This window comes from Mauremys reevesii, linkage group 22, assembly GCF_016161935.1.
Source record: "Mauremys reevesii isolate NIE-2019 linkage group 22, ASM1616193v1, whole genome shotgun sequence".
Taxonomy (NCBI): Eukaryota; Metazoa; Chordata; order Testudines; family Geoemydidae; genus Mauremys; species Mauremys reevesii.
In genome coordinates this window covers 20,516,345-20,585,624 of record NC_052644.1, presented here as the reverse complement: position 1 = coordinate 20,585,624, position 69,280 = coordinate 20,516,345, and the positions used below count along the sequence as shown (strand labels likewise).

Sequence of the window (69,280 nt, the reverse complement as noted above, 5' to 3'; positions counted from 1 at the left end):
CTGCAGCCCCATCTCATCAAGCTGCTGTCCCCCTGCCCTGCCCAGACCCACATATGGGGGGAGGGGGGACTCAGCACTGGGAGGGGGAGGGGACACATTAAGGCAGCTTTGATGTTATTTTGCATCCTGTTAACTTCCAGATTTGTAATAAACACAGAACCACAAACCAGCCCCCAACCCCCCTGTCCTGGCGCCAGGAGAGTGTGTGTCACACCTGGGGGAGATGGGATTGCTCTGGGGAGGGGCAGGGTGCATAGGCGCTGTCAGGGTTCTCTCCCCACTCTGAACTCTGGGGTGCAGATGTGGGGACCCACATGAAAGATCCCCTAAACTTATATTCCACCAGCTTAGGTTAAAAACTTTCCCAAGGCACAAATTCTTTTCTAGCCTTAGTATCGCTGCCACCACCAAGTGATTTAAACAAACATTCAGGGAGGGGCCACTTGGAGCCCTATTCCCCCCAAAATATCCCCCCAAGCTCCTTCACCCCCTTTCTTGGGGGGAGGCTTGAGAATAATATACCAACCAACAGGTTAACAAAGTGAGCACAGACCAGAAAAACCAATCCGCTTCTTACAAGAACTTTATTATAAAGAAAAATAAAATAAAAAGGAAAAGAAGCACCTCTGTGAAATCAGGATGGAAGGTAATTTTACAGGGTAATAAAAAGATTTAAAACACAGAGGATTCCCCTCTAGGCTCAACTTCGAAGTTACAAAACAGGAATAAACCTCCCTCTGGGCACAGGGAAAATTTCACAAGCTAAAACAAAAGAGAATCTAACACATTTCCTTGCTGTTACTTACAACGTCTGTAATTGTAGATGTATCATTTCAGTAGGAGCTGGGTTACCTGCTTGGTCCCGCTCTTCGTCTCAAGAGCGAACACACATGAGAACAAACAAAGCCTCCCCACCCCCATTTGAAGGTATCTTCCTTCTCTATTGGTCCTTCTGGTCAGGTGCCAGCTGGATTAATTGACCTGATTAACCCCTTACAGGGAAGTGATTCTGTACCTCTGGCCAAGAGGGATTTTATAGTCCTGCGTGCGTAAAGGCTGTTCCCCTTTCCTTTATATTTATGACAGGTGCCGACTCCGTGGGTGCTCCGGCCCCGGAGCACCCATGGGGAAAAATTAGTGGGGGCTCTGCACCCACCGGCAACCAAGCTCCCCTCCCTGCCCCACCACCTCACCTTCCCTCCGCCTCCTCCCCTGAGCGCGCCGCGTCTCAGCTCCTCCACCTACCCCCCAGCGCTCACCGCCACCAAACAGCTGTAGCAAGCTCCGGGAGGGAGGCAGGAGGAGCGGGAACGTGATGTGCTCAGGGGAGGAGGCAGGGAAGAGGCGGGGCTGGGGCAGGGATTTGGGGAAGGAGTCAGAATAGGGGCAGAGAGGGGACGGAGTTGGTGCAGGGACTTTGGGGAAGGGATTGGAAAGGGGGCGGGAGGGGGCGGGGTCAGGGCAGGGCTGGGGGGCAGGCGGGGGTCAAGCACCCACCTGCACCTATGAAGTCAGCACCTATGGTGGTGGGGGGGGGCGGGCTCCTGCTCTAACCACTAGACACCACTTCCGTCCCAAAACCAGGGTCTATTACATGGTCGCTGCTGTGGAGTCAGGTTTACGCAGTGTTTCCCAGGCAGTCGCAGAATCAACAAGTGAGAACCGGCTTTGGTCATCATAGAATCACAGAATCTCAGGGTTGGAAGGGACCTCAGGAGGTATCTAGTCCAACCCCCTGCTCAAAGCAGGACCAAACCCAACTAAATCATCCCAGCCAGGGCTTTGTCAAGCCTGACCTTAAAAACCTCTAAGGAAGGAGATTCCACCACCTCCCTAGGTAACCCATTCCAGTGCTTCACCACCCTACTAGTGAAAAAGTTTTTCCTAATGTCCAACCTAAACCTCCCCCTCTGCAACTTGAGACCATTGCTCCTTGTTCTGTCATCTTCTACCACTGAGAACAGTCTAGATCCATCCTCTTTGGAACCCCCTTTCAGGTAGTTGAAAGCAGCTATCAAATCCCCCCTCATTCTTCTCTTCTGCAGGCTAAACAATCCCAGCTCCCTCAGCCTCTCCTCAGAAGTCATGTGCTCCAGCCCCCTAATCATTTTTGTTGCCCTCCGCTGGACTCTCTCCAATTTATCCACATCCTTCTTGTAGTGTGGGGCCCAAAACTGGACACAGTATCCAGATGAGGCCTCACCAGTGCTGAATAGAGGGGAATGATCACATCCCTCGATCTGCTGGAAATGCCCCTATTTATACAACCCAAAATAACATTAGCCTTCTTGGCAAAAAGGCCACACCGTCGACTCATATCCAGCTTCTCATCCACTGTAACCCCTAGGTCCTTTTTCTGGTCACACTTCCCCTTTTCATGCATTTTTTGGCTGCTGCTTTAGCAACTTAGGATCTAAATTTATCCCTCTCGTGTCCCATTATGGGGGCCAGAAACCACAACCCCCCCCCCACCCCTCTGTCCCGTCTCTGTCTCACACTACTTGGCTACGAACAGCATCTGCAGCGACACTACCTGAGAAGGAGGTTGGCCAGGTCCCTCCACCCTCATGCTCCAGGGCGGGTGCTGGGCCCTGCCGGGTCAGGAAGGAATCTCTGCCCTGCTCCATGGGAGAGGGTCTCTCCGTGGGGGGCACTGTGTGTGTGTGTTGGGGGGGAGCCCTCCTGTGCTCTGAGCTGCGGCTCCAGGGAGGCTAGACGGGCCTGTTGGAAAAGGTCAGGGCAGCCGGGGCACCTCTTGACACCTTCTGAGATTCCCCCTTTTGCGGCCGGTCCCAGACTGGGCAGCTCCCATGTGGGGCTGGGAGGTGATGGGAGTGGGGCTGAGCAGCTGCAGGAGGGGATGTGGTTTGCTGGCCATGGGAGGGAGCTGGCTTTGCTCTGACCACGGTAGATTTGGCTCGAGATTGCAAGGACAGGAAGAAAGGGGCCGAGCGCGTCATGGGCTTCCTGTGGCTGCAGCCCCCGGCGCAGTTCCTCATTCCGCTCGCACTCGGGCCTCAGGCTGGGTGGAGCTCAACACCGGGGTGTTTTACCTCTGGGGGGCTGTGACAAAGTGCTGGATTTTCTTGGTTTTTCCAATGGTTTGCATGCTGACGGGGTGGGACTCAGTTTCCCTGGGTGTTACTGGTTTAACGAGGTGGTTAGGATTGGTCAGTCACATTTCAGTAAAATGATTGGTTAAGGTATAGCTGAGAATATCCCTATATAAACTGGGGTCAAACGGGAAGTAGGAAGCGAAACTGGACTCACGTTTGCTAATGGGAAAGGGGGCAGAACGGGAACAGAATATAGGGAACGGGGAACGGACACAGGCAACGTTCTGTGGCCTCAGAGCCGGGAAGGGGGACGTGGGGTAAACGCTCTGCGGCATCGGAGCCGGGAAGGGGACACTGGGGGACAGACAGTATCGGCGTATGGAGATCAGCCCGACTGGTGTGAAGGGCTTTGGAATCTGCTTGCTTGGAAACTAACCCCACGTAAACATCACATTGTCTGCGCTTCGGACGTCTGGTCTTTTGCTGCTCTGTCTGCATGACAAGAACCAGGGAAGTGGGAGGGCTGAGGGAAAGCCTCTAACAGACACCCCAGTGACTGGTGACCAGAGCATGGGTGGCAGGTTTGTCGAAATTTTGGTGGTGCCCAGAACCTGCCCCCACAACTCCATCCCCCCAACCTCTGCCCCCCACCTGCCTAAGGCTCTGGGAAGGGGGTTGGGTGAGGGCAGGAGGTCTGGGGTGCAGGTCCTGGGCTGGGGATTAGGGTGCAGGAGGGGTACAGGGTGCAAGCTCTGGCATGGAGTTTGGGTGCTGGGTGCAGGCTCCGGGCTGGGGCAGGGGGTGGGTGTGCAGGACGGACTGAGGGGTGAAGCCTCTGGGATAGAGTTTGGGGGTGAGAGGGGGTGCAAAGGGAGGGGTGCAGGCTCTGGGAGGGAGTTTGAGGGCAGGAGGGTGTGTGGGAAGGGGAGGGGTGAATGCTCTGGGAGGAAGTTTGGGGATAGGAGGGGTGCAGGGGTGAGGGCTGTGGGGCTGGGGATGAGGGGTTTGGGTGTGGGGTCAGGGCTGGGGCAGAGGATTAGGGTGCAGGGGATGAGGGCTGGGGCTGAGGGGTTCATGATGCAGGAGGGAGCTCAGGGCTGGGGCAGAGGATTAGGGTGCAGGGGGATGAGGGCTGGGGATGAGGGGTTTGGGGCATTAGAGAGGCTCAGGGCTAGGGCGGAAGGGCAGCCTGCCCTGCCATTAGCACATGGGGGCGCTAGGACCCTGGGGCAGCAGACAGCAGTTGCTGCCTGGAGAGGGGCTCCGCATAGGAATGTGCTACTCTGGCAGCACAAACAGGGAACGGAGAGGCACAAGCCACTTTCTTCCAGGCAGGGATGCGGCAGGGCAGGGGAGAGACCCGCAGGGGCCGGGGCCGCTCTAGGCAGGGCCGGTGGAGAGAGCCAGCTCCAAATATTGGTGGAGCAGAGCCCCTAGCCCTGAATATTCCTGGAGCCCGGGCACCACAAAAGTATATAACCTGCCGCCTATGGACCAGAGGACCCAGCTCAAGAGTCACAGCCGGTTCTGGCCAGTGGGAGGACAATGGGCTGCGGGGACAGGACCCCGGTGACCTGACCAGCTGGTTCCAGCCAGAGGACAGAAGAGAGGAGAGGAGGCCCAGGCGACCGATTTACCTGGGACAGAAGACAAAGGACAGGGGAGAAGCTGTTGGGGCCGGTGATATCAGATGCCCAGCTGGGAGGAGGGGTTCAGCTGGCAGGGGAGAGTAGGCAGAGCCCACCTGGATACAGGGGAGATTTAGATGTACTGTGCTGAGGGTGAACTGAAGGCTCAGAGCGGTGCGGTTCCAGGCGGCGGTGGGTAAAACACTGGAGCGACAGATGGGCAGAGGATTGAATCGGATGGAGTAGGGAGGGAAATAGACTTCTAGGATGGAGGTTGTCACAACTGATGAATAGAGCTTTAAACTAGGAATTGTGGGGAGATGGTTGGGAGATGTCCAGGTAATCTCCACACCAGAATTTAACATTGAGAGGGAAGAAAACAAAGTAAGAGAGGATACAGCCGTGGGCAGGAGAATGGACATAAGGAGGATGGGTAGTGTAGATACCAGTCTAATGGGTGATACTGGTGGTAGAATGTCTGGGCTTAACCGGATAATGTCAGTGAAGCCAAACAGCAAGAATTAAGATGTTTGTTCACCAATGTGAAGAGCCTAGGTAACAAAATGGAGGAACTAGAGCTACTGGTGCAGGAAGTGAACCCGGATATTATAGCGATAACAGAAACATGGTGGAGCAGTAGTCATGACTGGAGTACAGGTATTGAAGGGTCTGTGCTGTTTAGGAAAGACAGAAATAAAGGCAAAGGTGGTGGAGTAGCGTTGTGTATCAATGATGAGGTTAACTGTAAAGAAATAAGAAGTGATGGAATGGATAAGACAGAGTCTGTCTGGGCAAAAATCACACTGGGAAAGAAAGCTACTAGAGCCTCCCCTGAGATAGTGCTTGGGGTGTGCTACAGACCGCCGGGATCCAATTTGGATATGGATAGAGACCTCTTTAATGTTTTTAATGAAGTAAACACTAATGGGAACTGTGTGACCAGGGGAGACTTTAACTTCCCAGATATAGACTGGAGACAAGTGCTAGTAATAATAATAATAGGGCTCAGATTTTCCTGAATGCGATAGCTGATGGATTCCTTCACCAAGTAGTTGAAGAACCAACAAGAGGGGATGCCATTTTAGATTTGGTTTTGGTGAGTAGTGAGGACCTCATAGAAGAAATGGTTGTAGGGGACAACCTTGGTTCGAGTGATCATGAGCTAATTCAGTTGAAACTAGATGGAAGGATAAACAAAAATAGATCTGGGACTAGGGTTTTTTATTTCAAAAGGGCTAACTTTAAAGAATTAAGGAAATTAGTTAGGGAAGTGGATTGGACTGAAGAACTTGTGGATCTAAAGGCGGGGGAGGCCTCGGATTACTTCAAGTCAAAGTTGCAGAAACTATCAGAAGCCTGCATCCCAAGAAAGGGGAAAAAATCATAGGCAGGAGTTGTAGACCAAGCTGGATAGCAAGCATCTCAGAGAGGTGATTAAGAAAAAGCAGAAAGCCTACAAGGAGTGGAAGATGGGAGGGATTAGCAAGGAAAGCTACCTTATTGAGGTCAGAACATGTCGGGATAAAGTGAGAAAGGTGAAAAGCCATGTAGAGATGGACCTTGCAAAGGGAATTAAAAGCAATAGTAAAAGGTTCTATAGCCAGATAAATAAGAAGAAAACAAAGAAAAAAGAAGTGGGACCGCTAAACACTGAGGATGGAGTGGAGGTTAAAGATAATCTAGGTATGGCCCAATATCTAAATAAATACTTTGCCTCGGTCTTTAATGAGGCTAATGAGGAGCTTAGGGATAATGGCAGGATGACAAATCGGAATGAGGATATGGAGGTAGATATTGGAGGCAGTTGGAGGCAGGTTTGAAAGCTCGAAGCCTCTGGTAATTGGCTGAGCCTTAATCAGTGGGCGGGGCATTCACTCAGGCCAGGCCAGGGCTTTATAAAGCCGCGCACAAGCGACCAGGGAGCTTTGCGAACAGGGGCTGCTAACAGGGAGTTTCGCAAGGGAGTTCTCCAGGTGAAGGAGGAGCTAATACAGCATCTGTGGGGTAAGTGACTGTCTGTAGTGTGTGTTTGTTTGTGTTTGGGGGTTACTTGCTGTGTGCTGAGCTTGTGTTTGTCAGTCTGTTTGTTTGTTTGGTTGTTTGAGGGACCGTGTGCTCTGGCTGGCAGTTGGAGGCAGGTTTGAAAGCTCGAAGCCTCTGGTAATTGGCTGAGCCTTAATCAGTGGGCGGGGCATTCACTCAGGCCAGGCCAGGGCTTTATAAAGCCGCGCACAAGCGACCAGGGAGCTTTGCGAACAGGGGCTGCTAACAGGGAGTTTCGCAAGGGAGTTTGGAAGGGGAGTGGGAAGGGAGTGGGAACCCCTCGCAGGCCATAACCCCTTCCGTGTAGCCCCCCCTAAAATCCTTAAACCTATAAACCAAACTACATTCCAAAACTACTTTCTGTAAACCAGCCTTTCACTAACTAGGAGACAATGCAGGCAGAAGCCCAGCAGCAGGGTGGGGGCTATCCAGTTTATTGCACTGAGTGTAGCATGTATGATTACCTGCCCTGTGGGCGGGTTGCGTATGTGTGCAGTCGGTGCAAGGAGCTCCTGGCCCTCAGAGACCATGTACGGTTTTTGGAGGCCAGGGTGGCGGAACTGGAGGAGCTGAGAGAGGCAGAGAGGTATGTTGATGAGGCTTTCCGGGACACTGTAGAAATGTCCCACCTCCGCTTAGACAGCACCTGTGCTGTTGAGGAGGAAGAAGGGCCCAGGGAAGTAGAGCAGTCAATGGGAGCAGAGGGAAACTTTCCCGTAGTTGGGACCCTCCTTCCAGATGGTGCTGGGGTTGCCTCTCGCACTGAGGTTGCCTCTCCGGGGGAGGGAACTCCAGTTTCTAGGAAAAGGCAGGTGTTAGTAATGGGAGATTCGATTATTAGAAATGTAGATAGCTGGGTCTGTGATGACCGGGAGAACCGTATGGTGACTTGCCTGCCTGGTGCGAAGGTTGCGGATCTCTCGAGGCATCTAGATAGACTTATGTGTAGTGCTGGGGAGGAGCCGGTGGTCGTGGTACATGTAGGTACCAATGACATAGGGAAGGGTAGGAGAGATGTCCTGGAAGCCAAATTTAGGCTGCTAGGAAGAGACTGAAATCCAGGACCTCTATGGTGGCATTTTCAGAAATGCTCCCAGTTCCACGCGCAGGGCCAGGTAGGCAGGCAGAGCTTCAGAGTCTCAATGCGTGGATGAGACGATGGTGTAGAGAGGAGGGGTTCACGTTCATTAGGAACGGGGAAACTTCTGGGATGGGAGGAGCCTATACAGGAGAGATGGGCTCCACCTAAACCAAAGTGGAACCAGACTGCTGGCGCTAAACATTAAAAAGGTTGTAGAGCAGTTTTTAAACTAGGTGATGGGGGAAAGCCGACTGCTGCAGAGAAGCGTGTGGATCGGACACAGACTTCTCTTAGGGAGAGTCTGATGATAGAGAATCTCAGGTTATAGTCAGGAGCAGAGGAATGAGAAATATAATGTAAGGGCCGGATCAGATGATGAACAGTCACATAAAAAGAATCTGGCACATCAGAAAAGGCAGGCTAATAAACAGGGACAAGTTTTTAAAGTGCTTGTACACAAATGCCAGAAGTCTAAATAATAAGATGGGTGAACTAGAGTGCCTTGTGATAAAGGAGGATATTGATATAATAGGCATCACAGAAACCTGGTGGACTGAGAGCAATCAATGGGACACAATCATTCCGGGGTACAAAATATATCGGAAGGACAGAACAGGCCGTGCAGGGGGAGGAGTGGCACTATATGTTAAAGAAAGTGTAGATTCAAATGAAGTAAAAATCTTAAGCGAATCCACAGGTTCCATAGAGTCTCTATGGATAGAAATTTCATGCTCTAGTAAAAATATAACATTAGGGATCTATTATCGACCACCTGACCAGGACAGTAATAGTGATGATGAAATGCTAAGGGAAATTAGAGAGGCTATCAAAATTAAGAACCCAATAATAGTGGGGGATTTCAATTATCCCCATATTGACTGGGAACACTTCACTTCAGGACGAAATGCAGAGATAAAATTTCTCGATACTTTAAATGACTGCTTCATGGAGCAGCTGGTACGGAAACCCACAAGGGCGAGGCGACTCTAGATTTAATCCTGAGTGGAGCGGAGGAGCTGGTCCAAGAGGTAACTATAGCAGGACCGCTTGGAAATAGTGACCATAATACAATAGCATTCAAAATCCCTGTGGTGGGAAGAACATCCCAACTGCCCACCACTGTGGCCTTTAATTTCAAAGGGGAACTATACAAAAATGAGGGGTTAGTTAGACAAAAGTTAAAAGGTACATTGACTAAAGTGAAATCCCTGCAAGTTGCGTGGGCCCTTTTTAAAGACACCATAATAGAGGCCCAACTTCAATGTATACCCCAAATTAAGAAAAACTGTAAAAGAACTAAAAAAGAGCCACCGTGGCTTAACCACCATGTAAAAGAAGCAGTGAAAGATAAAAGACTTCCTTTAAAAGTGGAAGTCAAATCCTAGTGAGGCAAATAGAAAGGAGCACAAACGCTGCCAACTTAAGTGCAAGAGTGTAATAAGAAAAGCCAAAGAGGAGTTTGAAGAACGGCTAGCCAAAAACTCCAAAGGTAATAACAAAATGTTTTTTAAGTACATCAGAAGCAGGAAGCCTGCTAAACAACCAGTGGGGCCCCTTGACGATGAAAATACAAAAGGAGCACTTAAAGATGATAAAGTCATTGCGGAGAAACTAAATAGATTCTTTGCCTCAGTCTTCACGGCTGAGGATGTTAGGGAGATTCCCAAACCTGAGCTGGCTTTTGTAGGTGACAAATCTGAGGAACTGTCACAGATAGAAGTATCAGTAGAGGAGGTTTTGGAATTAATTGATAAACTCAACATTAACAAGTCACGGGACCAGATGGCATTCACCCAAGAGTTCTGAAAGAACTCAAATGTGAAGTTATGGAACTATTAACTAAGGTTTGTAACCTGTCCTTTAAATTGGCTTCGTACCCAATGACTGGAAGTTAGCTAATGTAACGCCAATATTTAAAAAGGGCTCTAGGGGTGATCCGGCAATTACAGACCGGTAAGTCTAACGTCGGTACCGGGCAAATTAGTTGAAACAATAGTAAAGAATAAAATTGTCAGACACATAGAAAAACATAAACTCTTGAGCAATAGTCAACATGGTTTCTGTAAAGGAAATCGTGTCTTACTAATCTATTAGAGTTCTTTGAAGGGGTCAACAAACATGTGGACAAGGGGGATCCGTGGACATAGTGTACTTAGATTTCAGAAAGCCTTTGACAAGGTCCTCACCAAAGGCTCTTACGTAAATTAAGCTGTCATGGGATAAAAGGAAAGGTCCTTTCATGGATTGAGAACTGGTTAAAGGACAGGGAACAAAGGGTAGGAATTAATGGTAAATTTTCAGAATGGAGAGGGGTAACTAGTGGTGTTCCCCAAGGGTCAGTCCTAGGACCAATCCTATTCAATTTATTCATAAATGATCTGGAGAAAGGGGTAAACAGTGAGGTGGCAAAGTTTGCAGATGATACTAAACTACTCAAGATAGTTAAGACTAAAGCAGATTGTGAAGAACTTCAAAAAGATCTCACAAAACTAAGTGATTGGGCAACAAAATGGCAAATGAAATTTAATGTGGATAAATGTAAAGTAATGCACATTGGAAAAAATAACCCCAACTATACATACAACATGATGGGGGCTAATTTAGCTACAACGAGTCAGGAAAAAGATCTTGGAGTTATCGTGGATAGTTCTCTGAAGATGTCACGCAGTGTGCAGAGGCGGTCAAAAAGCAAACAGGATGTTAGGAATCATTAAAAAGGGGATAGAGAATAAGACTGAGAATATATTATTGCCCTTATATAAATCCATGGTACGCCCACATCTCGAATACTGTGTACAGATGTGGTCTCCTCACCTCAAAAAAGATATTTTAGCACTAGAAAAGGTTCAGAAAAGAGCAACTAAAATGATTAGGGGTTTAGAGAAGGTCCCATATGAGGAAAGATTAAAGAGGCTAGGACTCTTCAGTTTGGAAAAGAGAAGACTAAGGGGGGACATGATAGAGGTATATAAAATCATGAGTGATGTTGAGAAAGTGGATAAGGAAAAGTTATTTACTTATTCACATAATACAAGAACTAGGGGTCACCAAATGAAATTAATAGGCAGCAGGTTTAAAACAAATAAAAGGAAGTTCTTCTTCACGCAGCGCACAGTCAACTTGTGGAACTCCTTACCTGAGGAGGTTGTGAAGGCTAGGACTATAACAATGTTTAAAAGGGGACTGGATAAATTCATGGTGGCTAAGTCCATAAATGGCTATTAGCCAGGATGGGTAAGAATGGTGTCCCTAGCCTCTGTTCGTCAGAGGATGGAGATGGATGGCAGGAGAGAGATCATTTGATCATTGCCTGTTAGGTTCACTCCCTCAGGGGCACCTGGCATTGGCCACTGTCGGTAGACAGATACTGGGCTAGATGGACCTTTGGTCTGACCCGGTACGGCCTTTCTTATGTTCTTATGTTCTTATGTTATATTACCACATGTGAGGTAGAAACCAAACTCGAACAGCTTGATGGGACTAAATCGTGGGGCCCAGATAATCTTCATCCAAGAATATTAAAGGAACTGGCACATGAAATTGCAAGCCCATTAGCAAGAATTCGTAACGAATCAGTAAACTGAGGGATTGTACTGTACGACTGGAGAATTGCTAACATAGTTCCTATTTTTAAGAAAGGGAAAAAACGTGATCTGGGCAACTACAGGCCTGTTAGTTTGACATCTGTAGTATGCAAGGTCTTGGAAAAAAAATTTGAAGTGAAAGTAGTTAAGGACATTGAGGTCAATGGTAACTGGGACAAATTACAACATGGTTTTACAAAAGGTAGATCGTGCCAAATCAACCTGATCTCCTTCTTTGAGAAGGTAACAGACTTTTTAGACAAAGGAAACACAGTGGATCTAATTAACCTCGATTTCAGGAAGGCATTTGATACGGTTCCACATGGGGAATTATTAGCTAAATTGGAAAAGATGGGGATCAATATGAAAATTGAAAGGTGGATAAGGAACTGGTTAAAGGGGAGACTACAATGGGTCATACTGAAAGGTGAACTGTCAGGCTGGAGGGAGGTTACTAGTGGAGTTCCGCAGGGATCAGTTTTGGGACCAATCTTATTTAATCTTTTTATTACTGACCTTGGCACAAAAAGTGGGCATGTGCTAATAAAGTTTGCGGATGACACAAAGCTGGGAGGTGTTGCCAACACAGAGAAGGACCGGGATATCCTACAGGAAGATCTGGATGACCTTGTAAACTGGAGTAATAGTAATAGGATGAAATGCAATAGTGAAAAGTGCAAGGTCGTGCATTTAGGGATTAATAACAAGAACTATTGTTATAAGCTGGGGACGCATCAGTTGAAAGTAACCGAGGAGGAGAAGGACCTCGGAGCATTGGTTGATCACAGGATAACTATGAGCCGCCAATGTGATATGGCCGTGAAAAAAGCTAATGCGGTCTTGGGATGCATCAGGCGAGGTATTTCCAGTAGAGATAAGGAGGTGTTAGTACCATTGAACAAGGCACGGGTGAGACCTCATCTGGAATACTGTGTGCAGTTCTGGTGTCCCATGTTTAAGAAGGATGAATTCAAACTGGAACAGATACAGAGAAGGGCTACTAGGATGATCCGAGAAATGGAAAACCTGTCCTATGAAAGGAGACTCAAAGTGCTTCGCTTGTTTAGCCTAACCAAAAGAAGGTTGAGGGGGGATATGATTGCTCTCTACAAATATATCAGAGGAATAAATACCAGGGAGCGAGAGGAATTATTTAAGCTCAGTACCAGTGTGGACACAAGAACAAATGGATATAAACTGGCCATCAGGAAGTTTAGACTTGAAATTAGACAAAGGTTTCTAACCATCAGAGGAGTGAAGTTCTGGAACAGCCTTCCAAGGGGAGCAGTGGGGGCAACAGACATATCTGGCTTCAAGACTAAGCTTGATAAATTTATGGAGGGGATGGTATGATGGGATTGGTCTTTGACTATTAGCAGTGCCCAATGGCCTGTGATGGGATGTTAGATCGGGCGGGATCTGAGTTACTACAGAGAATTCTTTCTGGGGTGTCTGGCTGGTGAGTCTTGCCCACATGCTCAGGGTTTAGCTGATCGCCATATTTGGGGTCGGGAAGGAATTTTTCTCCAGGGCAGATTGGCAGAGGCCCTGGGGGTGTTTCGCCTTCCTCTGCAGCGTGGGGCACAGGTCACTTGCTGGAAGATTCTCTGCAGCTTGAAGTCTTTAAACCACGATTTGAGGGCTTCAATGGCTCAGACACAGGTTTGTGACAGGAGTGGGTGGGTGAGATTCTGTGGCCTGCGTTGTGCAGGAGGTCAGACTAGATGATCATAATGGTCCCTTCTGATCTTAAAGTCTATGAGTCTAACTCCGAGGAGCCTGTTGCTACTGAGAGTGGTGCAGGGCCACAGCAGACAGGGAGCCTGCCTGAGCCCCACTGCGACGACGACCAGGAGCCACCTGAAGTAAGCACCACTCAGCCAGAGTCAGCACTCCTCACTCCCTCCTGCCCCCCGACCCCCTGCCCCAGCACTGCATCCCCTCCTGCACCCAACCTCCTTCCCAGAGCCCACCCCCTCACTCCCTGCCCCCCAATCCCCTGCCCCATTCCCGCACTCCTGCACCCCAACCCCGCCCCAGCCCTGCATCCCCTCCTGCACCCAACCTCCTTCCCAGAGCCCACCCCCTCACTCCCTGCCCCCCAATCCCCTGCCCCAACCCCCTCATCCCCTGCACCCAACCCCACTGCCCCAACCCAGAACCCCCTCCCACACCAAAACTCCCTCCCAGAGCCCTCACCCCGGCACCCCAATCCCCTGACCCAGTTCAGAGCCCCCTCCTAGAGCCAGCACCATGCACCCCATCATGCACCCCCAGCCCCTGCCCAATCCTCAGCCCAGGGCCCCCTCCCACACTCCAAATCCCTCTGCCCAGCCCAGAACCCACCCCCCCCCACCCCCCCCCACCCCCAGCCCCCGGCCCGGGAAAGTGAGTGAGGGGGGGGGGAGCAAGCGATGGAGGGAGGGGGGATGGAGTGAGCAGGGCAGGGCCTCAGATAAGGGGAGGCATCGGGGAAGAGGGGGGCAAGGGTGTTTGGGTGTGCGTGATTAGACAGGTGGCAACTCTATCTGGGGGCAGCTGGGCCCATCAGTGGCCATGGGGCGGGGGGGCGCCCTGCAGCCCCCATCGCGCCCGTGGGGATAGCTGATTAGCAGCGCCGCGAAGGCCCTGGAGATCCTTCTCCCTTCCCTGGTTGGGTTATTTTCTGCCCTGCTGTGTCGTTCCTCCTCTCCTAGCTCACGCTCCTGGCTTCCCATCGGGTGCTGCAGTCGGGTGTGTGGCACCCACCCCACCTGCCCGGCCTAAGGAGAACGGATCCAACACGGGGCCGGCCCTGCCCGGATTGTAACCACCCAGGGGCCGAGCAGCAGGGGTCGGGGTCGCCTTGCAGCCAATGCACCCACTTGTCACTAACCCGCGTCCAGAGTCGTCACCATCCCCAGAAGCCGCATTTCACCCCCGTCTCCATCCTGCCTCTGCCCCACCTCCTGTCTGCTAATGTGAGGGGAGTGTTTGCCCCGCACTGACACTTAGCAGAGTTTTTGGTTGGCCAGCTCCCAGTGCCAAAGAGAGGTACTGAGCTGAGATTTCCCAGCACTTCAACCAAACACACTGTTTAGGTCAAATATAAAACAGATTTATTAACTCCAGAAGGAGATATTTTAAATGGTTATAAGGAGCAGGCGCCGAGATCAGAGTTGGCTACTTAAGAAATAAAAATAAATTCACAGTCTAAGTTCTACAAACAAAACAGGATTTGAATCAGGCAGCGTCTCCCCCTGACAGATGGGACAAGCAGGTTACAGATCCTCAATACACAGACTGGACTCCATCCCAGCCTGGGACCACCCTTCCCCAGTGCAAAGTTTTTATACTCCAGATGTTACTCCAGATGTTGAGTTGTGGGGAAGAGAAGCCCAGGGATTATGTCCCTTCCCCAGTTTTATATTTTCTTCCAGTTTGCTGGAAAGATCTTTGCTGTGACCCGGGGACCAGGCAGTCCCCATTGGTCCAGCAGTCTCCATTGTGCACAGTCTCTGGGATAGTGAATTCTTTCCTTGATGGGTGTTGATGAGCCATTAACAGTGTCTGGCTGGTCCTTTGTTGCAGCTGAAAGGTTGGCTGTGGGCTTCTCCCAACCTCACAACACATTTCAGTAGCACACCCAGCAACGCTTCATAACGTCCCACACAAGTTTAGCACACACAGAGCAACAGGACATGAATGTTCAGCAGATCAAGACTTTTAAAATGATGCCTCACAAGGCAACTTTGTACCCAACCCATCATAATTCTATCGTAGTGGTGAATACGGGGGCTCCACGCTGCTACTTAGATGTTGTGGCAACAGGGTTAAAGGATTTAAATGTAGGCCTCTCAGTTGTAAGAAACAGAGCAACCGTCGTGCTAAGTCTTAGCCTAATATCGCGGGCCCTGTAGAAGCAGGACTCACATCAGAAGCGGGTGGGAAGACGGCAGAGTGGAGTCCGTGTGACCCAGGCTTGAGATAGCGATGTTTTGAGAACAGAAGTGAGAAAATACAGGACTGGGCAGGACATAACCCACAAATTGCAGATGTTGGTAATTAATGCAGGCCACTAAAATGTAGAAATGCTTGTGTGACATCGTTTGCACTTTGGAGAAACTGAGGCAGAGATGCTCTCTGTCAGCTGTGTTCTTCTCTTGCAATTGCATGTCCTGAATAAAGCTCTCTCTGGTTTTGTTGCTTCCAACCTGAGAGTGGAGGTAGTTTCTTCCACGATGTACAGATTGTCACTCTGTGGTATCACGCTGGCGTGACCAGGGCCTGGGAAAGAGACCTGAGACGGGTGAGGAACAGACTGTGAACTTTCCCATGCAGAGGTGGCTGTGTGTGGTGTCCCTGTGCCCACAGGGCAGGGTGACTTGTTTCCTTTAAACTTCCCCATTTTTATTTATTTTTTATGAGTTGCTGTTTAATAAATTGTATGTGCTCTGAACTCTATTTACTGATCAGTGGGTCAGGGAAGCAGCCAGTGCAAAGAGAGAGCCCCAGAATGGGGACACCCTCACCCCTGTCCTAAGTGACCATGACAAGACTGGGGGTCAAGCCCCCAGCGATCCAGGGCCCAGCCTTGCCGGGGTTACAAGGACTCTCCGCACAGGAGGGAGGAAGAGGAGCCCTCGGGGCTTTGTGGTTCCACGACTGCTTCGGGAAAGAAGAAGAAACACTCACTCCACTGACATTGCCAAAGTCCAGGAATTCCTGACTAAAAGGGACATTGAGAACTGACCCTGGTGAAGAAGCAAATAATTACACACTGGCAGGAAGAAATTTGTGGGACCCATGCTTGGGAATGTGGTATTAATTGGATTTTGGGGGTTATTCTACAGGCTGCGCCCTGTGTTTTGGATAAATCCTTCAGTATGTATTGCCCTCCCTAATTGGATTTTAAATGACATTGCCCTTATCCAGTTTTCTACATACCCAGATTGCTCACAAGGGGCTACCATTAGATTAGCACAACGGAGAACCTGGAATAAGAGAACATTGGGCAGATCCCTGTGGGCTGGGGCTAATAGTGTTGTAGCCATTTGGACTATTTTTAAAGGCCATGAACATGATAAGAAATTGGGCCAACTAGAAAAGGCCACTAGCCTTATTTTTGAAGCTCAGCTATCTTAAGTACAGGCTGGAGTTGGTGAGTTACATGTCATTTCCACCCTTAGTTCTATGACCCAGAAGTTACTGACAGAGATGGTATTGAATATCACTGAGGCTGGGAAGGCATTGCAGTGGGATCTAGACCAGACTTGGCCCACTGCCCTTACGGACACATCAGGAGTACCATCTGATCTGTGGTCATGAAGACATACTTGGACACTTTCTGGATGGAAGTGTGGACATTCACAGTGCTCCTTCCAAGCATATGGACCGGTTAGGGTGGGTGTGGGCTCCCATCGATTTTTAGTTAGTGCTCCTGGGATTACAGCTGATATTTGGATGGGGTTAGGGAATCTTTGGACATTTTGGCCATTAGAACCACCACAGCTTCAGTGTGTACAGAAACTGAAGCCAGGGGAAGTTGTCACTGTTTATGCCAATATTTGCTGGGAGGGTAGAGGTCAAGGAACTACCCTGACAGGACACCCACTTTTTCAAGCTAATGATAGCTATGTGTACGTTGATGCCACCACTTTACAAAATATACATATTAATCTTACCACTGCTGCAGGCAATCATATCATTTACTGGCCTGCAGATAGAATGTTGCACGTAGCTTTTGGATTTCTGGTATATTTTAATTGGATTAGACTAGTGCCTGATCGGTTTCAAAATTTGCTTTCATTGTTACCAGAGGTTTGAAGAATCTCTGAATTGCAAGGGCAAATTCATATGCTTCGGAATATATATATCGTGCTGAACAGAATGCCTTTCATACAGCTTATAGAGTGTCTACTTTATGTACTACGTATGATGTATTGTGCTTTGTAACCAAAACTGTACAACAACCCCATTATTTTATTCCTATGGGAATGTTATTGTTTGTAGTGTTGTTAGTTAGTTTAGGATTATTGTTGTTGTTGTTGTAAAAAACGTAATGATAGTAATAATACCTTGCATGTTCATGCTAATCATGCATTGTCATTACATCCCATGAAAACCCCTAAGGTTGACATATCTGCTGTAGAATCTGAAATCCATGGTTTAATGCAAATTGAGATTTGAAATATTTGTTGTACTAGAAGTTCAAAAGGGGGGACTGTGGAAGCCAATTAATAATTAACAAGGATTTGCAGAGATCTTAATGAATGTTAGTTAGTTAGCATGAGTTAGGCTAGCTGTGACCCTAATGACGTGAGATTTGTAGAAGCAAGATAATGTAAGACAGAGTGAACTGTGTGAAAGTTATTACGACCTTGCAATATGCAGTCTTGCTTTTTTCTAGTAGTGAGACAAATAAGATCGCAGAAAAGCTTATGTATAAACAAAATGTATTTGTTGCTTTTTACTGTCTCCATGATTGCTAGAAATTGTCTGTAACAAAGGTATAAAGGCTTGATGTAATTGTTTACCAGTTGAGAGACCTGTCCGGGACTGGGGCGACCCTGTGTCCTATGGCACTCTCTCCCTCCATTGTAATTACTGGAGAAATAATAAAGTATTTGATTTTGCTGCACCCAAACAAAAAGCGAGAACTGAGTTTTTCTCCGACACCATCATAATTCTATCGTAGTGGTGAATACGGGGGCTCCACGCTGCTACTTAAATGTTGTGGAAACAGGGTTAAAGGATTTAAATGTAGGCCTCTCAGTTGTAAGAAACAGAGCAACCGTCGTGCTGAGTCTTAGCCTAATATCGCGGGCCCTGTAGAAGCAGGACTCACATCAGAAGCGGGTGGGAAGACGGCAGAGTGGAGTCCGTGTGACCCAGCCTTGAGATAGCGATGTTTTGAGAACAGAAGTGAGAAAATACAGGACTGGGCAGGACATAACCCACAAATTGCAGATGTTGGTAATTAATGCAGGCCACACAATGCTTGTGTGACATCGTTTGCACTTTGGAGAAACTGAGGCAGAGATGCTCTCTATCAGCTGTGTTCTTCTCTTGCAATTGCATGTCCTGAATAAAGCTCTCTCTGGTTTTGTTGCTTCCAACCTGAGAGTGGAGGTAGTTTCTTCCACGATGTACAGATTGTCACTCTGTGGTATCACGCTGGCGTGACCAGAGCCTGGAAAGAGACCTGAGACGGGTGAGGAACAGACTGTGAACTTTCCCATGCAGAGGTGGCTGTGTGTGGTGTCCCTGTGCCCACAGGGCGGGGTGACTTGTTTCCTTTAAACTTCCCCATTTTTATTTATTTTTTATGAGTTGCTGTTTAATAAATTGTACGTGCTCTGAACTCTATTTACTGATCAGTGGGTCAGGAAAGCAGCCAGTGCAAAGAGAGAGCCCCAGAGTGGGGACACCCTCACCCCTGTCCTAAGTGACCATGACAAGACTGGGAGTTGAGCCCCCAGCGATCCAGGGCCCGGCCTTGCCGGGGTTACGAGGACTCTGCCGCACGGGAGAGAGGAAGGGGAGCCCTCAGGGTCAGGCTGGCTCCTGGGTAAAGGGAGTGGGAGCGAGGACTCAGATCCTTTCTCTAGCCAATCCCACCAGGGCGGGTATAAGCCAGGAAAGTTCCCCACAATAGCAGGACCCTTCCCCCGCTTACATTAGGAGCGGGGTCAGCGGCCGCCCTGCCCGCCCGTCCGGAGAGTGAATGAACCGGTTCCTCCCCCCACAGCCTGGCTGGTCTGGACACAAGCGGCTCTGCTCCGGTGACTCCCGAAGGAGCGAGACTTGGAGCTGGGCTGACTCCGGCTGTTGGCCGTGGTCACTCAGCCCCATTTCAATAGACAGGCTGGGTGTGATTCCTTGTCCGGTGGGTTAACCCGAAAGCTTTGCCTGTGAGCGGCTGCTGCTGAGGGTTTGCCCAGAAGCCGAGTAGAACCAGGGGCTCGGTTTGAAATGAGCCCCGGCCCCCGGCCTGGGTAACGCTGGCGAAGGAGAGAGTTTCCAACCCCCTGAGCCCTCTGGGCCTGTGAGACCCTCTGCAAGGAGCAGCCGGGACGGGAGTTTGGGGGACGGGCCGAGGGTTGGGGGGAGGGATTAGGGGAGATGGGCTGAGATCAGGGAGGGAGTCGGGGACAGGAATTTGAGGGGAGACAGAAAGGGGGTGGGTACTGGAGGGGTGACGGGACGGGCGTTTGAGGGGAAACAAGAGTGGGGAGGAGGTGGAAAGGGAATGGGGCGCGCGGGATGGGGGATGGGGATTGGCTCCGCCCCCTCACAGAGTCGAGGTCGGCAGATGGGGTGTGTGTGGAGGGATTTGTTTTTCGGCCAAAACTCCAGCTGAGCTGGGGCACCTCTGGCCGGCTTGGGAGAGGCAGGGAGCCAGGGGCAGGCAATGCCCCTCAGTGCCCCCCATGGCCATGGGGAAGATCCACCCTTAAATGCTCACAAGGGGGGAACCCAGGCACCCCCCAACTGTGGGGGGCAACATCCATTGTCCCCCCTTCCCCACCACTGCCCTGCCCCCCTCAGCTCCTTCCCTCAGCCCCTCACCCCACAATGTTCCCCCACATTCTGCCACCCCCCCATGTCAGGGTTCCTTCCCCACTCTGAACTCTGGGGTACAGATATGGGGACCCACATGAAAGACCCCCTAAGCTTATTTTTAGCAGCTTAGGTTAAAAACTTTCCCAAGGCACAAATTCCACCTTGAACAGTATCCCTGCCACCACCAAGTGGTTTAGACAAAGAATCAGGGAAAGGACCACTCGGAGTCTTCTTCCTTTTGCAAAGCCCTCTGCTTGCTTTGACCCCACTAGATTTCACCAGCAGATTAGAGACAATGTGTGATGGACATAGGAAGAGACGAGACATCGTTGACTTCCTGTAGCTGCAGCCAGCAGACGAGTTCCTTATTTGGGGCTTAGTGGAGCTGGGCACCGGGGTGTTGGTGGCAGCACTGAGGGGCCCCTCGCTGCCCCCGTCATGGCATCTGCTCTCACCATCCTCTTCCTGGGTGAGTATTGGAGACAGCCAGGGCTTGTGTCCATTGGGGGCAGGGGGAAATCTGACACCAGGGTGTAGGATCCAGTTGCTCTGGGATCTGGTCCCTAACAACCCTTCTCCTTTCCAGGCTGCTGGCTGGCCGGGTGCAGCGCGGAGTCAGGAGGTGAGTATCTGTGGGGAATGGGGCAGCTGGGAGAATTGCCACATAAAGTACGAGGGACGTGGGTGAGGGATGAGGGGTGCAGATAGGGTGACCAGATGTCCCGATTTTATAGGTTTTTTGGGTCTTTTTCTTATATAGGCTCCACCCCCATCCCGATTTTTCACATTTGCTGTCTGGTCACCCTAGGTGCAGATCCCACAAAGTTATAATCATCTCTGACCCGGGCTCCCTTCCACACCCAGAGGTGGGGACTGAGACCTCGCCCCACTCATTACAGGGATGGGCACCACACAGGGTGAATTCACCTGCACTCAAAGCAGGAAATACAGAGTGGAGGCACCAGCCACCCCGCAGCGCCCCCAAACTGTGCCCGGGGAGCAGGGCCGTCCTTAGGATTTATGGTGCCCTAGGCAGGCTTATTAAACTGGTGCCCCTGTTAGGGTGACCAGACAGCAAGTGTGAAAAATCGGGACGGGGGTGGGGGACTGTCTCTATAAAATCGGGACATCTGGTCACCCTAACCCCTGTGCCTGTCTTGCTCCTAGCAACACAAACATAAGATTAAAGTATTGGAAAACTTGCCACATGCATGTTATTAAAGCCAGTTTAACTTAATGAAGCACACTGTAATGCTGATGGACTAGCACTAAAGAAGTAGCCCTATAGAAAAAATTCTGAGTTGACAGAATGATGCAAATAATATATTTTTTAAAATTTGTCACCATTTTATTGGAAATTTCTATGAAGAGGTATTGAAACAAGGATTTGTTTTTAATTAAAAGCAATCTTTCTGGCTTTTTTGGCTGCAAAATCAGTAATAATGTCATCGTATGACAAAGACAAAGTGATGGCTTGTTCAATTGCAAGAATAGCAAGACCAGTCAAGCGTTCCTGACTCATTGGAGAGTGGAGATAGTTTTTAATGAGCTTTAGTTTTGAGAAACTCCGTTCTCCTGATGCTACTGTTACAGGAATTGTCAGTAGAATACGAGTGGCAATGTGCACATTAGGATAGATATCAACAAGTTTGCTGGTATGAATAAACCGTACAATGTCCATCATCGATTTTGCATGTGGCAACCACTCAATTCTTCGTACAGTTCAAGTACATTTAAATCAAACTGATCACCTTGTTTCAGAAGGCTCTCTAGCTCAGGGGTCCCCAATGCAGTGCCCGCGGACGCCATGGCGTCCAGAGGTGCCTCTCAGTGCACCCGCATACTGGCCAGTGGATGACCATCTTCCGAAATGCCGCCAAAATTCGGCAGCATTTCGGCACCGACGCCTCTGGGTGACACCGCTTGCTGCCGACAAGCAGCGTCATCCAGAGACGTCGTCGCCAAAATGCCGCCAAATTTCGGCAGCATTTCAGTGGATGTTCATCCACCACCATGGTCCTTCATCTGGCGGGCGCCAGATGAAAAAGGTTGGGGACCACTGCTCTAGCTTCCTGCACTTTGTCATTAGTTGCTTTTGTTTTTCTATTTCGTTAAATTTAGTCCCACTCAGCCCGCTGCCAGCTGAGTGAATGGAACCCCAAGCCAACAGCGGGTTGAGTGGCTCAGCCAGGGTCTCAGCCACCAGCCTGCTCAGCCCGCTGCCAGCCTGGGGTTCCTTGGGGGTCCCCAGGCCAGCAGCAGGTGCTGAGTGGGGCGGCGGCCAGGACCCCGGGTGGCAATGGGGTAGCAGCCGGAACCCCAGAGCAGTGGTGGGCTGAGTGCCGCTGTGTGCCATTAAAAATCAACTCACGTGCCACCTTTGGCACCTGTGCCGTAGGTTGCCGAACCCTGCTCCATACACTAGTAAGAAGATGAGCATATTACAGTTGTTGGAGGACTCTATTTAGCAATAACAGGGCTATAGGACAGTCAGTCGACATTTTTTGTTTCTCTGATGAAAACTGGCCCACACCCTTCCCCATACCAAACTTGTCACAAATAATTGTCAACAACTTAATTTTCTGTTTTTGGCTAAGATATTGATTTAAAAAAAATTGAAATTGAATTCAGGATTGTTAGCAAGCATTTTTGCCAAACAAATTTGTTAAATGACAATCTAAATGGCAACACAGCACTGCTTCCATGCTTGGCTCACCCCCCAGCCTGCTGGTCCAACAGCTGCAGTAGAGGAGGAGATAGGTGGAAAACTGCAGGACCCCAAAATCCACCTCTTGGGGTGCAGAGTGGCAACAGCAGCAGCAAACCCTCAGCTCCGATCACACGCCAATGGTCACCACCGCCAGCCCAACAGACCATGGTGAACTTAGCACAGCATCTGATCTCAGGGACGGGGCACCCATGGAGCCACAGCAGCTCATCCTGCCCTGTGCAGCTCCCCCCGGATGAAATGGATCACTGGCAGCCCAGGGGAGAGTCCCGATATTTGGAGCTTTGTCTTATATAGGCACCAATTACCCCCACCTAGGGTGACCAGAGAGCAAGTGGGAAAAATCAGGACGGGTGGTGGGGGGGAATAGGAGCCTATATAAGAAAAAGACCCAAAAATTGGGACTGGCCCTATAAAAGTGGGACATCTGCTCACCCTACCCCAACCCGTGTCCTGATTTGTCGCACATGCTGCTATCTGGCTATTCCCAGCCCAGCGCAACCATTCAAATCCTGGCTGCCTACCGGGGAAGTGAGCTACTTTCACTGTCATTCCTCAGCAGGCAGCCAGCCTCCCCCCGCCCCCAGCACCTCCCCCAACCCAGCCCTGGGAGAGAGAAAGGGCAGGGGCTCCATGGGGCAGTGTGGGAGAAGAATTGACACAGGGAACAACAAAGGATACGGCCAGAGCGGTGGAGCCTGCCTCACCTCCCGCCCGGGGAAAGAGTCACACCCACAGGTGAGTTCCTTCCCCCACCCCTCCTCCCTCCCCTTCTCAGAGACCTCCCAGCAGCCAATCCCCTCCCTCAGCCTGTGCTGCATTCGGCTCTCTCTAGGACCCAGCAGCCTGCTCTTACATGCTCCACTGCTTCCCGTCTGTCCCAGCTCCCTGCAGAGCGGTGCCCCCAGACCTAGTGGTGCCCTAGGCGGCTGCCTGTTCTGCCTATGGCTAAGGACGGCCCTGCAGGCTCCCTCCCACACCCAGAGGTGGGGACTGAGATCTCGCCCCACTCATTACAGGGATGGGCACCACACAGGGTGAATTCCCCTGCACTCAAAGCAGGAAATACAGAGTGAAGGCACCAGTGCCCCCGCACTGTGCCCGGGGAGCTGGCAGGAGCCCGGGGAACGGGTCAGGCAGAGCAGGGCTGTAAGACGTGGACACGCAGCGGGACTGGAGCAAGGCCCCGTTGTGTCTCCCCCTCGGCTTGCTGCACACGCGTGTCACTGCTTTGCTCGTGGGTCAGGCTCAGCCCGGCCCGGCGTTCGGAACGTCCCCTGAACAGCTTTGGGAAAATCCCGTCCCAAAGGGGCCCCCGGCACCGTGCAGAGCGGAGCTAAATCCCCAGCGGCTGAGAGCGGTTTGGGGCGGAGCAGAGCCAGAGATTGAGCCCCAGGGGTGGGCGGGAAAATGTTAGAACAACCGGGGGATTTTGGGAAAGTGTTTTTCAGAGTCTTCGCTCAAAGGACTCAGATTTGTCCCACGAACCCCACCCCACACTCCTGTGCATACAGCACATTGCCGGACAATTGGAGTAAATGTGGTTTTTTAGAATATTTTAAAGAATAATCCATGTTCAGCCCAACTCCAGCAGAGCTGCAGCTCGGCTACAATGTTAGAAACACAGAAGGAGGGTGATTCTGATCTCAGCCCCCCAGATTCAATCTGGAGTCACCCCTGACTGCAGCGGGGACAGGGCTGAATTCACCCTGGAGAACTGAAGGAATCAGAGACTGGAAATCTCCTTTCCCCTCTGCTGTGTCTCTCCCCGGCTGTGAGCCGCGGGGCCGGGCTGCACCCCAGGGCTGGGTGGGGGGTGAAACGCTGGAGTGACAGATGGGCAGAGGATTGAGTCAGACGGACACGGTTTGTGTCACCCCCACTTACTGCCTGTTTGTTTGTGACTCCAAAGGGGTCCTACCCCAAACCCTCCATCTCCGTCAGCCCCAGTGGGGTGATCCCCATGGGGGGAAACTTCACCATCCGGTGTCGGCATCAGCTCTTGGACAAGAGGTTTCTCCTCTACAAGGATGGAGCTGGGAACTATACGGCTTACACAGACCCTGCCGGCTCTGAGGCTGAATTTCCCATCATCAGCGCCAGACGGAAACACAGGGGCAGCTACACCTGTCGTTATAGTGACAGAACAGACCCACCTGCCTACTCGGAGCCCAGCGACCCTGTGAAGATCATTGTCAGAGGTGAGGGGCCCAGCCTGGCACCTTGGCTCCCAGCCCCACACCCAGCTAGATCCCCGGGGGCTCGCACCGACGGGCCCCTCAGAGCCAGGCTCTGCCCTGAGCCCTGGGCCCAGCAGAGGGGACACCCAGCCGGGGAGGGGGGAGTCACTGGAAGCGGGAGGTTCCCCAGCCAGGAGGGAGAAGCAGCCACTGGAGATTTGGGGCAGAAGGGGGATCCCTGCCCCCAGGGGGGCTGCAGAGCAGGGGGGGCCTTTCCCAGGCAACACATCAGTTAGGGGGTGATGGGTGGAGCTGAAGGTTATAAACCTCAGTGTATAGTAGAGACTTGCACAGTCCCCTACAAGTCAGTGGTGGTGCCGTGCACAGAACCCAGGAGTCCTGGCCCCCATCCCCCCTGCCCTCACCACTAGACCCCACTCCCCTCCTAGAGCCAGGGACAGAACCCAGGAGTCCTGGCTCCCAGCCCTCCCAGCAGAGAAGCCAGGGAGTGAATGGACCCTGGAGACTGGCCTGGCCTGTCACCCGCCGGGGAGCAGAGCTCTGGGCCCCAGGGGCTGGGGTGGCTCCGTGTCTCATGCTGTGAGCCCAGGGCTGAGGGGAAACTCTGGCCCCTGTGGAAAGGGATCCAGGAGCCCGTCCCCAGGGCCGCCGGGTCTGACCCACCAATGAGGCCGCGTGGTGAGGACGGGCCCCAGGAGTGAGTGACGGGGCCTGTGTCTCACGGCCTGTCTGCTTCCCACTGCAGAGCCCAGCTACCCCAAACCCAACATCTCCCTGAGACCCAGCGGGGGGGTCTCCCTGGGGGGAGCCGTGGCCATCTGGTGTCGGGGGCAGCACCAGGGCGTGTGGTTCGTACTGAATAAAGAGCGACGCCATTTCCCACCTGTGGATTCGGACGGGTTGGAGGCTGAGTTTCCCATCAGCAACGTGAGCCGGGAGGACGGTGGGAACTACAGCTGCTTCTATCACAGCAGATCGGAGCCGTTCAACGTGTCGTACCCCAGCGACCCCGTGGAGCTGGTGGTGAGAGGTGAGGGGCCCAGCTCAGCGTCCCCGTTCCCAGCCCCACACCCAGCCGGACCCTCCAGGGCTCTGCACCAGTGGGACGCTCAGAGCCAGGATCTGCTCTGAGCCCAGCAGAGGGGACGCCCAGCTGGGGAGAGGGGACTGAGTCGCTAGGGGGTCCCTAGCTAGGGGGGAGCAGCAGCTGCCTGAGATTAGGGGCCGAGGGAGGGGGGAACCCTGCCCATAAATTTCTTCTAAGATGCCGTGGCCAGGGAGAGGCACCTCTCCCCAGGCCCCAGGCTGCTGCAGCAACAGAGGGCTGGGGGGAGTCCTCTCTCCCCGCTGCAGCCCTGGGGCCAGGGCCGGCTCCAGGCACCAGCATTCCAAGCTGGTGCTTGGGGCGGCATTCTGCAAGGGGCGGCAGTCCCCCTTGTTTTGCCCCCAAGTAGCATGCAGAATTGCCGCCGCGGGCGGGGAGCGGGGGCAGTCCGTGTGCCCTTAGGGCGGTAGGTGCGTTTCCGCGGTAGCGGCAATTCGGCGGCAGCTTCTATGTTTAGCTGTCCGGGGCGGCTTCAGCTACACATAGAAGCTGCCGAATTGCCCCCGCAGCGAAACGTGCCTGCCGCCCTAAGGGCACACGGACTGCCCCTCCCGCCCCCCCCCCCCCCGCGCCCAGGGCGGCTGCTTGGGGCGCCAAAAATTGTAGAGCCGGCCCTGCGTGGGGCAGCCTGCACCCCAAACCCCTCATACCCCGCCCCACCCCAGAGGCCCCACCCCAGCAGGAGCCCTCACCCCCCCAGCACCCCAACCCTCTGCCCCTCCCCCGTCACATATCACCTCTCTGTGCACACAACAAAATTCATTCCGCACATGGATGTAAAAAATTAGAAGGAGCACGGCCCTGCCCCCAGGGGGAGCTGCAGAGCAGGGGCCTGTCCCAGGGGGATGCTCCCCTGGCTGCCCCGGCTCTGGGGGCGCACAGAGGAGTCGGGCCCAGGGGCTGCCCAGCCGGCCCCGCCCCCAGCCTGCGACTGCCTTCCAGGGCCGGCTGTGTGATGCCCACCTGGGCTGGGGGCTGTCGGGTTACAGAGCAGTGGGAGCTGCACACGTTGGATGCTGAGAAGCAGCCTGGAAACAACAGCTGTGGGGAGACCCCCAAGGATTCCCGGGCAGGGGAAGTGGGGGGAGCTCGAGCCTGGGGCGGGATTTTTTTTGTGGTGGGGAGAGAGAGAAACCAGCGGGAGCCAGCAGCCAGCAGCTCCTCCCCCGCCCCAGCGCTGCTGGTGGAAATGGCTGGGAGAGTTTGGAGGGAGGCTGCCCAGCGCCGGGGAGAGACACCAGCAGCCAGCGAGGTACCAACCGGCACCAGAAATGCAGGGACCCAGCGAGCGGGAGCCAGTGGAAAGGGACCCGGTGGCCGAGCTGTGTCATCGAAGGGGCCAGGCACAGAGCTGGCAGGGGGACAGTCCCGTTGGGAAGGGGCAGAGATGGCAGGAACAGGGGGAGGCAGAGAGAGGAAAGACAGAGGCAGGAGGGGAAAGTTAAAGGAGGAACCGGGCAGTAAATTGTTAGAAAACCTTCAGCTGCAGCAACAGGAAGAGAGAATTTGTCCGAGAGCAAAGGGACTCTAGAAAAAGCAGCGGAGGGACAGTTGTTGCATTGAGAAGCCGACCCATCGCCTGGAGAAATCGCTGCAGGTATCTGAGCTGGAGCTCAGAGCAGCAAACAGAGACGGCGCAAGGGGAGGGCTCAAGATACAACAAACCAGCCTAGGAACAGAGAAGCCGCGACGGGTCCGTAGCGCGGTGGGTTCTGGCCTAGTGCCTGGGACGCTCCAACTCCAGCTCCTGGGGCTCCATGAATGTAAATTGTTGCCCATGAAGTGGGTTTAATTCAGCCAATGGCAGTTACTGGTCAGGCAGCTCAGCAATAGTTCCCGGTGTGACCCTCCCCAGCAGTTCCGGCTACACCAGCGAACTCTGATTCACTTGTGACCATTCCCCACTGAACTGATTCCTCCTTCCCCAGCCGATGGAGAGAAAACACAATTGGCCTCCAGGTCCCCTCGGCCTCTCCTTGCTCTGCCCCAGCCACCCCTCCCTGGGCTCCTGGCAGATGGATCCGCGCCGTTGCCCTGGGGGGTGGGGGACCCTGTGTCTCTTGTGTCACTAGCCCAACTCTCTCGGTCTTGAATTCAGGGGAAAAGCATCCAGGAGACTCTCCCTGCAGGCCCTGTATCGGCCTCATCACTGGGGCCGGGCTGTGGGGACGGGGCGCAGTGACCGTGCTGGTGTCTGTGTCTCACGACCTGTCTCCTCCTGCCCTGTGGAGCTGGTGGTAGCAAGTGAGGGGCCCGACTCAGCGTCCGTCCTCCCAGCCCCACACCCAGCTAGGTCCCCGGGGGCTCGCACCGATGGGCCACTCAGAGCCAGGCTCTGCCCTGAGCCCTGGGCCCAGCAGAGGGGACACCCGGCCGGGGAGGTGGGACGGAGTCACTGGGGGGTCCCAGCCAGGGGGGAGCAGCCTTGTACCCTGCACATGGTCTGATGCTGCCCTGGTCACCGCGGTGTCGGGCGCCTGCCAGTCGAGCATTAAGCGCCGTGGCCCCGTCTGTCCCGGGCGGGTCGTTCTCTCTCGTCCTCTCCCTGGGGGAGGTCTGTGCCCACCGCGCAGGGGCTGGTCTGGGGCGGTTTGGGGGGTCAATGGCCGCGCTGCCCCGGGTCGATAACGGAGCAGGCCGGCCGGGGAGGGCGCCTGGCCTTGGAGCTGGAGGTGGGGAGGTTTGGGGGGCCCTGGCTGCTGGGGGAGCTCGTTCTGCAGCCTGGGCCCGGCCCCAGGGGAAGTTCTGTCCCCTGCCCAGACGAGCGTGACCCTGATTGTGGCCGGGCCGGAGGCAGGGAGCCGACACCCCGGGGTCACCCCAGAGCTGTGGGCTGTTGTCGGGTGTCTGCCCTGCAGCTGGGGGCCGGCGGGCGGCACCCGGGTTAGCTCTGATGGAGCTGAAAACAGCAATGGAGCCGTGGGCGGGCAGGACTAGCCGCTCGCGTGTGCACCCGGCGCCCTGGGCGGCTTGTCCTTGAGCGCCCAGCCCGGCCCCATGCACCCGGCACTCGCAGCCCCCTGCAGCCGGAGCCGGGAACACACTGGGCTCAGCCCTCGGGCACCTCGGAGATCAGGGCAGAGACCTCGGACTTGACTCCGTCTGCGAGAAGCCGATGCAGGGAGCGGGTGCTGGGCGTGGTGCCCTCGCGGCAGCCTGTGCTGGGGAGGAGCTGCTGCAGCTAGCTTGGCCGTACCCACGTGCCCCCAGCGCAGACCCAACGCAGTGAATGAGGCAGGGGCCACACACGGCATATGAGGATCCCAAGCACTAGGGAGCCGCGGCTCCGTGTCTGTGGGGCTGGGAGCCCAGCTTGCAGGGCCGGGATTCTGGGTGGGGGGAACTCTGGGATCTGGGAGAGAATCTCCGACTGGGGGCCCTTGGATCTGCCCGTGGCTGGAGCTGGGCGGGAGGCCAGGGCTGGGTGGGTGCCCGGGTCTGGCTCTCACGGCCTGTCTCCTGTACGCAGATCCCAGCTTACCCAGACCCAACATCTCCCTGAGCCCCACTGGGGTCATTGCCCCAGGGGCAGACGTCACCATCCGGTGTCAGGGGCAGCGCCGGGACGTGAGGTTCTTCCTGCACAAGGCTGGAGACCTGAACCCGCAGCGACACATGGACCCTGCTGGGGCCGGGGCCGAGTTCCGCATCCCCAGCGTGGGCCGGCAGCACGGAGGGAGCTACAGCTGCAGCTACCAGCCCCGGTCAGAGCCCTTCATCTCCTCGCAGCCCAGCGACACTGTGCAGCTGGAGGTAGCAGGTGAGAGGCCTGGCTCGGTGTCCCCACTCCCAGCCCCACACCCAGCTGGGTGCTCAGTCGGTCTCAGAGCGAGTCTGGGCTGTCGGTATTAGCCCCCCCTGGTTTGACACAGCCCCGGCTGGCAGACAAGCTCCCCTGGAGCTCTACAGACACAGGGACGTTCCTCCTCCCAAATAGGAACAGCCGCACCCAGACCTGCTCCGCAGTGACTCCAGCTGTGAATGGCACCCGGCTGGGGCAGTGACCGTCTCTGTGTCGTCTGTCCATACAGCTCCGAGCACACGGGGGAGCTGGCCCAAGACAAGGGCTCCTGGTAATTAATATTAGTCAATAACGATTTTGGTTCCAGTTTCCGTGGAGCAGGGGCAGCTCTAGCAATTTCGCCGCCCCAAGCAGGGCTGCACACCACGGGGGGCGCTCTGGCGGTCGCCGGTCCTGCGGCTCCGGTGGAGCATCTGCAGGCACGCCTGCAGGAGGTCCACCGGAGCCGCCTGCTGCCCTCCCGGCGACAGGCAGAGCGCCCCCGCCCCTGCGGCATGCCGCCCCAAGCACACGCTTGGCACGCTGGGGTCTGGAGCCGGCTCTGCCATGGAGCCAGCTGTCACGGAGTGTGGGGGGACACAAGGCCCTGCACCCCCAGCTTCTTGTGATCATCAGGACTCTCAGCCAGCCAGTAGCAGAAGGTTTATTTAGACGACGGGAACACAGTCCCAGACAGGTCTTGCAGGCACGGACAACAGGATCCTCCCCAGTTAGGTCCATCTTGGGGTCCCAGGAGCACCACAGCCCCCTTGGGGGGTCAGAGCCCTGTCTGGGCTTCCCTCCATTACACCAGCCACCACCTGAAACTCTCCCACTCCCCAGGGTCTTCTCCCCCAGCCTTTGTCCAGTTTCCCGGGCAGAGGTGTCACCTGGCCTCTCACCCCTTCCTGGGTTCTCACGTTACCTGCTCAGGTATCCGCCCCCAAGGCCAGTCTCCCATCCCCCCATGTAGCCCGTCCTCCCAGGCCAACACCCCCCACTCAGCATTCACAGGCCACAGTAAGAACAGTCCCAGTGCGTCCCACCAGCCAGGGGCTGTATCTGCGCTCAGGGTCTCGCTGGGCCGATCCTCCCCATTCTGGGATCCCGGGGGCGCTGAGTCGGCCCGAATCCCTGGGTCCCGTCCTCTCCCCAGGGACGCCGGCTCAGCCCGGGGAAGAGCCGCCATTGCCTGTTGGGGGAGGAGAGATTCCCTGTATAACTAACCACAGACACCAGGGCTCCAGCTTTCTCAGCCCCGCGCCCCACCCCTGACAGACGCTGGTTCTATTCCTGCAGGGGGAAACAACCAGGGAGGGGCACAAGATCCCACCTGCTCGGGGAACACAGGACCAGGTAAGAGTACTGGGGGCAGGAAATCGCCATCAACCTCCCCAGAAACAGGTATGTGCTGCCCAAGGAGCCGCCCCCAGGGGGAGCCACGAATGGCTGCCTGGGTGGGACCTGGGGCAGATCCCCACAGCGAATGCCCCATCTGAACACCCCCCCAGACTCATTTCATATGCGGGGGGGGTCACTGGACAGATACCAGATTGGCTTGGTGGGGACAGGGCCTGGGAGAGCTTCCCCCCAACGCACAGCCCCACCCTGGGGGCCCCACAGACTGGGGAGACGCAGGGAGCTACAGCTGCCGATATCGCACCAAGTGGGACCCGCCCGTCTGGTCAGAGCCCAGTGACCCCATGGAGCTGGTGGTAGCAGGTGAGGGGCCCTGCTCCACGTCCCCGTTCCCAGCCCCACCCAGAGCCAGACCCTCAGATGGTCTTGGCCCCAATGGGATGCTCAGAGCCAGGCTCTGCCCTGAGCCCTGGGCCCAGCAGAGGGGACGCCCAGATGGGGAGCAGGGACAGAGTCACTGGGGGGTTCCCCAGCCAGGCGGCAGCAGCAGCCACTGGTTTAAGGGCTGCTGGCTGGGTGCTCGGTTCCCTCCCTCCCCCATCCCAGCCAATGCTCGTTCTCATCCCATTGAGGGAACTGACTCAGCTGGGCCCCAGCAGTCAGATCCCCCCGCGACAGAGCCAGAGGGAGAAGGTGAATGGGAGAAATGGAGCAATTCACCCCCAAGGGAACAGGGCTCCCTGCTCAGACACCCACGGGGCCATTCGGAGGGGGATGGTCCCTGCAGACAGAACTGATGGGTTCAGTTCTGCTAGATAGAGGGTGATGGACAGATCCATGGGGACCGATGGCCACGGGTCAGTGGGAATGTGGGTCCATGGGAACGTTGGGCAGTGGAGAGATGGGAGCACGTCTGGTGAGGGATAGAAAGACGGACTAAGACCTTGTCTATGTGAAAACTGGACCCAAAATGATGAATCCCGTGTGGTTCCAAGCTAGGGTGACCAGACTGCAAGTGTGAAAAATCAGGACGGGGAGTGGTGGGTAATAGAAGCCCATATAAAAAAAAGCCCCAAATATCGGGACTGTCCCTATAAAATCGGGACATCTGCTCACCCTATTCCCAACCCCCACTGGTGATCTCAGAGCGAGTCTGGGCTGTCGGTATTAGCGCCCCTGGTTTGATTCAGCCCCGGTTGGCAGACAAGCTCCCCTGTAGCTCTACAGACACAGGGACGTTCCTCCTCCCAAATAGGAACAGCTGCACCCAGACCTGCTCCGCAGTGACTCCAGGTGTGAATGGCACCTGGCTGGGGCAGGGACCATCTCTGTGTCGTGTGTCCGTACAGCTCCGAGCACACGGGGGAGCTGGCTGAGGATAGGGGCTCCTGGTAATTAATACTAAAAAAATATAATGGAGATACACCTATCTCCTAGAAGTGGAAGGGACCCTGAAGGGTCAGTGAGTTGAGTTGAGTCCAGCCCCCTGTCTTCACTAGCAGGAGCAAGTACTGATTTTTCCCCAGATCCTGAAGTGGTCCCCTCAAGAACTGAACTCACATCCCTGGCTTTAGCAAGCCAATGCTCAAACCACTGAGCTCTTCTTCCTCCCCAATCTATGGGGATCTGGGACAGCTGGCTTCACAGGGTACATGGGGCCTGAGGTACACCCCCCCACCCCAGTACAGCCCTCTGCCATTGGGAGTGAACCCCCGACCACTATTACCCAGAATCCCCTGTGCTCCTGCCCCTCCCCACTAGCCCCATAGACTGTTCTGCTGTGGGTCCCTGGGTTCACTCCTCGAGGGGGAGGAGCTGGGGAAGCAGGTACTGAACCAGCCGCTCATGGCCTGGTGCTGCTTCCCAGGGGGCTCAGAACTGAAGCTGTGCATCCCCATCATCGCCGGGGTGAGCTCGGCAGCCGCCGGCCTCCTCCTCCTCGTGGCCTTCCTCTGCTACAGACGAACCCAAGGAGGTGAGTGCCCCGCCCAGCGAGGGAAGGGTTAAACCCGCTGCTAAGCCGGGCTGGGAAGGGGTCACGGCTTGGATGGGAGACGGGGAAGGAAACCCAGGGGGTGGGGCAGGGGCCCAGCAGGGGGCGCTGTGGTGCAGTGGGCGGGGACCCGTCTCTAGGGTATCCAGGCTTGGCAGCTGGAGGGTGAGATGCTCCCCAGGCAGAGCGAGGGGGGCTCCCTCCTGGGCCCCCCATCCCAGCTGCCTATAGGGCTGGGGGGCAGGGCTGGTACACGGGATCCGGGTCGATTCATGGACGATTCTGCTTCGTGTCTCTGCAGGGAAAGGACCAGCCCCAAAACAGAGCAGGTGAGACCCCAGCTCCGCTCCCCACCTCCCATCTACCTGATACAGGACACAGGACTCCTGGGTTTTCTCTCCGGGTCTGTGAGGCGACTAGGATCTAATGGTTAGATCAGGGGGGCTGGGAGCCAGGACTCCTGGGTTCTTTCCCTGGCTCAGGATGGGGAATGGTGTCTAGTGGTTACAACAGGCGGGGCTGGGAGCCAGGACTCCTGGGTTCTGTTACTCTCTCTCTCTCTCTCTCTCTTTCTCCCCATAGGAAGTCCGAGCCTGCAACCACAGTCTGTAAGTCACACATGAGGGGGCAGCCATGGAGCCGGGGGGAGGGGCGGGTATCCTCTGGCAGGGTCTGTGTCCTGTGGGGGGACATGCTGATGTGGGGTGCAGCCCTGACTCACTGAGTGCCTTTGGGGGTGCCCCGCCCTGTGCCTCAGTTTCCCCCGCTGCACTGTGGGGCTAGTGACCCTGCCCCACCCCAGTGTGCTGCGGGGTAGGTGGGCCAGTCTGCGAAGTGCTCAGATGGGGGGTGGGGGGCTGGGCCCTGATCTGGACTCAGCTGCTCACCAAGGAGGTGTCTCTATTCCACAGACGCCCTCAGGGGTGAAGGGACGCAGCTGGATGTCCTGGTAAGTTCCCCCCACTTCTCACCCCCCCGCCCCGGCACCAATGGTCCATCCAGCCCGGCACAGGTCCCACTAGACCCATGTTCTGACGCCAGGCCCCAGACTCTGCCTGGCCCCTCCGTGCCCCCTCAGGGCAGACACCGGAGCTGGGGATCAGCATCGGGGCTCCCCACCGAGAGGGGCAGGAGACCCAGAACACAGAGAATAAGAGCCTGACCCTGCACCCCCCAAACTCACCTCGACCCCCCTCAAACCGTCGTGCAAACATTTGCATTTGTGTAAGGTTTGCGGAGGGTCAGCGGAATTCCGTGGGGGGCAGGTGCCGGGGCAATTTCCCTGTTCTCTGCCCCATGGGGCTCTGTGGGCGGGGGGGGGCGGGGGGGCGGGGGTTGCTGGACTCCCGGGGGGTGGGGGGAAGAGCAGCTCTCGGGAGCCCCCTGCTGGACAGGACAGAGCGTGTCAGAGCAACTGTGCATGAGGGGAGGGGGGCTGTGGGGGGCATTGCTGCCGCCTGGTGGCTGGGATCAGAACTGTCTGGTGTGCATGTGTGTTGGTGTTCACACACACACACACACACACACACACACACACACACACACACACAGTGTCTCTCTCCCCTCCCAGCCCCGGGAGCCCGACCCCAGCGCCGAGGGACTCACCTATGCCGAGCTGGACCGCCAGGCACTTCAGGCCAAGCGGGGGGGCCCGGCCCCTGCCCCCGAGCCCGTCCTGTACGCCACCATCAATGTCAGCTAGGAGCCCCATGGGCAGAGCCCCTGGGGTGCAGGGGAGCCCCCCACCCACCCGCATAGCGTGAACCCAGGGGGAGTTATCGCAGCAACGGGGCAGGGAGCATCGGCCACTGGGGGTGACAGTGATTCCCCCCTGATAATGGGCTTCGCTTATAGCCCCCCCATAACCTCCCCCTCCAGCTGGTTCTGCCCCACCCAGCCCCACGGGTGGGGGCCATGGGGGCTCAGCACCAGGAGGGGGAGGGGATGTGCTGAGGCAGCTGTTTGTGTTATTTTGCATCTTGTTACTCTCCAGATTTGTAATAAACACAGAACCGCAAACCAGCCTCCCCGGCACCCCACAGCCCCCCTGTACCCGCGCCGGGAGTGTGTGTTACACCTGGGGGAGATGGGATCACTCTGGCCTGGGGCACGGGGGCTGGTATCCGGAGACCCTCTCCAAGCACTGGGATGCGACCCCTCTGGGGAGGGGTGCGGCAGCTGTTTCACCCAGAGAGTCGATGTCCGCGAGCCGGGCAGGCCCGGGGACAGAGCTGGCCGAGCGGCACGGGCAGAAGAGAAGAGAACGGCTGCCCCGGAAGCAGTGTAACCTGGCGCTCCAGCCTCCCAGCCCGCATAGCGCTTCCCTACTGGGGCCCCAGGCCCTGCCGCTGGGCCGTCTGGGGAATCCCCACTCGCTGGGAGCAGTGTGGGGGCTATGACACAGAGCGGGGCAGTCCTGGTTCCCTCCAGCAGGGGGCGGCCGGGACACACACACTGACATCCCCCCTGGCAGCCCCTCCGCACACTTTGGCCCTTGCAGGGATGGGGGAGCTGCTCTAGCAAACCCATTCCCATCCCCACTCATGCACCGAGCTCACAGGCCTCGGCTCTGGGTTGCCAGATGGCACCGACACCGAGGGCCAAACAGGGGGTGGGTGGAGATCCCTCGTGGGCAGCAGGGAGGGGGGTGATGGCAATTGGGGGGGCTCCGGGGAGCAACCAGCAGCCCCCCGACGCTCTCCCCTTCTGGCACACGGCCTTTGTTGTGATTGCTGTTTAGCATTCTGCCGTGCGCCTCCGCTAACGGCTGCTAGGAAGCCAGCGGCCTTACCGGCATCTCGGCTCTGCCAGGAACCAGCCGCTCGTAAACACCAGGCCGGCCAGAAACCCCGGGGGAGGGCTCCCCCCCACACACACAACTGTGTGTGTGCCGAAGGGGTAAGTGGGCCTGGAGAGCACCCCTACCCCGCCAGCATGTACACATGGCAACATACACAGCCCCACCCTCCACCAGTGCACCTCAACAAGGGGCCTCTGGGGCTGGGCCTCTCTTGGGGTGGAAGGGGGGACGGGTGGCACCAGGGGGTGTCATGCGCGGGGCGGGGCGTGGACGCCTGAGACCCAGCATGAAGGCCACAGAATGGGAACAACACTGCTGGATGGGAGCCAGCGCCCCCTAGAGGGGATGGGCCCCTGCCCCATTCCCCGCCCCCCTGAGCCAGCCAGTCCCTGCCCTGGGGCCGGATGGGAGCTGGCGCCCCCTAGAGGGGACAGGCCCCTGCCCCATTCCCTGCTCCCCTGAGCCAGCCAGTCCCCGCCCAGGGCCAGATGGGGCGTCCCCTCTCACTCGCTGTCCTCAGGGGCCACTGAGGCTGGGAAATGAACTGAGGTTCTGGCTAGTGGGAGGACAATGGGCTGCAGGGACAGGACCCCAGTGATCTGCCCAGCCGGTTCCGGCCAGAGGGGCCAGAGGACAAAAGAGAGGAGACAGAAGACAAAGGACAGGGGAGAAGCTGTTGGGGCCGGTGATATCAGATGCCCAGCTGGGAGGAGAGGTTCTGGCTGGCAGGGGAGAGCAGGCAGAGCCCACCTGGATACAGGGGAGATTTAGCTGTACTGTGCTGAGGGTGAACTGAAGGCTCAGAGCGGTGCGATTCCAGGCGGCGGTGGGTAAAACGCTGGAGCGACAGATGGGCAGAGGATTGAATCAGACGGGGGAGGGAGGGAAATAGACTTCTAGGATGGAGGTTGGCACAACTGATGAATAGAGCTTTAAACTAGAAATTGGGGGGAGATGGATGGGAGATGTCCAGGTAATCTCCACACCGGAATTTAACATTGAGAGGGAAGAAAACAAAGTAAGAGAGGATACAGCCATGGGCAGGAGAATGGACATAAGGAGGAAGGGTAGTGTAGATACCAGTCTAATGGGTGATACTGGTGGTAGAATGTCTGGGCCTAACTGGGTAAACAATGTTAGTGAAGCCAAACAGCAAGAATTAAGCTGTTTGTTCACCAATGCTAGGAGCCTAGGTAACAAAATGGAGGAACTAGAGCTACCGGTGCAGGAAGTGAACCCGGATATTATAGGGATAACAGAAACATGGTGGAGCAGTAGTCATGACTGGAGTACAGGTATTGAAGGGTCTGTGCTGTTTAGGAAAGACAGAAATAAAGGCAAAGGTGGTGGAGTAGCGTTGTGTATCAATGATGAGGTTAACTGTAAAGAAATAAGAAGTGATGGAATGGATAAGACAGAGTCTGTCTGGGCAAAAATCTCACTGGGAGGACAAGTGCTAGTAACAATAATAGGGCACAGATTTTTCTGGATGTGATAGCTGATGGATTTCTTCACCAAGTAGTTGAAGAAACAACAAGAGAGGATGCCATTTTAGATTCGGTTTTGGTGAGTAGTGAGGACCTCATAGAAGAAATGGTTGTAGGGGACAACCTTGGTTCGAGTGATCATGAGCTAATTGAGTTCAAACTAGATGGAAGGATAAACAAAAATAGATCTGGGACTAGGGTTTTTTACTTCAAAATGGCTAACTTTAAAGAATTAAGGAAATTAATTAGGGAAGTGGATTGGACTGAAGAACTTGTGGATCTAAAGGCAGAGGAGGCCTGGAACTACTTCAAGTCAAAGTTGCAGAAACTATCAGAAGCCTGCATCACAAAAAAGGGGGGAAAAACCATAGGCAGGAGTTGTAGACCAAGCTGGATGAGCAAGTATCTCAGAGAGGTGATTAAGAAAAAGCAGAAAGCCTACAAGGAGTGGAAGATGGGAGCGATTAGCAAGGAAAGCTACCTTAGTGAGGTCAGAACATGTAGGGATAAAGTGAGAAAGGCCAAAAGCCATGTAGAGTTGGATCTTGCAAAGAGAATTAAAAGCAATAGTAAAAGGTTCTATAGCCAGATAAATAAGAAGAAAACAAAGAAAGAAGAAGTGGGACCACTAAACACTGAGGATGGAATGGAGGTTAAGGATAATCTAGGCATGGCCCAATATCTAAACAAATACTTTGCCTCAGTCTTTAATGAGGCTAATGTGGAGCTTAGGGATAATGGCAGGATGACAAACAGGAATGAGGATATGGAGGTAGATATTACCACATCCGAGGTAGAAGCCAAACTCGAACAGCTTAGTGGGACTAAATCGGGGGACCCAGATAATCTTCATCCAAGAATATTAAAGGAACTAGCACATGAAATTGCAAGCCCATTAGCAAGAATTTTTAATGAATCAGTAATCTCAGGGGTTGTACCATCCGACTGGAGAATTGCTAACATAGTTCCTATCTTTAAGAAAGGGAAAAAATGTGATCTGGGTAACTACAGGCCTGTTAGTTTGACATCTGTAGTATGTAAGGTCTTGGAAAATTTTTTGAAGGAGAGGGTAGTTAAGGACATTGAGGTCAATGGTAATTGGAACAGAATACAACATGGTTTCACAAAAGGTAGATCGTGCCAAACCAACCTGATCTCCTTCTTTGAGAAGGTAACAGATTTTTTAGACAAAGGAAACACAGTGGATCTAATTTACCTCGATTTCAGGAAGGCATTTGATATGGTTCAGGAAAAGGCAGGTGTTAGTAATGGGAGATTCGATTATTAGAAATGTAGATAGCTGGGTCTGTGATGACCGGGAGAACCGTATGGTGACTTGCCTGCCTGGTGCGAAGGTTGCGGATCTCTCGAGGCATCTAGATAGACTTATGTGTAGTGCTGGGGAGGAGCTGGTGGTCGTGGTACATATAGGTACCAATGACATAGGGAAGGGTAGGAGAGATGTCCTGGAAGCCAAATTTAGGCTGCTAGGGAAGAGACTGAAATCCAGGACCTCTATGGTGGCATTTTCAGAAATGCTCCCAGTTCCACACGCAGGGCCAGGTAGGCAGGCAGAGCTTCAGAGTCTCAATGCGTGGATGAGACGATGGTGTAGAGAGGAGGGGTTCACGTTCATTAGGAACTGGGGAAACTTCTGGGATGGGAGGAGCCTATACAGGAGAGATGGGCTCCACCTAAACCAAAGTGGAACCAGACTGCTGGCACTAAACATTAAAAAGGTTGCAGAGCAGTTTTTAAACTAGGAGATGGGGGAAAGCCGACTGCTGCAGAGGAGCGTGTGGATCGGACACAGACTTCTCTTAGGGGAGAGTCTGATGATAGAGAATCTCCAGGTTATAGTCAGGAGCAGAGGAATGAGAAGTATAATGTAAGGGCCGGATCAGATGATAAACAGTCACATAAAGAATCTGGCACATCAGAAAAAGGCAGGCTAATAAACAGGGACAAGTTTTTAAAGTGCTTGTACACAAATGCCAGAAGTCTAAATAATAAGATGGGTAAACTAGAGTGCCTTGCGATAAAGGAGGATATAGATATAATAGGCATCACAGAAACCTGGTGGACTGAGAGCAATCAATGGGACACAATCATTCCGGGGTACAAAATATATCGGAAGGACAGAACAGGCCGTGCAGGGGGAGGAGTGGCACTGTATGTGAAAGAAAGTGTAGATTCAAATGAAGTAAAAATCTTAAGCGAATCCACAGGTTCCATAGAGTCTCTATGGATAGAAATTTCATGCACTAGTAAAAATATAACAGTAGGGATCTATTATCGACCACCTGACCAGGACAGTAATAGTGATGATGAAATGCTAAGGGAAATTAGAGAGGCTATCAAAATTAAGAACCCAATAATAGTGGGGGATTTCAATTATCCCCATATTGACTGGGAACATTTCACTTCAGGATGAAATGCAGAGATAAAATTTCTCGATACTTTAAATGACTGCTTCATGGAGCAGCTGGTACGGGAACCCACAAGGGGAGAGGCGACTCTAGATTTAATCCTGAGTGGAGCGCAGGAGCTGGTCCAAAAGGTAACTATAGCAGGACCGCTTGGAAATAGTGACCATAATACAATAGCATTCAACATCCCTGTGGTGGGAAGACCATCTCAACTGCCCAACACTGTGGCCTTTAATTTCAAAAGGGGGAACTATACAAAAATGAGGGGGTTAGTTAGACAAAAGTTAAAAGGTACAGTGACTAAAGTGAAATCCCTGCAAGTTGCGTGGGCCCTTTTTAAAGACACCATAATAGAGGCCCAACTTCAATGTATACCCCAAATTAAGAAAAACAGTAAAAGAACTAAAAAAGAGCCACCGTGGCTTAACAACCATGTAAAAGAAGCAGTGAGAGATAAAAAGACTTCCTTTAAAAAGTGGAAGTCAAATCCTAGTGAGGCAAATAGAAAGGAGCACAAACACTGCCAACTTAAGTGCAAGAGTGTAATAAGAAAAGCCAAAGAGGAGTTTGAAGAACGGCTAGCCAAAAACTCCAAAGGTAATAACAAAATGTTTTTTAAGTACATCAGAAGCAGGAAGCCTGCTAAACAACCAGTGGGGCCCCTTGATGATGAAAATACAAAAGGAGCACTTAAAGACGATAAAGTCATTGCGGAGAAACTAAATGGATTCTTTGCTTCAGTCTTCACGGCTGAGGATGTTAGGGAGATTCCCAAACCTGAGCTGGCTTTTGTAGGTGACAAATCTGAGGAACTGTCACAGATTGAAGTGTCACTAGAGGAGGTTTTGGAATTAATTGATAAACTCAACATTAACAAGTCACCGGGACCAGATGGCATTCACCCAAGAGTTCTGAAAGAACTCAAATGTGAAGTTGCGGAACTATTAACTAAGGTTTGTAACCTGTCCTTTAAATCAGCTTTGGTACCCAATGACTGGAAGTTAGCTAATGTAACGCCAATATTTAAAAAGGGCTCTAGGGGTGATCCCGGCAATTACAGACCGGTAAGTCTAACATCGGTACTGGGTAAATTAGTTGAAACAATAGTAAAGAATAAAATTGGCAGACACATAGAAAAACATAAACTCTTGAGCAATAGTCAACATGGTTTCTGTAAAGGGAAATCGTGTCTTACTAATCTATTAGAGTTCTTTGAAGGGGTCAACAAACATGTGGACAAGGGGGATCCGGTGGACATAGTGTACTTAGATTTCCAGAAAGCCTTTGACAAGGTCCCTCACCAAAGGCTCTTACGTAAATTAAGCTGTCATGGGATAAAAGGAAAGGTCCTTTCATGGATTGAGAACTGGTTAAAGGACAGGGAACAAAGGGTAGGAATTAATGGTAAATTCTCAGAATGGAGGGGGGTAACTAGTGGTGTTCCCCAAGGGTCAGTCCTAGGACCAATCTATTTCAATTTATTCATAAATGATCTGTGTACAGATGTGGTCTCCTAACCTCAAAAAAGATATTCTAGCACTAGAAAAGGTTCAGAAAAGGGCAACTAAAATGATTAGGGGTTTAGAGAGGGTCCCATATGAGGAAAGATTAAAGAGGCTAGGACTCTTCAGTTTGGAAAAGAGAAGACTAAGGGGGGACATGATAGAGGTATATAAAATCATGAGTGATGTTGAGAAAGTGGATAAGGAAAAGTTATTTACTTATTCCCATAATACAAGAACTAGGGGTCACCAAATGAAATTAATAGGCAGCAGGTTTAAAACAAATAAAAGGAAGTTCTTCTTCACGCAGCGCACAGTCAACTTGTGGAATTCCTTACCTGAGGAGGTTGTGAAGGCTAGGACTATAACAATGTTTAAAAGGGGACTGGATAAATTCATGGTGGCTAAGTCCATAAATGGCTATTAGCCAGAATGGGTAAGAATGGTGTCCCTAGCCTCTGTTCGTCAGAGGATGGAGATGGATGGCAGGAGAGAGATCACTTGATCATTGCCTGTTAGATTCACTCCCTCAGGGGCACCTGGCATTGGCCACTGTCGGTTGACAGATACTGGGCTAGATGGACCTTTGGTCTGACCTGGTACGGCCTTTCTTATGTTCTTATGGTTCCACATGGGGAATTATTAGCTAAATTGGAAAAGATGGGGATCAATCTGAAAATTGAAAGGTGGATAAGGAACTGGTTAAAGGGGAGACTACAACGGGTGGTACTGAAAGGTGAATTGTCAGGCTGGAGAGAGGTTACTAGTGGAGTTCCGCAGGGATCAGTTTTGGAACCAATCTGATTTAATCTTTTTATTACTGACCTTGACACAAAAAGTGGGAATGCGCTACTAAAGTTTGCGGATAACAGAAAGCTGGGAGGTGTTGCCAATACAGAGAAGGACCAGGATATCCTACAGGAAGATCTGGATGACCTTGTAAACTGGAGTAATAGTAATAGGATGAAATTTAATAGTGAAAAGTGCAAGGTCATGCATTTAGGGATTAATAACAAGAACTATTGTTATAAGCTGAGGAGGCATCATTTGGAAGTAACGGAGGAGGAGAAGGACCTCGGAGTATTGTTGATCACAGGATGACTATGAGCCGCCAATGTGATATGGCCGTGAAAAGCTAATGAGGTCTTGGGATGCATCAGGCGAGGTATTTCCAGTAGAGATAAGGAGGTGTTAGTACCATTGAACAAGGCGCTGATGAGACCTCATCTGGAATATTATGTGCAGTTCTGGTCTCCCATGTTTAAGAAGGATGAATTCAAACTGGAACAGGTACAGAGAAGGGCTACTAGGATGATCCAAGGAATGGAAAATCTGTCCTATGAAAGGAGACTCAAAGAGCTTGGCTTGTTTAGCCTAACCAAAAGAAGGTTGAGGGGGGATATGATTGCTCTCTACAAATATATCAGAGGGATAAATACCAGGGAGGAAGAGGAATTATTTAAGCTCAGTACCAATGTGGACACAAGAACAAATGGATATAAACTGGACTCTAGGAAGTTTAGACCTGAAATTAGACGAAGGTTTCTAACCATCAGAGGAGGAAAGTTCTGGAACAGCCTCCAAGGGGAGCAGTGGGGGCAAAAGACATATCTGGCTTCAAGACTAAGCTTGATAAATTTATGGAGGGGATGGTATGATGAGATTGATCTTTGACTATTAGCGGTAAATATGCCCAATGGCCTGTGATGTTAGATGGGGTGGGATCTGAGTTACTACAGAGAATTCTTTCCGGGGTGTCTGGCTGGTGAGTCTTGCCCACATGCTCAGGGTTTAACCGATCGCCATATTTGGGGTCGGGAAGGAATTTTCCTCCAGGACAGATTGGCAGAGGCCCTGGAGGTTTTTCGCCTTCCTCTGCAGCGTGGGGCACGGGTCACCTGATGGAAGATTCTCTGCATCTTGAAGTCTTTAAACCATGATTTGAGGACTTCAATGGCTCAGACACAGGTTTGTTACAGGAGTGGGTGGGTGAGATTCTTTGGCCTGCGTTGTGCAGGAGGTGAGACTAGATGATCATAATGGTCCCTTCTGACCTTAAAGTCTGTGAGTCTAACTCCGAGGAGCCACAGGTGGTTCCTGTTGCTACTGAGAGCGGCACAGGGCCAGAGCAGACAGGGAGCCTGCCTGAGCCCCACTGCGCTGATGACCAGGAGCCACCTGAAGTAAGCACCAGCCAGCCAGAGTCAACACTCCTCACTCCCTCCTGCCCCCCAACCCCCTGCCCCAGCCCTGCATCCCCTCCTGCACCCAACCTCCTTCCCAGAGCCCACCCCCTCACTTCCTGCCCCCAATCCCTGCCCCATTCCCGCACTCCTGCACCCCAACCCCTGCCCCAGCCCTGCAACCCCTCCAGCACCTAACCTCCTTCCCAGAGCCCACCCCTCACTCCCTGCCCTCCAATCCCTTCCCCATCCCCGCACTCCTGCACCCCAAACCCCTGCCTCAACCCCTCATCCCTGCACCCAACCCCACTGCCCCAGCCCAGAGCCCCCTCCTGCACCAAAACTCCCTCCCAGAGCCCTGACCCCTGCACTCCAATCCCCTGACCCAGTCCGGAGCCCCCTCTTAGAGCCAGCACCATGAACCCCATCATGCACCCCCAGCCTCTGCCCAATTCTGAGCCCAGGGCCCCTCCCACACTCCAAATCCCTCGGCCCAGCCCAGAACCCACCCCACCCCCCACACACCCCAACCCCCTGCCCCAGGCCGGTGAAAGTGAGAGAGGATGCGGGGAGCAAGCGACAGAGGGAGGGGGGATGGAGTGAGCAGGGCAGGGCCTCAGATAAGGGGAGGCATCAGGGAAGGGGGGGCAAGGGTGTTTGGGTGTGTGTGATTAGACAGGTGGCAACTCTATCTGCGGGCAGCTAGGCCCATCAGTGGCCATGGGGGGGGCGCCCTGCAGCCCCCAGCCCGCCCATGGGGACAGCTGATTAGCAGTACCGCGAAGGCCCTGGAGATCCTTCTCCCTTCCCTGGTTGGGTTATTTTCTGCCCCGCTGTGTCTCTCCTCCTCTCCTAGCTCACGCTCCTGGCTTCCCATCGGGTGCTGCAGTCGGGTGTGTGGCACCCACCCCACCTGCCCGGCCTAAGGAGAACGGACCCAACACGGGGCCGGCCCTGCCCGGATTGTAACCACCCAGGGGCCGAGCAGCAGGGGTCGGGGTCACCTTGCAGCCAATGCACCCGCTTGTCATTAACCCGCGTCCAGAGTCGCCACCATCCCCAGAAGTCGCATTTCACCCCCGTCTCCATCCTGTCTCTCCCACATCTCCGGTCTCCAAATGTGAGGGGAGTGTTTGCCCCGCACTGACACTTAGCAGAGTTTTTGGTTGCCCAGCTCCCAGTGCCAAAGAGAGGTACTGAGCTGAGATTTCCTAACCACTTCAACCAAACACACTGTTTAAGTCAAATATAAAAAAGATTTATTAACTCCAGAAGGAGAGATTTTAAGTGGTTATAAGGAGCAGGCGCAGAGATCAGAGTTAGCTACTTAAGAATGATGACTTAGTTGGGAATTGGTCCTGCTTTGAGCAGGGGGTTGGACTAGATACCTCCTGAGGTCCCTTCCAGCCCTGATATTCTATGATTCTAAGAAATAAAAATAAATTCACAGTCTAAGTTCTACAAACGAAACAGGATTTGAATCAGGCAGCGTCTCCCCCGACAGATGGGACAAACAGGTTACAGATCCTCAATACACAGACTGGACTCCATTCCAGCCTGGGACCACCCTTCCCCAGTGCAAAGTCTTTGTCCTCCAGATGTTCCTCCAGGTGTTGGGCTGTGGGGAAGAGAAGCCCAGGGATTATGTCCCTTCCCCTCTTTTATATTTTCTTCCAGTTTGCTGGAAAGATCTTTGCCATGACCCAGGGATCAGGCCATCCCCACTGGTCAAGCAATCTCCATTGTGCACAGTCTCTGGGGAAGTGGATTCTTTCCTTGATGGGTGTTGATGAGTCATTAACAGTGTCTGGCTGGTCCCTTGTTGCATTTGAAAGGTTGGCTGTGCGCATCTCCCGACCTCAGAACATATTTCAGTAGCACTGTGGTGGAGTAGGGACTGTCTATGTGAGGGATGGGAGAGCAGGGAGGATGGGAGAGCAGGGAGGATTTGAGGTGAGAGGCAGGTATGCAGACTGTAACATGAGCTAGGCCTGGGGGAGGGGAGGTGACACCTCTGCCCAGGAGCTAGACAAAGGAAAAGAGCTGAGGGGGAGGGTTGGGTCAGTCTTCGATTTTGGGACCGGGGTGGTGGGTTTGCAGGGGAACCTGTGCTGGAATCCAGACACCCTGAACCCCCAAAGAGGCCAGAGTGAGGGGTCCTGGCTCTGAACACGAGCTCTGCTGTATCCGGTGTTCCTGTTGTCCAATAACAAGTAGTCTGTTTTACTGGTTGGCTGAGAGTCACTGTGGGTCCCAGGAAGAGGGGTGCAGGGCCGGATTCCCCCACACTCCGTGACAACTGGTGTCAGCGGTGGGATCGACTGCACCCCGTGGACGGCGCTTCCTGCAGTAAGTGACTGGGGCGCAGTAAAACGAAGGGGCGATTAACCCCTGGGAGAGTGTGACCAGAGAGCAGGACTTTGCAGTAACAGGGTCCCCCGGGGGATCGCAGTGAGCAGTCCCCGGGGCGGAGGAGGCTGCAGCTCGACCCTGGCAGAGAGGTGGTGACCTGAAGGACGGGCACACTAGGGGTCCCCCTGGAACCCGTGGGGAGCGGCGAGCACCCCGGCCTGCGAGCGGCCAGCAGGAAGATGTATGCCAAGCAGCGCAAGTGTGACCTGGTGGGGCTGTGCAAGCAGAGGGGGCTGCACAGTGGGAAGCTCACCAAGGCCCAGCTGATTGCCCAGCTGGAGGACGCAGATCGTGTGAGTGAACCGATCCCTGTCTCTGAGGGAAGTAGCCGGGCAGATGCAGCGCAGGCACCAGTGTCTGTCCCCGCTGGGAGTGGTCAGCCAGCCGCTGAGGGCTTCCCGAGACCTCCCACCCCTAGGCCTAGGGGGAGGGGGAGGAGGAGCCCAGCTACCGAGGGCACCGTGACCCCCCCAGCCAGCAGGGGATCAGCCCGGCGAAGCTCCCCCCCCCCAGCACGGAATCATCCCGGTGACGCTCGGCCTCCGTGGAGCGCAGGCGGCTGGACTTGGAGAGAGAGATACAACTGAGAGAGCTGGAGGAGCGTAAGGAACAGAGGGAACATGAGGAGAGACAAAGCCAGCGTGAGCTGGAGGAGAAGGAGAACCAGCGTAAACACGAGGAGAGGGAGAAGGAGAAGCAACGTAAACATGAGCTGGACCTGGCCCAGCTGAACAACAGTAAGGCCCCGGCTGCGGTGAGTGAGGGGAGACCCAAGCCTACAAAGAGCTTTGATAAGAGCTTCCTGGCCCGGCATAAGGAGGGGGAGGACATAGACACCTTCCCGACGGCCTTTGAGAATGCCTACGAGCTGCACCAGGTGGACCCCGCAGACAGGATCCAGTTTCTCACCCCCTTACTGGACTCCACCGCCGTGGAGGTGTACAGCCGAATGAAAAGGGCGGAGGCGGGGGACTACAACCTGTTCAAAGAGGCCCTGCTCCGCGAGTTTGGGCTGACCCCGGAGATGTACCGGAAGAGGTTCCGGAGACAACATAAGACCCGGGAGGTCACATACCTACAACTGGTCAACCGGGCGCAGGGATACGCCCGCAAGTGGACAGCTGGGGCCCAAACTAGAGAGGACCTGCTTGACTTATTCATACTGGAGCACCTGTATGAGCAGTGCCCGTCGGACCTGCGGCTGTGGTTGATGGACCAGAAGCCGGAGAACCCGCAGCACGCAGGCCGGCTGGCCGACCAATACATGGACAGTCGGACAGGGGATGGCAGGGAGGAGTTTCGAAGGAACAGGCCTGCCTCAACGCAGAGAGAAAGTCGCCATGGGACCTCCCAGCGGAGGCCTATGGAGAACCCCCACCAAAGGGGAACATCCAGCGTCAGGTCCAGCCGACCCCCTCGAGGGGAACCACGAGACATGAGCTGCTTTTCCTGTGGCCAACGAGGCCACATACGGGCCCAGTGCCCCAAGCTCAGGGACAGACCGAGCAGACCCAATCCACAGAGGGTTGACTGGGTAAAGACCCAATTGGATGAGGGGCAACATTCCCAGGAAAGGGGGGCTGGCAGTGTTCCACCTGGGAAGGAGGGAGGAGGGCCCCAGGTCAGCTCCTCTGGGGGGCTGGATGCTCCGGACCCAGGGTTTTTGGTCTACAGGGTGGGCACGGGGCTGCCCCTCCGGAACCAGTGCCTTGTTTCCCTAGAGGTGGATGGGAGGAAGGTCACTGGGTACTGGGACACGGGCACAGAGGTGACGCTGGCCTGACCCGAGGTGGTGGCCCCTGATCAGATGGTGCCTGATACCTACCTAACCCTGATGGGCGTGAGCGGGACCCCATTCAAGGTGCCTGTGGCGAGGGTGCACCTGAAGTGGGGGGTCAAGGAGGGCCCCAAGGACGTGGGGATACACCCACATTTGCCCACAGAGGTGTTAATGGGGGGGGACCTCGAGGCCTGGCCAGGCAATGCCCGGGGTGCCCTGGTCGTGACCCGTAGTCAGAGTCGGCGCAGGGCACTGCGCCCTGAGAACGGGGAAGGTACTCTGCCCGAGGCGCAGGACCCTGACCTGGTGGGGAGGGAACGCCCAGGGACACGGCCCAGAGAGGCTGCGGCCTTAGTCCCAGCCGGTGAGAGAGAGCAGGTCCCCATCCCTGTCCCAGCGGCTGAGTTCCAGGCCGAGGTGCAGAAAGATCCCTCCTTGCGGAAGCCCAGGGACTGGGCTAACCTCAGTGCGGTACAGACCATGAGGAGAGGTTGCAAGGAGAGGTTCCTGTGGGAGAAGGGGTTCCTGTACCGGGAATGGGCTCCCCCCGGGGAGATGGAGTCATGGGGGATCAGGAGGCAGCTGGTGGTTCCCCAGAAGTTTCGCCACAAGCTGCTGTACCTGGCCCATGACATTCCCCTCGCAGGGCACCAGGGAATCCAGCGCACCAGGCAGAGACTGCTACAGAACTTTTACTGGCCTGGGGTCTTTACCCATGTCTAACAGTACTGCCAATCCTGTGACCCCTGCCAGCAGGTGGGGAAGGCCCGGGACAAGGGGAAAGCAGCTTTGAGGCCTTTGCCCATCATAGAAGAACCTTTCCAGAAGGTGGCCATAGACATGGTGGGCCCGCTCAGCAAGGCGACCCGGTCAGGGAAGAAACACATCCTGGTGGTGGTAGATTTCGCCACTCGCTACCCCGAGGCAGTGGTCTTGTCCTCTACCGAAGCAGACACCGTGGCAGATGCGCTGCTGACCATTTTCAGCCGGGTGGGGTTCCCCAAGGAAGTCTTAACGGACCAGGGGTCCAACTTCATGTCGAACCTGCTCCAGTCCCTGTGGAGGAAATGTGGGGTCCGACCCAGCTGGGCCTCAGCGTATCACCCCCAGACCAACGGGCTGGTGGAGAGGTTCAACGGGACGCTAAAGATGATGCTGAAAACATTTATGCACCAGCACCCACAGGACTGGGACAAGTATTTACCTCACCTGCTGTTTGCGTACCGGGAGGTACCCCAGGAGTCAACTGGGTTCTCGCCTTTCGAACTGTTGTATGGAAGGCGGGTAAGGGGGCCCCTGGACCTGATGAGAGACGAATGGGAGGAGAAGGCCGCTTCCGATGGAGAGTCGGTGGTGGAGTATGTCCTGACCTTCCGGGAAAGACTTGCTGAGCTCATGGGCCTGGCCAGGGAGAATCTGGCCCGAGCCCAGACGAAGCAGAAGGTCTGGTACGACTGCACGGCGCGGGCCCGTGCCTTTGCCACCGGGGATCAAGTGATGGTTCTCATCCCCGTGAGGAAAAACAAACTCCAGGCCGCCTGGGAAGGGCCCTTCAAGGTTGTCCAGCAACTGAATGAGGTAAACTATGTGGTGGTGCTGTCGAACCGGATGCACCACCGCCAGGTGTACCATGTGAATATGATGAAGCCATATTATGACCGGGGGAATATGGTGCTGGCCGTGTGTGGGTATTGGGAGGAACCGGGGGATGACCCTTTAGTGGATCTATTCCCAGGGACAAAGGCTGGTTCCCCCCTGGAGGCGATTCCCCTCTCTGATCAGCTGACCCCAGCCCAGCACGCTGAGATCAGAGGGGTGCTGCATCTGTACCGACAGCTGTTTTCCAACCAACCTGGACGCACTAATTTGACTGTCCACCGGGTGGAGACTGGGTCACATTCCCCTATAAGATGCTCCCCTTTTCGGGTCACCGGGAAAACTGCCCAGGACTTAGAAAGAGAGGTCAGGGACATGCTGGCCTTGGGGGTGATCCAGCCGTCCGCCAGCCCCTGGGCCTCCCCAGTGGTGCTGGTCCCCAAGAAGGACGGGTCGATCCGGTTCTGTGTGGACTATCGAAAGCTCAATGCAATCACTGTATCGGATGCCTACCCCATGCCAAGGCCTGACGAGCTCCTGGACAAGCTGGGAGGTGCTCGGTACCTCACCACCATGGATCTTACCAAAGGCTACTGGCAAGTGCCGCTGGATGCAGATGCCAGGCTGAAATCAGCCTTTATCACCCCTCTGGGGCTCTGAGTTTCTAACCCTGCCCTTCGGCCTCAAGGGAGCGCCGGCCACCTTCCAGCGGCTGGTGGATCAGCTACTGAGGGGGATGGAGAATTTTGCTGTGGCGTATATTGACGACATCTGCGTCTTCAGCCAGACCTGGGAGGACCACGTGTCCCAGGTTAGACGAGTGCTGGGCTAACCGTAAAGGCTGAGAAGTGCAAGGTGGGGATGGCGGAAGTATCTTACCTGGGCCATCGGGTGGGGAGCGGCTGCCTAAAGCCAGAACCAGCCAAGGTGGAGGTGATCAGAGACTGGCCCACTCCCCAGACCAAAAAGCAGGTCCAGGCCTTTATCAGGATGGTGGGGTACTATCGAAGGTTCGTGCCCCACTTTAGCACCATAGCCGCCCCCATCACTGAGCTGTGCAAGAAGGGGAAGCCAGACAAGGTGGTCTGGACCGAGCAGTGCCAGCAGGCTCTCCAGGCGCTGAAGGAGGCTCTGCTCAAAGGCCCAGTTCTGGCAAACCCAAACTTTGACAAGCCCTTTATGGTGTTTACCGACGCCTCAGACACGGGGTTGGGGGCGGTGTTGATGCAGGAGGATGAAAAGCGGGAGAGACACCCCATCGTGTACCTGAGCAAGAAGTTGCTACCCCGGGAGCAGAACTATGTGGCCATCGAGAAGGAATGTCTGGCCGTGGTGTGGGCCCTGAAGAAACTGGAGCCATATCTCTTTGGGCGCCACTTCACCGTGTACACCGACCACTCTCCCCTGACCTGGCTGCACCAGATGAAAGGAGCCAACGCCAAGCTCCTGAGGTGGAGCCTGCTCCTGCAGGACTATGACATGGACGTGGTCCACGAGAAGGGAAGTGCCAACCTGATAGCGGACGCGCTGTCCCGGAGAGGGGGCCCCGAACTTCCCCGGGTCACTGGGCAGAGTGACCCCGCTCAGTTCAGTCTCGGAGGGGGGAGAGGTGTGGTGGAGTAGGGACTGTCTGTGTGGGGGATGGGAGAGCAGGGAGGATTTTAGGTGAGAGGCAGGTATGCAGACTGTAACAGGAGCTAGGCCTGGGGGAGGGGAGGTGACACCTCTGCCCAGGAGCTAGACAAAGGAAAAGAGCTGAGGGGGAGGGTTGGGTCAGTCTTCGGTTTTGGGACGGGGGTGGTGGGTTTGCAGGGGAACCTGTGCTGGGGGGAGGGATAGCTCAGTGGTTTGAGCACTGGCCTGCTAAACCCAGGGTTGTGAGTTCAATCCTTGAAGGGGCCACTTAGGGATCTGGGGCAAAAAAATTGGTCCTGCTACTGAAGGCAGGGGGCTGGACTCAATGACCTTTCAAGGTCCCTTCCAGTTCTAGGAGATTGGTATATCTCCAATTATTACCTATCCAGACACCCTGAACCCCCAAAGAGGCCAGAGTGAGGGGTCCTGGCTCTGAACACAAGCCCTGCTGTATCCAGTGTTCCTGTTGTCCAATAAACCTTCTGTTTTACTGGCTGGCTGAGAGTCACTGTGGGTCCCAGGAAGAGGGGTGCAGGGCCGGACTCCCCCACACTCCGTGACAAGCACACACAGCAATGCTTCAGAACTTCCCATACAAGGGTAACACATTGTGACGAAGTGGGGGGGGTTTCTTGTTTTCTCCTTGGTTTTCCAATGGTTTGCATGCAGAGGGGGTGAGACTCAGTTTCCCGGGATGTGACTGGTTTAACGAGGTGAGGGGAGAGGGGGTTTATTGTTACAGAGGATCAGCGACAGAACTTGGGACCCCAGCCAATGGCCTGGAGAATGGAGACCCCAGCGACTGGTGACCTGGTGACCCGGAGGCCCAGCTCAGGAGTCACAGCTGGTTCTGGCCAGTGGAAGGACATTTGGCTGTAAAGAGAGGTTCCAGCCAGAGGGGCCAGAGGACAGAAGAGAGGAGAGGAGGCCCAGGGGACCTTGTTTCCCTGGACAGAAGACAATGGACAGAGGCCGGGCTTGGGGCCGGTGATATCAGATGCCCAGCTGGGAAGCAGGACTGGAGAGAAGGAGCTGGCAGAGCCAACCTGGATGCAGGGAGACTGGGATGTGCTGGGCTGAGGGAGGCCAGGCCTGAGGTTTGCATCATTCCACAGTAGAGACCCTGGGGGTCCAGAGCGAGTGGACTCCCTGAGGGGGTCCACAGAGAGAGACAGACGCGCTGAGGCTCAGAGAGGTGCGGCTCCAGGAGAGAGAGTGGACCCCGAGACGGGCTGTCTCACTGAAGGGGGTTCCCCCCAGGGACTGCACGGGGCCAAGAGTGGGCACCACCTGTAAGTCTGTGACACACATTCAATACAACAGGGCATGAATGTTCAACAGATGATGCTTTACAAGGCCGACTTGGTACCCAGCCTATCATAATCCTATCATAGTGGTGAATAGGGGGCTCCACAGTGCTACTTTGAGGTACAGATTGTCACCATGTGCTATCACCGGCGGCGCGGCCAGGCCCTGGGAAAGAGACCCAGAACGTTTGAGGAACAGACTGTGAACTTCCTTTCCCTTGCAGAAATGGCTGTTTGTGGTGTCCCTGTGCTCACGGAGTGGGGTCACTTGTTTCCTTTAACCTTCCTTTAACCTTCCCCATTTTTATTTATTTTGTATGAGTTGCTGTTTAATAAATTGTACGTGCTCTGAACTCTATGCAATGATCAGTGGGTCCGGGAAGCATCCAGTGCAAAGGGAGAGCCCTGGAGTGGGGACATCCTCACCCCTGTCCTAAGTGACCATGACTGGGGGTCGAGCCCCCAGGGATCCAGGGCCCAGCCTTGACAGGGTTACGAGGACTCTGCGGCATGGGAGGGAGGAAGGGGAGCCCTCGAGGTCAGGCAGGACTCTGGGTAAAGGAAGTGGGAGCGAGGACTCAGATCCTTTCACTAGCCAATCCCACCAGGGCGGGTATAAGCCAGGAAAGTTCCCCACAATAGCGGGATCCTTCCCCCACTTACACTAGGAGCGGGGTCAGAGGCCGCCCTGCCCGTCCGTCCGGAGAGTGAAATGAACCGGTTCCTCCCCCAGAGCCTGGCTGGTCTGGACACAAGCGGCTCTGCTCTGGTGACTCCCGCAGGAGCGAGACTTGGAGCCGGGCTGACTCCGGCTGTTGGCCGCGGTCACTCAGCCCCCGTTTCAATAGACTGGCCGGGTTTGATTCCTTGTCTGGGGGGTTAACCCGAAAGCTTTGCCTGTGAGCGGCTGCTGCTGGGGGCTTGCCCAGGAGCCGCGTAGAACCAGGGGCTCAGTTTGAAATGAGCCCCGGCCCCTGGCCTGTGTAACGCTGGCGAGGGAGAGAGTTTCCAACCCCCCTGAGCCCTCTGGGCCCGTGAGAACCCCTGCAAAGAGAAGCAGGGAACGGGAGTTTGGGGGGCAGGCCGAGGGTTGGGGGGGAAGGGATTGGAGGGGAGATGGGCTGAGATCAGGGAGGGAGTGGGGAGAGGAATTGGAGGGGAGAGAGTTTGGGGGAGGGTGGATGGGTGCTGGAGGAGTGACGGGACGGGTGTTTGAGGGAAGACGGGTGAGGGGGAGGAGGTGGAAAGGGAATGGGGGACAAGTGGGATGGAGGGATGGGGATGGACTCCCCACTCACACAGGTGGGGTCGGTGGATGGGGTGTGTGTGGACGGATTTATTTACCGGCCAAAACTCTGGCTGAGCAGGAGGAAGGAGGGCGAGCCTTAAATGCTCACAAGGGGGGAACCCAGGCACCCCCCAAACATGTGGGGCAACTTCCATTGTCCCCCCTTTCCTGCCACTGCCCTGCCCCCCTCATCCCAGGGGCGGCTCCAGGCCTCAGCACGCCAATCGCGTGCTTGGGGCGGCATGCCGCGGGGGGCGCTCTCCCAGTCGCCGGGAGGGCGGCAGGCGGCTCCAGTGGACCTCCCACAGGCGTGCCTGTGGAGGGTCCGCTGGTGCCACGGGACCGGCGACCGGCAGAGCGCCCCCAGCGGCATGCCGTCGTGCTTGGGGCGGCGAAATTGCTAGAGCCACCCTTGCCTCATCCCCCCTAATGTCCCCCCAGATTCTCCCACCCCCCGTATTTTCCTGCCGTCTACTGCCCGTCCTAGCCCAGGTAGGTGCCATTTCCCTGAGGGCAGCCTGGTGCCAACCCCACTGGGGACACTGGGAGATGGCGGCCATCTTAACTGAGGGCGGGGGATGGGCATTTGAGGGGAAACAGGGCAGGGGACGAGGGTGTGAGGAGGGAGGGGCCATGGTGGGGGCAGGGTGTGCGGGGCGCAGGCTCAAGGGGGATTCGAAGGGGGATAGTCCAGGGGGCAGGATGGGAAATGGGGGCAGGCAGAGTTTGAGGGGTGTTAGCTGTGGGCAAATCTGTCGCTCGTCCACTTCCAGCTCCGTGGGGCCGGGGGCAGCTGTGTGGGGAGGCTCCTGGGCTGTTCGGGGGGTGGCAGGTGAGCAGGGGGGTGGGGGATTTAAGGCCCATTGGGACCATCCAGCTGGGCTCCTGCAGCACCTTTAAAGCTGCCCCCAAGTCACGGTGCCCCCGGCGTTACCCAGCGCTGGGTGAGAACGGACGGGTGACGGCGCCACCATCACACCCGGGTCCTGGCTCCCAGCCCCCTGCTTTAACCACTGGACCCCACTCCCCTCCCGGAGCCAGGATTGGAGCCCCCTGACGCCCAGCTTCCTGCTGCCACTAGCCAATGGCGGATAAACAAAACCTGTGTCACCTCCCTCTCTAGGGGCCTGGCCACATAACCCCTGACAGTGTCTCCTCCAGCTCGGGGGCAGGGTCTCTGCGGGGCCATTAGAAGGTCCCTGGGTCTCTCCCGGCTGGTGACCCATTGGGGGCCCAGGATGGAATTTCTCTTTCTCTGATTTTCTTTAGAACCTGGTTCATTTAATTCACAGGCTGAGAAAAGCCCCTTAGAACCAGGTGTTACAGCGTAAACCTGTCATCACCGCTCAGCTATGGCAGAAGGGGCAGCAAACCCAGGCGTTCACCATCGCACCTGCTCCTCACTCAGTGCCATGGCTCGTGTCGCAGGTGGGCAGGTTGGCAGGCTGAGAGGGAAGGCTGCAGAGTCAAACCCTCCAGCACCAGGAAATGCCACAATTACAGTTTCCTGAATGACCTTAACTCTGCCCCCTCATGCAGCTCCATTACAACACCAGCCTTTAATTCCATAATCACGTATTAAAGTTACCGACATGGGTCATCAGCCCAGCTTGAACCCAGAATGAAAAGGGGATGGATTTTTCATGGAAATCATGGTCAAAGCTGCAGGGTACGTTGAGGGTGACCTATCCCCCCTCTCCACAGAGACACAGACAAGTTGGGAGCTGCATGACGCTTGGCCAGGCTGACGGTCACTGGGTTTCTTTCATTTTGCAAAGATCTCTGCTTACTTTGACCGCACTAGATTTCACCAGCAGATTTGAGATAATGTGTGATGGACGCAGGAAGAGATGAGACATCGTTGACTTCCTGTAGCTGGAGCCACCAGCTGAGTTCCTCAACTGGGGCTCAGTGGAGCTGGGCATCGGGGTGTTGGTGGCAGTGCTGAGGGGCCCCTCGCTGTCCCCATCATGGCATCTGCTCTCACCGTCCTCTTCCTCGGTGAGTATCGGAGACAGCCAGAGCATGTGTCCATGGGGTGGGAGTGCCCATGGTGGGGGCTGTGAGACGAGGGCATGTGCCCATGGGAGGGGGGATCTGAGATCATGGTGTAGGATCCAGTTGTTCTGGGATCTGATCCTTAACGGCCCGTCTCCTTTCCAGGCTGCTGGCTGGCCGGGCAGAGCGGGGTGTCTGGACGTGTATATCTGTGGGGAACGGGTAAGCTGGGGGAATTTCCACATAAAGGATGAGGAACTTGGATGGGGGGTGAAGGGTGCAGATTCCCCAAAGTTATGATCCTCTCAGATCTTTGCTCCCTTCCACACCCAGAGGTGGGGACTGAGACCTCACCCCACTCATTACAGGGATGGGCACCACACAGGGTGAATTCAAAGCTCTGCCCCCCAGGAAATACAGAGTGAAGGCACCAGCCCCCCCACAGCGCCCCCGCACTGTGCCCGGGGGGCTGGCAGGAGCCCGGGGAACGGGTCAGGCAGAGCAGGGCTGTAAGACGTGGACACGCAGCGGGACTGGAGCAAGGCCCCGTTGTGTCTCCCCCTCGGCTGGCTGCCCACGCGTGTCACTGCTTTGCTCGTGGGTCAGGCTCAGCCCAGCCCGGCGTTCGGAACGTCCCCTGAACACCTTTGGGAATATCCCGTCCCCAAAGGGGCCCCCGGCACCGTGCAGAGCGGAGCTAAATCCCCAGCGGCTGAGAGCGGTTTGGGGCGGAGCAGAGCCAGAGATGGAGCCCCAGGGGTGGTCAGGAAAATGTTAGAACAACTAGGGGATTTTGCAAATGTGTTTTTCGGAGCCTTTGCTCAAAGGACTCAGATTTCTCCCATGACCCCCACCCCACCCCCGCACTCCTGTGCATACAGCACGTTGCCGGACAATTGGAGTCAATGTGTTTTTTAGAATATTTTAAAGACTAATCCATGTTTAGCCCAACTACAGCAGAGCTGCAGCTCGGCTACAATGTTAGAAACACAGAAGGAGGGTGATTCTGATCTCAGCCCCCACTGGGGTCAATCCAGAATCACCCCTGACTACAGCGGGGGACCCTGGAGAACTGAGGGAATCCGAGACTGGAAATCTCCTTTCGCCTCTGCTGTGTCTCACCCCGGCTGTGAGCCGCGGGGCCGGGCTGCACCCCAGGGACGGGCAGGGGGTAAAATGCTGGAGCGACAGATGGGCAGAGGATTGAATCAGACAGAAGCAGTTTGTGTCAACCCCACTTACTGCCTGTTTGTTTGTGACTCCAGAGGGGTCCTACCCCAAACCCTCCATCTCCGTCAGCTGGGTGGGGTGATCCCCATGGGGGGAAATGTCACCATCCGATGTCGGTATCAGTACCTGGGCATGAGGTTCCTCCTCTCCAAGGATGGAGCTGGGAACTATCTGACTTACACAGACCCTGCCGGCTCTGAGGCTGAATTTCCCATCACCAGCGCCAGACGGGAACACGGGGGCAGCTACACCTGTTGTTATAGCAACAGAACAGCCCCACCTGCCTACTCGGAGCCCAGCAACCCTGTGCAGATCATTGTAGCAGGTGAGGGGCCCAGCCCGGCACCTCGGCTCCCAGCCCCACACCCAGCTAGATCCCCGGGGGCTCGCACCGATGGGCCACTCAGAGCCAGGCTCTGCCCTGAGCCCTGGGCCCAGCAGAGGGGACGCCCAGCCGGGGAGGGGGGACGGAGTCACTGGGGGTCCCAGCCAGGGGGGAGCAGCCTTCTACCCTGCACATGGTCTGACGCTGCCCTGGTCACCGCGGTGTCGGGCGCCTGCCAGTCGAGCATTAAGCGCCGTGGCCCCGTCTGTCCCGGGCGGGTCGTTCTCTCTCGTCCTCTCCCCGGGGCAGGTCTGTGCCCACCGCACAGGGTCTGGTCTGGGGCGGTTTTGGGGGTCAATGGCCGCGCTGCCCCGGGTCGATAACGGAGCAGGCCGGCCGGGGGAGGGCGCCTGGCCTTGGAGCCAGAGGTGGGGAGGTTTGGGGGGCCCTTGGCTGCTGGGGGAGCTCGTTCTGCAGCCTGGGCCCGGCCCCGGAGGAAGTTCTGTCCCCTGCCCAGACGAGCATGACCCTGATTGTGGCCGGGCCGGGGGCAGGGAGCCGACACCCCAGGGTCACCCCAGAGCTGTGGGCTGTTGTGTGGTGTCTGCCCTGCAGATGGGGGCTGGCAGGCGGCACCCGGGTTAGCTCTGATGGAGCTGAAAACAGCAATGGAGCCATGGGCGGGCAGGACTAGCCGCTCGTGGGTGCACCTGGCGCCCTGGGCGGCTTGTCCTCGAGCAGCCAGCCCGGCCCCACGCACCCGGCACTCGCAGAACCCTGCAGCCGGAGCCGGGAACACACTGGGCTCAGCCCTCGGGCACCTCGGAGATCAGGGCAGAGACCTTGGACTTGACTCCGTCTGCGGGACGCTGATGCGGGGGCTGGGCGTGGTGCCCTCGCAGCAGCCTGTTCTGGGGAGGAGCTGCTGCAGGTAGCTTGGCCGTACCCACACTCCCCCAGGGCAGGCCGGATGCAATGAATGAGGCAGGGGCCACACGGGGATATGAGGATCCCAAGCACTAGGGAGCCACGGCTCCATGTCTGTGGGGCTGGGAGCCCAGCTCGCAGGGCCGGGATTCTGGGTGCGGGGAACTCTGGGACCTGGGAGAGAATCTCTGCCCCAGGGGCCCTGGATCTGCCCATGGCTGGGGCCAGCCGCCGGGGCTGGGTGGGTGCCCGGATCTGGCTCTCACAGCCTGTCTCCCGTGCGCAGATCCCAGCTTACCCAGACCCTCCATCTCCCTGAGCCCCACTGGGGTCACTGTCCCCGGGGGGCAGGCGCCACCATCCGGTGTCAGGGGCAGCTCCAGGCAGGGCCGGCTTTAGGCCTATTCCACCAATTCCCCCAAATTGAGCCCCGTGCCCAGTGAGAATCCCTTCCCTGGCTAGAGGTGCCTTTTTACTCACCCGGTGGCGCTCTGGGTCTTTGGCAGCACTTCGACGGTGGGTAATTCGCTCGCTTGGGGTCTTCAGTGGCACTGAAGGACCTGCCGCCGAAGTGCCGCCGAAGACTCGGAGCACCGTCCGGTGAGTATAAGGCCCACGTGGGTTTTTTTGTTTTGTTTTGTTTTTTAGTCATTCCTGCCGGGGCCCCGTCTAAACTGTTCGAACTGGGCCCTGCACTCCTAAAGCCGGCCCTGGCTCCAGGACATGAGTCGCTGACGGGTGTCTCAGCTATGGGGGAGCAGCAGCTGCTGGAGATTCAGGGCCGAGGGTGTGCGGATCTCTGCCTCTACGTTCCCTCTAAGCTGCCATGGTCAGGGAGGAACTTCTCCCCCAGCCCTGGGCTGCTGCGGTGAGAGGGCTGAGGGGAGTCCTCTCTCCTGCACCAGCTCTGGGCCAGCCTGCACCCCAAACCCCTCACCCCCAGCCCCACCCCAGAGACCCCACCCCAGCTGGAGCCCTCACCACCCCCGCACTCCAACCCTCTGCCCCAGCCCTGGGACTCCTCCTGCACCCCGACCCCCTCAGCCCCACCCTCACCACACATCACCTCTCTATGCACATAACAAAATTCATTCCATACCGGGATGTACAAAATTAGTGGGAGCACAGCCCTGCCCCCAGGGGGAGCTGCAGAGCAGGGGCCTGTCCCCAGGGGGATGCTCCCCTGGCTGCCCCAGCTCTGGGGGTGCACAGAGGAGTCGGGGCCCAGGGGCTGCCCAGCCGGCCGCGCCCCCAGCCTGTGACGGCCTTCCAGGGCCGGCTGTGTGATGCCCACCTGGGCTGGGGGCTGTCTGGTTACAGAGCAGTGGGAGTTGCACAGGTTGGCTGCTGAGGAGCAGTCTGGAAACACCAGCTGTGGGGAGACCCCCAAGGATTCCCGGGCAGGGGAAGTGGGGGGAGCTTGAGCCTGGGGCGGGATTTTTTTGTGGTGGGGAGAGATAGAAATCAGCAGGGGACAGCAGCCAGCAGCTCCTCCCCCGCCCCAGCGCTGCTGGTGGAAACGGCTGGTAGAGTTTGGAGGGAGGCTGCCCAGCGCCGGGGAGAGACACCAGCAGCCAGCGAGGTACCAACCGGCACCAGAAACGCAGGACCCAGCGAGCGGGAGCCAGTGGAAAGGGACCCGGTGGCCGAGCTGTGTCATCGAAGGGGCCAGGCACAGAGCTGGCAGGGGGAAAGTCCCGTTGGGAAGGGGCAGAGATGGCAGGAACAGGGGGAGGCCGAGAGAGGAAAGACAGAGGCAGGAGGGGGAAAGTTAAAGGAAGAACCAGGCAGTGAAACAGGAAGAAAAAAAAAAGAGTCGCTAACTCTAAGTTAGAAAACCGCAGAACTAAAGCACGAATGAAAGGTGACAGAAATGAGCTGTGAGTAAAGAGAAACGGGCTGTAGAAATGAGGATTACGTGAGCTGTAGTGAAAGTGAAGCCAATAGTACGGACACAACGTCCGCCCGACACCTTCAGGCACAGTGACAGGAAGAGAGACTTTGCCAGGGAGCAAAGGGACTCTAGAAAAAGCAGCGGAGGGACAGTTGTTGCATTGAGAAGCCGACCCATCGCCTGGAGAAATCGCTGCAGGTGTCTGAGCTGGAGCTCAGAGCAGTAAACAGAGACGGCGCAAGGGGAGGGCTCAAGACGCAACAAACCAGCCTAGGGACAGAGAAGCCGCGACGGGACCGTAGCGCGGTGGGTTCCGGCCTAGTGCCTGGGACGGTCCAACTCCAGCTCCTGGGGCTCCATGAATGTAAATTGTTGCCCATGAAGTGGGTTTAATTCAGCGAATGGCAGTTACTAATCAGGCAGCTCAGCAATAGTTCCCAGTGTGACCCTACCCAGCAGGTCCTGCTACACCAGCGAACTCTGATCCACTTGTGATCATTCCCCACCGAACTGATTTCTCCCTCCGCAGCCGAAGGAGAGAAAACACAATTGGCCTCCAGGTCCCCTCGGCCTCCCCTTGCCCTGCCCCAGCCACCCCTCCCTGGGCTCCTGGCAGATGGATCCGCACCACAACCCATGTCTCTTGTGTCACTAGCCCAGCTCTCTCGGTCTTTCGGGGGGAAAGCATCCAGGAGACTCTCCCTGCAGGGTCCTGTATTGGTCTCATCACTGGGGCCAGGCTGTGGGGACGGGGCGCAGTGACTGTGCTGGGGTCTATGTCCCACAACTTGTCTCCTCCTGCCCCGTGCAGCTGGTGGTAGCAGGTGAGGGGCCCAGCTCAGCGTCCCAGCTCCCAGCCCCACACCCAGCTGGGCCCTCAGGGGGTCTCAGAGCGAGTCTGGGCTGTCGGTATTAGCGCCCCTGGTTTGATTCAGCCCCGGCTGGCAGACAAGCTCCCCTGTAGCTCTACAGACACAGGGACGTTCCTCCTCCCAAATAGGAACAGCCGCACCCAGACCTGCTCCGCAGTGACTCCAGGTGTGAATGGCACCAGGCTGGGGCAGGGACCGTCTCTGTGTCGTGTGTCTGTACAGCTCCGAGCACACAGGGGAGCTGGCCCAGGACAGGGGCTCCGGGTAATTAATACTAGTCACTAATGATTTTGGTTCCGGTTTCCGTGGAGCCAGGCAGGGGCTGTATCTGCGCTCAGGGTCTCGCTGGGCCGATCCTCCCCGTTCTGGGATCCCGGGGGTGCTGAGCCGGCCTGAATGCCTGGGTCCCGTCCTCTCCCCAAGGACGCCGGCTCATCCCGGGGAAGAGCTGCCATTGCCGACTCCAAGAGGAGAGGTTCCCTGTATAACTAACCACACTCACTAGGGCTCCAGCTTTCTCATCCCCGCGCCCCTCCCCTCACAGATGCTTGTTCTATTCCTGCAGGGGGAACATACTGGACTCAGTGGAGAACGAGACCGACTCCCACCCATTCAGGCAGCACGGGGCCAGGTACCGAGTCTGGGTGCACAAAATCCCCATCAACCCTCCCAGAAACAGGTTTGTGCTGCCAAAGGGCCGGCTGGGTGGGACGGAGCAGAACCCCACAGCGAATGCCCCATCTGAACCCCCCGACCCATTTTATGAGGGGGGGCTGTCACTGGACAGATGACAGATTGGCTTGATGGGGGCAGGGCCTGGGAGAGCTTCCCCCGAACGCACAGCCGCACCCTGTGGGACCCACAAACCGGGGTGCTGTGCTGCCCACCGGCATCACAAAGCCACCTGTGTGGGGCACAGCTCGGTGCGTATCCCCCTGGGAGAACAGGGCCGGGGACGGAGAGCCGGGGATAATGATCCCGTGTATCCTGTCTGCCTGCCTGAGTCTGCAGACAGCCTGGGGGAACGGCTCAGAAGCAGGGCTCCCCCTGACACTTCTCTCTGTCACAGGGTCTCGCCACCCCATGAATTTCTCCTCACTGACGACCACTTTCCACGCCCACTGGGGGTCCAAGGGGCCTGAGCCCAGGAGATACACACAGACATATACGCTGAGGCCGGGAGTGGGAGCCAGTCTGCCACCCCCCCCCCCAATCTGGCTAAACGGCTCTATGGCCTTGGGACCCAGAAAGGGGGCTAGAGGCCGGAGCCTTTCCGCAGGGTCAGCCTGGCTCCAATTACCAGCCTTGCCAAAGGCCGCGAGACAGGCACCTGTATCTCCCCCTCCTTAACCTGGGGCAGCAATTTAGTGTCGAGGTTCCCTGCGGAATTGGCACCCAGGGTCCATCCCCACTCACCCCTGGACGGGTCCCTCTGCCTCTCAGCTCCGCCATCACCAGTTCATCCCCTGCTGTTCTGCCTCCTGCCGTCCCTGCCTCTCCTGGTCCCCTGACTCCTTCAATCTCCGCTGCAATTCCATCCGTCTCAGATACACCCACAGGGAGCCTGGTGGAGACCCCCTGCTGGTCAGGGACACGGGTCTGCAAAGATGGGGGTCGTATCCTGGGCCAGCTTTATCACCCGCAGAGCCCGATTCGAATACTCGGCAGCGGTCTGGGGCTTTGGCGGCACCAAAGGACCCCCTGCCGCCAAAATGCCGCCAAAGACCCCCAGAGCAGGGTCTCCCTAGGTGCGGGCACGGGGCCCTCTTAAGCGCAGGGCCCGATTCCGGGGAATCAAGTGAATTGGCCTAAAGCCGGTGCTGGTCATATGGAGGCTCTTCCAGGGGGTGAAGGTGGCAGAGAGGGGGGTGCACGGGATTGTTGCAGGGGGTGGAGGTGGCCACGAGGTGGAGGAGGCAGGGGTGTAGTGGCAGGGAAGAGATTGCACAGAGGCAAAAGGGGTTCGTTGCAGGGGGTGCAGTGGCAGGGAGGGAGTGGCACAAGGGAGAAGTGGGCAGGAGGGGGTTGTTGCAAGGGGCTGGCAGGTGGGTGGGGGGTGTCTGTGCCCAGCGATGTTGCAGGGGTGAAGGTGGCAGGAGGGGTTTGCACAAGGGAGGAGTGGGCAGGAGAGAGATGGCAGGTGGGGGCGCAGGGTCCCGAGATTGATGCAGGGGTGAAGGTGACTGTGGCTGGCTTGCGGGGTTGCCGGGTGGAGGCTGCCCAGAGGCAAAAGTGGCAGGACAGGGTGGGTTGTTGGGGCGGGGGGTGCACAGGCGAGAAGGTAGCTGGTCGGTGGGTGTTGGAGGGGGTGGCGATGGCTGGGGGAGGGGTGCCCGGGTTGCTCCCACAAACACCATTCCCCAGGCCAGGGACTGGACCTGTCCACGCCCCGGTGCTCCGTGAGCCCATGCGGCTCCCCGTGGCCCGGCTAGGTACCTTGCAGGCGGAGTAGACACCCAGTTCTCCGCCCGAAGAGCCGGGCACAGAGCCGGGCTCTCCGCCTCCCCTGGGGCTCTCCGCCGCGGCACAGGCAGCCAGCCCCCCCACCGCCCGAGCCTGCCGCCGCCGAGAGCCCCGGGAGTGGCAAGGATCCCAGCTCGGCCCGCAGCAGGGGGAAGAAGGCGCATCTGCTAGCGCTAGACCATGGCTGCCCGGGGGCGGGGGGGGCTAGTGGGGCATTTGGCCCCAGGCCCCGCAGGGGCCCTCACGAGAATACAGTATTCTATAGTATTGCAACTTTTTTTATGGAAGGGACCCCCGAAACTGCTTTGCCCCCGGCCCCCTGAATCCTCTGGGCAGCCCTGAGCCGCTAGACCCTCCCCTTCCCCGCTCAGCCACCAGCTGCTCCCCCAGGGGGAGGGACTGGCCGCGCCGTGGGCGGCCTCTCTGGAGCCGGGGAGCAGCAGCAGCCTTGTGCTCCGCTGTTTAAAAAAAAATGGGGGGCACCACTTTTTGGCACCCCCAGCCACTTGGCGCCATAGGCAGCCGCCTAGTGGTTGCACCAACCCTGCCCGTCCCATCTGACGCTACCCAGCTGGGACCCAGCAGCCGGATCCCCCCACGACAGAGCTGGATGGAGAAGGTGAGCGGGAGAAATGGAACAACAGGCTCCCGGCTCAGACGCCCACGGGGCCATTCGGGCCGTTTGGAGGGGGATGGTCCCTACAGACAGAACTGGTGGGTTCAATTCTTCTAGATAGAGGGTGATGGACAGATCCATGGGGACCGACGGCCACGGGTCCGTGGGAACATGGCTCCTTGGGAACGTAGGGCAGTGGACAGATGGAAGCACGTCTGGTGAGGGATAGAAAGATGAACTAAGACCTTGTCTACATGAAAACTGGACCAGACCTGACGGATCCCGTGTGGTTCCCAACCCTTCCCCGGTGATCTCAGAGCGAGTCTGGGCTGTCGGTATTAGCGCCCCCTGGTTTGACACAGCACCAGTTGGCAGACAAGCTCCCCTGTAGCTCTGCAGACACAGGGACGTTCTTCCTCCCAAATAGGAACAGCCGCACCCAGACCTGCTCCGCAGTGACTCCAGGTGTGAATGGCACCTGGCTGGGGCAGGGACCATCTCTGTCTCCTGTGTCCGTACAGCTCCGAGCACACGAGGGAGCTGGCCCATGACAGGGGTTCCTGGTAATTAATACTAGTCACTAATCATTTTGGTTCTAGTTTCCGTGGAGCCAGGCAGGGGCTGTATCTGTGCTCAGGGTCTCGCTGGGCCGATCCTCCTGTTCTGGGATCCCGGGGGGCTGAGCCGGCCTGAATCCCTGGGTCCCGTCCTCTCCCCAAGGACGCCAGCTCAGCCCGGGGAAGAGCCGCCATTGCCGACTCCGAGAGGAGAGGTTCCCTGTATAACTAACCACACTCACCAGGGCTCCAGCTTTCTCGCCCCCGCGCCCTGCCCCTGACAGACGCTGGTTCTATTCCTGCAGGGGGAAGTGACTCGACTCAGCGGAGAACGACACTGGCTCCCAACCATCCAAGCAGCACAGAGCCAGGTACCGAGTCTGGGGGCACAAAATCCCTATCAACCCTCCCAGAAACAGGTTTGTGCTGCCAAAGGGCTGGCTGGGTGGGACGGAGTTTAAAAAAAATGGGGGGCTTGGGGCTCCCGGGGGTGCTGAGCCGGCCTGAATCCTGGGTGCCGTCCTCTCCCCAGGGACGCCGGCTCAGCCTGGCGAAGAGCCACCATTGCTGGTTGGTGGGAGAAGAGGTTCCCTGTATAACTAACCACAGACACCAGGGCTCCAGCTTTCTCACCCCCGCGCCCCACCCCTGACAGACGCTGGTTCTATTCCCGCAGGGAGAACTGACTCGACTCAGTTAGGAACAACGCCGGCTTCCACCCACCCACTCCGCGCGAGGCCAAGTACCAGGACTGGCGGGCGGGAATCATCATCAAACCAGCCCTGGAAACAGCCCCATCCTGGGGGCCCCACAAACTGGGTTGCTTTTCTGTCCACCGTCACCACTAAGCCACCCTTGCAGGGCACAGGTCAGTGCATATCTCCCTGGGAACGGCGCCGGGGATAATGACCCCGTGTATCCTGTCTGTCTGCCTGAGATTGCAGACAGCCTAGCGGACCGGCTCAGAAGCAGGGCTCCCCCTTCACTGGGGTGCTGCCCAGTGTGGCATTAACCGTGGACCCTCTCAGTCCAGATAAACGTGGTGTTAACACTTGAACCCACTGATCCAGAGTGACATGTCGTTAACTCTGGAACCTAATGACAGCTGTTGCAATGACAGCACCGTTACATCTTCCGCTGCTGATCCTTTCAGCAGGGCATGGTTCTCCCAATGATCTCAAAGTGCCCTGCCCAGACACAACCCCCTCCCACTGCCATCCCCCCACCCATATGATTCCTACGCAGAAGTGAGCTGAAGCTGCTGAGAAATTCCCAGGACAGGGGCAGGACCCAAGAGGTGGGCGGGGGGGCGGTGCTGCAGGATCTGGGCCTAGCTGGCTTCACAGGGTACATGGGGCCTGAGGTACAGCCCCCCACACACCCTGCCCCCACCCCAGTACAGCCCTCTGCTATTGGGAGTGAATCCCCGACCACTATTACCCAGAATCCCCTCTGCTCCTGCCCCCCACTAGCCCCATAGACTGTTCTGCTGTGGGTCCCTGGGTCCTCGAGGAGGAGAGATTGGGGCAGCAGGTAACAAACCAGCTGCTCACGGTGCTCACATCCTGGTGCTGCTTCCCAGGGGGATCAGAACCAAGCGCAGCACCGGGTCTGACCCGCAACATCATCGCCGGGGTGAGCGCAGCGGCCACCGGCCTCCTCCTCCTCCTCCTCCTCGTGGCCTTCGTCCGCTACAGAAGTGAGTGTCCCGCCCAGCGAGGGAAGGGTTAAACCCACTGCTAAGCCAGGCTGGGAAGGGGTCACGGCTTGGATGGGGGACGGGGAAGGAAACCCAGGGGGTGCGGCAGGGGCCCAGCAGGGGGCGTCTCCCCTGGCAGGGAGAGCTGGCCCCAAAGCCCCTGGGCAGCACTAGGGGGAGCTGGGCTGCAAGGGGGAGGGACCTGTCTCTAGGGTATCCAGGCTCAGCAGCTGGAGGGGGTGGGGCTCCCTTCAGCAGAGCAGGGGGTGGGAAATCTCATCTGTATTGGGCCCCCCATCCCAGCTGCCCTATAGGGCTATGAGGCAGGGCTGGTACACGGGATCCAGGTCGACTCATGGACGATTCTGCTTTGTGTCTCTGCAGGGACAGGACCAGCCCCGAGACAGAGCAGGTGAGACCCAAGCTCCGCTCCCCACCCCCGATCTTCCTGCCCCAGGACTCCTGGGTTCTGTCCCACCTTGGGGAGGGGAGGAGAGGGGGGGGTCTAGTGGTCAGAGCAGGGGGGCTGGGAGCCAGGACACCTGGGTTGCTCCCTGATCTGGGAGGGAAGTGGGGTCTAGTGGTTGGGGAGGGGGGCAGCGGGGTTAGGGAACAGGGTTCAGTATGAGGCAGGATGGGGGGCTCTCTGGGTGTGTTGTGGAATCTCCCTGCGGGTGGGGGGGCTATGACATTTACAAAGGGATTTTCTCTCTTTTAGCACCAGCCCGTTGGCGGTGTTGAAGACCCCGGCTCAGGAAGATCCCGTCTGTGAGTAACACACATAAGCGGTACCAGGGTGGGGCAGGACCCCTGGGGAAGGGAGGGGCTTTTTATGGATCCCCGTCCCCTCTAGTTCAGGGCCTGCCTCTGTGTCCCCCCCCCCCACTCCTATCCCAGGCCTGGGGCTTTTGTGTCCCCCCCCTTCACATCTCCATCAGACCATCCCAGCCAGTGACCTGCAGGGAATCCCCATCCACTCCTTGCTCCCAGCCCCCTGCTCTAACCACTAGACAAAACTACCCTCCCAGAGCTGGAGAGAACCCAGGAGTCCTGGCTCCCAGTCCGCTGCTCTAACTACTAGACCAACTCCCCTCCTAGAGCCAGGGTGATAACCCAGGAGTCCTGGCTTCAAGCCCCCCCACAATAACCTCCTGGACTCTGCCACTGTCTCTGTGCCTCAGTTTTCTTCTCTGTAACACGGGGCTAATGACCCTGGCCCATGCTGTGGGGCGGGGGAGGGGTGGCTGTGCCAGCCTCACACCACCCCTGGCTGGATATGGGGGTCGGAGCTGGGTGTGGGGTTCTGCTCTGGGCCGGCCAGGGGTGCAGCTCAGCGGGTGTCTCTGTTCCACAGACTCCACCATCGACTAAGGGAAAGAGCCGCAGACCCTGGTAAGTGTCCCCTGTTCCCCCATGGGCCCTGACCCCAACCTTGACCCACATGGGCCCCAGCAGCCCCCTCCCCCCTCCCTCCCCCCTCAGCCTTTCATGGCACATTCAGTGGTTTGGGGTTGGGCTGCTGAGATGGAGATGGGCTTATGGGAATGCCAGCTGGGATTGCAGGGGGTGGGTGTGTCCCCCTGCTGGAGGGGATGGACCCTGCTCTGTGTGGGGGGGGGGGATGTTTGGTGCATGCCACACACACACACACACACACACACACACACACACACGAGTGACTCTCTTCCCTCCCAGCCCAAGGAGCCTGACTCCGGCACCTACGCCGAGCTGGATCGCCAGACGCTGCAGCCCAGGGTGTACGACACGATCAACATGAGCCAGGGAGTCCCGCAGTGAGAGCCCCCCACAGCCATGGGGCACCATCCCCCCAGGGGGCGACAGACTCACCCCCCTCCAGCGCCAGCTCCAGAGAACTCTGCTTCTAGGGAAGATTTAGGGGAGACGCTGCCCTCTCCCCACTGCAGCCCCATCCCATCAAGCTACTGTCCCCCTGCCCTGCCCTGCCCAGACCCACATATCGGGGGAGGGGGGACTCAGCACTGGGAGGGGGAGGGGACACATTAAGGCAGCTTTGATGTTATTTTGCATCCTGTTAACTTCCAGATTTGTAATAAACACAGAACCACAAACCAGCCCCCAACCCCCCTGTCCTGGTGCCAGGAGAGTGTGTGTCACACCTGGGGGAGATGGGATTGCTCTGGGGAGGGGCAGGGTGCATAGGCGCTGTCAGGGTTCTCTCCCCACTCTGAACTCTGGGGTGCAGATGTGGGGACCCACATGAAAGACCCCCTAAGCTTATATTCCACCAGCTTAGGTTAAAAACTTCCCCAAGGCACAAATTCCTTTCTAGCCTTAGTATCGCTGCCACCACCAAGTGATTTAAACGAACATTCAGGGAGGGGCCACTTGGAGCCCTACCCTCCCCCAAAATATCCCCCCAAGCTCCTTCACCCCCTTTCCTGGAGGGAGGCTTGAGAATAATATACCAACCGATAGGTTAACAAAGTGAGCACAGACCAGATCCTTGGGTTTTTAGGACACTAAAAACCACTCAGGTTCTTACAAGAACTTTATTATAAAGAAAAATAAAATAAAAATGAAAAGTAAAAGAAGCACCTCTGTAAAATCGGGATGGAAGGTAATTTTACAGGGTAATAAAAAGATTTAAAACACAGAGGATTCCCCTCTAGGCTCAACTTCGAAGTTACAAAACAGGAATAAACCTCCCTCTCAGCAGAGGGAAAATTTCACAAGCTAAAACAAAAGAGAATCTAACACGTTTCCTTGCTGTTACTTACAGTTTCTGTAATTGTAGATGTATCATTTCAGTAGGATCTGGGTTACCTGCTTGGTCTCACTTTTCATCTCAAGAGTGAACACACACAAGAGAACAAACAAATCCTTTCCCCCCCCCACCCCACCCCCATTCCCATTTGAAAGTATCTTCCTTCTCTATTGGTCCTTCTGGTCAGGTGCCAGCTGGATTAATTGACCTGATTAACCCCTTACAGGGAAGTGATTCTGTCCCTCTGCCCAAGAGGGATTTTATAGTCCTGCGTACGTAAAGGCTGTTCCCCTTTCCTTTATATTTATGACAGGTGCCGACTCCGTGGGTGCTCCGGGGCTGGAGCACCCACAGGGAAAAATTAGTGGTGGCTCTGCGCCCACCGGCAGCCAAGCTCCCCTCCCTGCCCTAGCTCACCTCCCCTCCGCCTC

General features: G+C 55.9%; 2 protein-coding genes and 1 long non-coding RNA gene across 4 annotated transcripts in view; all 3 read left to right on the top strand.

The window, feature by feature from the left end:
* Positions 1-291, top strand: part of LOC120388399 — a 1,421-nt gene extending 1,130 nt beyond the window's left edge. Inside the window, exon 3 of the long non-coding RNA XR_005590558.1 lies at positions 1-291. This exon is cut by the window's left edge and continues 218 nt beyond it. This is a non-coding gene — a long non-coding RNA (uncharacterized LOC120388399).
* Positions 292-24,627: 24,336 nt separating this feature from the next.
* LOC120388470 (leukocyte immunoglobulin-like receptor subfamily A member 6) lies at positions 24,628-34,853 on the top strand. Its single transcript, XM_039510293.1, has 11 exons — positions 24,628-24,865; positions 25,611-25,895; positions 29,440-29,473; positions 30,002-30,043; positions 30,908-30,945; positions 31,051-31,107; positions 32,978-33,085; positions 33,405-33,432; positions 33,686-33,711; positions 34,015-34,052; positions 34,674-34,853. Exons 1-11 carry the CDS (start codon positions 24,628-24,630, stop codon positions 34,803-34,805), a joined length of 1,026 nt encoding a protein of 341 aa, XP_039366227.1. The 3' UTR covers positions 34,806-34,853.
* A 19,145-nt stretch (positions 34,854-53,998) lies between these two features.
* LOC120388351 (mucin-5AC-like) lies at positions 53,999-66,871 on the top strand. 2 transcript variants are annotated; one of them, XM_039510143.1, is made up of 8 exons: positions 53,999-54,014; positions 55,227-55,523; positions 55,686-55,742; positions 61,334-61,447; positions 64,710-64,775; positions 65,081-65,272; positions 65,987-66,103; positions 66,822-66,871. In XM_039510143.1, exons 2-8 carry the CDS (start codon positions 55,493-55,495, stop codon positions 66,842-66,844), a joined length of 600 nt encoding a protein of 199 aa, XP_039366077.1. In that variant the 5' UTR covers positions 53,999-54,014; positions 55,227-55,492; the 3' UTR covers positions 66,845-66,871. The 2 variants fall into 2 exon arrangements, with proteins under 2 accessions (XP_039366077.1, XP_039366078.1); XM_039510144.1 differs by lacking the exons at positions 53,999-54,014; positions 55,686-55,742 and having other exon boundaries at positions 64,710-64,823.
* Positions 66,872-69,280: the final 2,409 nt, after the last annotated feature.

What these genes read in the sequence shown, in the direction of transcription:
- LOC120388470 (XM_039510293.1), top strand. Translation starts at nt 24,628, where the DNA reads ATGGGGGGAAACTTCACCATCCGGTGTCGGCATCAGCTCTTGGACAAG. An exon ending in CTCGGGGAACACAGGACCAG is followed by an intron (nt 31,108 to 32,977) that starts GTAAGAGTACTG and finishes GCTGCTTCCCAG; the next exon opens with GGGGCTCAGAACTGAAGCTG. An exon ending in GGACGCAGCTGGATGTCCTG is followed by an intron (nt 34,053 to 34,673) that starts GTAAGTTCCCCC and finishes CTCCCCTCCCAG; the next exon opens with CCCCGGGAGCCCGACCCCAG.
- LOC120388351 (XM_039510143.1), top strand. Translation starts at nt 55,493, where the DNA reads ATGGCATCTGCTCTCACCGTCCTCTTCCTCG. An exon ending in TCCAAGCAGCACAGAGCCAG is followed by an intron (nt 64,776 to 65,080) that starts GTACCGAGTCTG and finishes CTATTCCCGCAG; the next exon opens with GGAGAACTGACTCGACTCAG. An exon ending in GGCCTTCGTCCGCTACAGAA is followed by an intron (nt 66,104 to 66,821) that starts GTGAGTGTCCCG and finishes TCTCTCTTTTAG; the next exon opens with CACCAGCCCGTTGGCGGTGT.